This window comes from Hyperoodon ampullatus, assembly GCF_949752795.1.
Source record: "Hyperoodon ampullatus genome assembly, chromosome: 12".
NCBI classification, from domain to species: domain Eukaryota; kingdom Metazoa; phylum Chordata; class Mammalia; order Artiodactyla; family Ziphiidae; genus Hyperoodon; species Hyperoodon ampullatus.
Window position 1 is genome coordinate 22,936,112 of NC_136925.1, and position 60,948 is coordinate 22,997,059.

The 60,948-nt window shown below is 40.0% G+C and overlaps 2 protein-coding genes and 1 long non-coding RNA gene across 3 annotated transcripts; all 3 read left to right on the forward strand.

Moving 5' to 3' along the window:
- Nucleotides 1-14,528: 14,528 nt before the first annotated feature.
- On the forward strand, nucleotides 14,529-37,564 carry CASP8AP2 (caspase 8 associated protein 2; the record flags this gene model as incomplete). Its single annotated transcript, XM_079716775.1, has 9 exons — nucleotides 14,529-14,583; nucleotides 19,038-19,106; nucleotides 22,016-22,116; nucleotides 22,679-22,753; nucleotides 24,217-24,332; nucleotides 29,396-31,617; nucleotides 32,643-35,769; nucleotides 36,846-36,945; nucleotides 37,508-37,564. The coding sequence occupies 9 exons, from the start codon at nucleotides 14,529-14,531 to the stop codon at nucleotides 37,562-37,564; spliced, it is 5,922 nt and encodes a 1,973-aa protein (XP_079572901.1).
- Nucleotides 37,565-47,101: 9,537 nt separating this feature from the next.
- GJA10 (gap junction protein alpha 10) lies at nucleotides 47,102-54,723 on the forward strand (the record flags this gene model as incomplete). The annotated part of the gene is given in 3 exon segments (XM_079716858.1): nucleotides 47,102-48,368; nucleotides 48,371-48,537; nucleotides 54,452-54,723. Coding segments are annotated over 3 exon segments (1,473 nt in total). The 3' UTR covers nucleotides 54,491-54,723.
- A 74-nt stretch (nucleotides 54,724-54,797) lies between these two features.
- LOC307061341 lies at nucleotides 54,798-56,461 on the forward strand. The gene is made up of 3 exons (XR_013811180.1): nucleotides 54,798-55,526; nucleotides 55,949-56,049; nucleotides 56,299-56,461. It is a non-coding gene; the product is annotated as an uncharacterized lncRNA (long non-coding RNA).
- The last annotated feature ends 4,487 nt before the right edge of the window (nucleotides 56,462-60,948 follow it).

Genomic DNA, 60,948 nt, shown 5'->3' on the forward strand with positions numbered 1-60,948 from the left:
GCACAGGCTCCGGACGCGCAGGCTCAGCGGCTGTGGCTCATGGGCCCAGCCGCTCCGCGGCATGTGGGATCCTCCCGGACCGGGGCACGAACCCGTGTCCCCTGCATCGGCAGGCGGACTCTCAACCACTGCGCCACCAGGGAAGCCCCCTTAAATCTTTTTGATTCTGCTACAGAAATCTTTCAGGTCTGGTCCTAGTCTTTATTTCCACTAATAACTTAGTCATCCCTCATTGTCTCCTGCATTTTTTTTTTTTTTTTTTTTTGGCTGTGTTGGGTCTTCGTTGCTACGCGCGGGCTTTCTCTAGTTGCGGCAAGTGCGGGCTACTCTTAAGTTGCGGTGCATGGGCTTCTCATTGCAGTGGTTTCTCTTGTTGCGGAGCACGGGCTCTAGGCGTGTGGGCTTGAGAAGTTGTGGCTCGCGGGCTCTAGAGCGCAGGCTCAGTAGTTGTGGCGCACAGTCTTAGTTGCTCCGCGGCATGTGGGATCTTCCCGGACCAGGGCTCGAACCCATGTCCCCTGCATTGGCAGGCGGATTCTCAACTACTGCCGCACCAGGGAAACCCCTCTCCTGCCTGTTTTAATAGCATTTTCTATCTCCCTTGCCACTAATATTTTCTATACTCTTCTTGCTAGAGTTGAACGTCTGAAAAGCAGATTTGATCATGATATTTCTCTGCTTTAAAAGCCTTCAGTGGTTCCCTCATTCCATAGTGGATGAAGTCCAAGTATCGTAATTATATCACTGGACTTTTCTAAAATCTCAATTCTCACATTCTAACCTCTGGGTATTCAAACCCAGGCTTGCTTGTGGAGTCTTAGATAGATGCGGGGAGATGGTGTCAGGAAGTGTGTTTGCGAACACAAACCCAGTTTCACTGAACCTTGGGGTTTTGGAAACCTTGGGATAGTGAGTGATAGGGCTAGAAAGGTAGGTGCCTTTCTTGACTTTATTCAGTAGACATTGGGAAGTAATACAAAGTTTTTGAGCAGGAAGTGAGATGAGCAGGATTGCAGGATTGCTTTGGAAGAACTAACCCAACTGTTGTGTGTAACGTGTTTGGAGAGGGGAGATAACTAGATAGCTATAGTGCGGGGTCTGAAACAAATTTCGATAGCAAGAATGAGGAAAAGTGGGAGAAGCGTTGTAGGGTAGCATCAGTAGGGATGCTACTTAAAGAAGTAGCAATGTCAGGAGGTGACAAATGTTGACAGAAAGGCGATCTTTTTTGGGTTTGGACTTGGTGAGCTTCGACTTACAGGAATATGTTTACTTTATTAACTTTAACATCTTATTGCTGACTGTTGATTTGTTTTTTAGTACAAACATATCCTAATTTTCAAGCACTGAGGGGCACCAGAGGAGTCTATCAATCTGATCTGGTACCCCTACTTTTTGTGGCAGTTCTTGCTCTCTATCCCGACCTCCTTGTGTTTGCCCATCACATGTTTAATCCAAACTGCTTTGCAGTTGTAAAAAATAAGATAGTGATGTCTAGGAGCTTGTCACCTTAGGAAAGTATTCAGATACCTTTTTACAAGGGCCCAATAGCATTTAGAGCTAGTTATGTGTTATTAAATTGTAATAACCACAATTGTAATTGTAATTAAATTGTAATAAAGTTAAAGAGGGAATTCCCTCTTTAACTTAAAATTTTTTTTAATCATCCTTTTTTTTTTGGCTGCGCTGGGTCTTAATTGCGGCACGTGGGATCTTATTTGCAGTGTGCAGGATCTCTAGTTGCAGCATGTGGGATCTTTTTAGTTGTGGTGGACTCTTAGTTGCAGCATGTGGGATCTAGTTCCCTGACCAGGGATCAAACCCAGGCCCCCTGTGTTGGGAGCATGGAGTCTTAACTGCTGGACCACCAGGGAAGTCCCTTAACTTTAAATTAATTTAAATTAATTACAATTTAAACATCAACCTCGGGGCTTCCCTGGTGGCGCAGTGGTTGAGAATCTGCCTGCCAATGCAGGGGACACGGGTTCGAGCCCTGGTCTGGGAAGATCCCACATGCTGCGGAGCAACTGGCCCGTGAGCCACAACTCCTGAGCCTGCGCATCTGGAGCCTGTGCTCCGCAACAAGCTAGGCCGCGACAGTGAGAGGCCTGCACACTGTGATGAAGAGTGGCCCCCGCTCGCCGCAACTAGAGAAAGCCCTCGCACAGAAAAGAAGACCCAACACAGCCAAATAAATAAAATTTATAAACATCAACCTCAGTGTGTTAGGCCAAATAATGGATTCCCCAATATGTCCATGTTCTAATCCCAGGAACCTATCAATATGTTGCTTTACATGGCAAAAGAAACTTTGGAGGGAATTCCTTGGAGGTCCAGTGGTTAGGACTCTGTGCTTCCACTGCAGGGGGCATGGGTTCAATCCCTGGTTGGGGAACTGGGATCCCACAAGTCATGTGGTGTGGGCCCCCCCCAAAAAAAAGAAACTTTGCAGATGTGATTAGGATTTTGAAATGGGGAGAGTATCCTGGATTATCCAGTTGGCCAGTATTATCATAAGGGTCCTTAAGAGGGAAGCAAGAGAGTAAGTGACAGGAAAGGCCATGTGATGACGGAAGCGTGAGGAAGGTGGGGAGGGGAGCAAGTCTGACCATGGAAGCAGAGGTCAAGAGGTGAGGAGATGTCACACTGTTGGCTTTGAAGGTGGACGAAGGAGCCACCAGCAAAGGAACATAGGCAGCTTCTAGAAGCTGGGAAGAGCAAAGAACAGTTTCTCCCCTACAGCCTCCAGAAGGAATGCAGCCCTCCTGAACCTTGATTTTTAGACCAGTGAGACTTCTGACCTCCAGAAATGTAAGGTAATACATTTGTGTTAAGCCATGAAGTTTGTGGTCATTTGGTAGAGCAGCAATAGGAAACTAACGGTCATTCACACTGTGCGTATTTCATGTACTCAATAGCTACATGTGGCTAGTAGCTACCATACTGGGCAGCTCAGATATAGAACATTTTTTATCACTATGGAAAGTTCTATTGGACAGCACTGGTCTAAAATAATAGTTCTCAGAGTGTGATCCCCAGCAGCATTACCTGCGAACTTTTTAGAAATTCAATTCTCAAGCCTCATCTCAGACCTACTGAATCAGAAACTCTGGAGATGGGCCCATCATATCTTGTGTTTTAACTTCTCCAGGTTTTTCTTTTCTTTCTTTTTTTTAATAGACTTTATGTTTTAGAGCATTTTTAAGTTCACAGCAAAATTGAGCAGAAATGCAGAGTGTTTGCATACGCTTCCTGTGCCAACACACAACTTCCTCCCTCTATCAACATCTAACAACAGAGTGTTGCATTTGTTACAATTAGTGAACATTGTATATCATTGTTACACAATCATTGGTACATTGATACCTATTTTTCACCCAAAGTCCAAAATTTACATTTGATAAGCCTTAGTTTTTTTTTTGTTTTTTTTTGGTTTTTTTTTAAGATGTTGTTGGTAGGAGTTTATTAATTAATTAATTTATTTTTGCTGTGTTGGGTCTTCGTTTCTGTGCGAGGGCTTTCTCTAGTTGTGGCAAGCGGGGGCCACTCTTCATCGCGGTGCGTGGGCCTTTCACTATCGCGGCCTCTCTTGTTGCGGAGCACAGGCTCCAGACACACAGGCTCAGTAGTTGTGGCTCACAGGCCTAGTTGCTCCGCGGCATGTGGGATCCTCCCAGACCAGGGCTCAAACCCGTGTCCCCTGCATTAGCAAGCAGATTCTCAACCACTGCGCCACCAGGGAAGCCCCAAGCCTTAGTTTTTAACCACTGTGCCAATCTCCTACCCTAATTGAAGGCCACTTTCCTGAGCGGGGAGTCAACTGAGACTTTGAAGGGTATGTAGAATTTCCAAAGCAGGGGGTTGGAAGGACATTTCAGGCAGGAGAGTTGTATAGAGAAAGAAGTGGAGGGATTTTTCAGGGTACTTGGCAAGTTTGACTTGAGCAAGAGGCCCCAAGCTTTAGTTAGTCAGTTGAGTATCAGCCTCATGAAGTTTGTCTTAAGCAATAATAGCCATGAAATCATGGGTTTAGAATGCAAGTTTTATTTTTGAATCCCCATTGAAACAAATATGTTAATCTTTGAAAAATATTTGGTTATATGCCACTAAAATTATCCCTAGAGCACCCAGTGATAGTCATGCCCCGTTCTGGAAAACACTACCATAGGGGATTACTGGAGATCCCCTGGGGAGGTAGGATGAGGCCAGTGTTTGTTGAGCAAGGGTCATCTGTGTCCCAAGCTGCTTGCTGCTGTTCATAATTCTCTAGCCCCAGACCAACCAGCATATTTGATCTTATCTTTCCTGGCTGGCAACACTTTGGTGGCTCCCTGTTCTCTTCTAGATAGAAGAGTAAATGCCTTAACATAACCTACAAGGTCCTTGGGGATCCTGGGATAGGCCTACCATGGCCTCATCAGGCTGGTGAAGAGAGGGAGACAGGAGACAGGGAGGATCTCCTGGAAGAAGTGACAACTGAGCTGAAGTCTAACCGATTTAGGGGAGAGAACTAGGTGATGGTGGTGAAGAGATTTTTTAGGTAGAAGGAACAGCATCTGCAAATTTCCTGAGGCAGGAAGGAGCAGTGTGCATGTGAGCACCTGAAAGAGGCACTAGAGGAAGAGTCAGGGAGAGGCGTTTGCAGGGGCCAGACCCTGCCTGCAGTCCCTGAAGGCATCACAAGCATTGTGATCTTAATGCTGTGCCTTACGAAACTTCTCCAGGATTTTCTGATGCATGTTAAAGTTTAAGGAAAACTTTAGAAGGCAAATGATTCTAGTAGAGATTGGTAAATGCAATAATGACATGTTCAGCATGTTGATAGAATAAGGGATTGGGAATTAACTATGCCTCTAAAAAGGTTTTTTCTTTTTGGCTGCATTGGGTCTTCGTCGCTACGTGTGGGCTTTCTCTAGTTGCGGTGAGTGGGGGCTACTCTTAAGTTGCGGTGTGTGGGCTTCTCATTGCAGTGGCTTCTCTTGTTGCGGAGCACGGGCTCTAGGCATGCAGGCTTCAGTAGTTGTGGCTCGCGGGCTCAGTAGTTGTGGCACGCAAGCTCTAGAGTGCAGGCTCAGTAGTTGTGGTGCACGGGCTTAGTTGCTCCGCGGCATGTGGGATCTTCCCGGACCAGGGCTCGAACCCGTGTCCCCTGCATTGGCAGGTGGACTCTCAACCACTGCGCCACCAGGGAAGTCCCTAATTTATTTATTTTTTGTGTGGTAGCTGGGTTTGGGAAGGGGATGAGCAGTCCAGGTGAGGAAACAGAAAGAGCAAGATGTTGTGGAGCTGAAGTACATGGCATATTTCAGGAACTGCAAGTACAGATATTTCTGCTCTAATGTTATATGTATTCTTGAAAAACCTTTACTTCTGCAAAATCACTCACTAAGACAGGGTTTATGGGAAAAATAGGAGCAGAATACTCAAAGCCTATCTACTCATATTACTGGAGCAGCAACAGGAACAATATCCATTGTAATTAAAATATTGGCACAGTTAAAAGACATGTTAAATTCCTAGTAAATAAGTATCTCAGTAAATATAGGTCTTTTCCTCAAGAAAAAATAAGGATGAAGATAGCTTGATGGAAGGAGGAATAAGGAAGGATTGCGGCAACAAGAACAGGGACGTAAACATCAGAGGTTGTGGGTACAGAGGCAGATGCAGGCTTCATGTGAAATCTTGTGACGGTGGACTGGATGGCTCTGGCTCATTGCCTTGTGTTTGGCTTTGTCCCCCGTCCTCCCTCCCACAAAGATTGAGGGAAACCAAGCTTAAGCCCACGCAAGACAGAGCCTGCGGCTGTACTGAGACTAGAGGAAGAAAGGGGAGTGATGGGTATCTAGCGTAAGGGTGGCAGGTACAGGACTAGATTCCTTCTTGCTTGCTGTGTTTAGCTGCTGTTCATTAATGGTGCAAACCTTTAACATCCTGGGAAAGAACCCCATCTGAACCAACATAATTTCTGGGTTATACTGATATCATTTCTCTATTTCTCAATAATGTGTGTGCTAACTTGCATTACAGAAACGTGCTGTGGTGGCTGTGGCTGGAGTGTGTGAGGGGAACAGTGAGAAATAGAAAAGCACTGATAGACATTTCTAGAAAGGCTTTGGGTTCTGCGCTAGGGAAGCTCAACTTGATAATTTTATTTGGGGTAGCTGTTGAAGGTTTCTGACCTGGGAGAGAAACACAGGCTAGACATAAACAGGGTTAATTTTGGCCTCAGTGTGGAAAATGGTAAGAGGAAAAAGATATTGGTAGTGTAGAAACTAGCTAGGAGACTTTTATTATAATTTAAGTGAGAAATAATTGTATCTGAAACTGGAACAGTGACTGAGTGCAAAGGAGACACTAAATTTGAGAGATTTAAAAATCACTAAGAATTTGTGACTGCTTGAAAGTGAGTGTGGTGCTAAGAAAGAGTCAAAGATAATGGAAGCTTTTAGCTTGAGAGTGAATTGAGGCAGGAGGTGATAGTTTATATTTTCCATATCCAGGCACTTACGTAATTTACTTTCTTCCATTTTTATGCTTCATGTAATCACTCTTTTCGTTCTGTCTCCGTCTTGGGTTAAGTCTTATCATGTGGACTTTTATAGTAGCCTCCCTCCCAGTTTCTTTTCCTACACTTTTGTCTTTCCAGTTCATTCCACAAATTAGTCTTCCTCTTTCCTTTCTTTATATCAATGTACTAACTCAGAAACCTTCAGTGCTCTTATCTTCTGGAAGTTCAAGACCAGATACGTTGGTTTGACATTTAGTATCTTCTGTTTGACACGAATGAAATTTTAGTTTTGTCTCCCAATCCTGTTCTGAGGTCTGTTTCAACTAGGCTGTTTTATTTACAGTTCTCCATGTCTGCCTTTCCTCCAAGGTTAATATTCTCATTTGGAATCTACAGAGATCTCCACAGATACCTCCCTCTTCTCCACTGACATGCAAGTCCTTCCCCTCCTGCCAAGCAAGTCCTCGGCAATGTGTATGCTTTTATTCTCCACACATTTTTGCCAACATTTGGGAGGGGATAGTGGCTTTAAGGGGGCCCAAGGAGTACTTCTAGGGTGCTGGTAATGGTCTGTTTCTTGATCTGAGTGGTAATTCCATGGATGTGTTCAGTATGTGAAAAATATAGGACTGTCTACTTACGGTTTGGGCTTTTTTCTATTTTTATGTTATACTACAATAAAAAATTTACTCTCTCCCCATCAAAATAAAATATGTCCTGACTCTCCTAGGCCCTTTGCACTTCAATTTGAATTTTATGGTCAGCTTGTTAAGTTTGGGATTGCATTGAGTTTATAGATAAAGTTAGTGAGAATTGCCAACCTTGATGTTGAGTTTTCCTAAAAATGATTGAGACATATTTTGTCATTTATTTAGAGCAGAGGTAGGCTGCCTGTTCTTGTAAATAAAGTTTTATTGGAACATAGCTGCCTCTATTCATTTATGAGTTGTCTATGGTTGTTTTGGAGCTACAGCAGCAGAGTTAAGTCCTTGTGACAGACCAGATGGTCTACAAGCATAAAATGCCTACTTCCTGACCCTTTAAGAAGAAAAGGTTTTCAGGGGACGTCCCTGGAGGTCCAGTGGTTAGGACTCTGCACTTCCACTGTAGGGGGCAGGTCCAATCCCTGGTCGGGGAACTAGGATCCCGCATGCCTCACGGCATGGCCAGAAAAAAAAAAAAAGAAGAAAAGGTTTTCAAATCCATGATTTAGATCTTTATTTAGATCTTTTATTATTTTCTCCATAAAGGTCTTGTATTAGATTAATTCCTATGTACCTTATAGTTTTGTTGTTGTGAATAATATCTTCTTATCAGTTATGTTTAAAAACTGTTTGCTGTCATATAGGAAACCTGTTGCTTTTTGTGTATAATCTTACATTCAGCGACTTTGAGAAACTCTTCCCAGTTCTAATAATTTGTAGATTTTCTGTATAGCTGACCATAGTGTGAATAATGACAGCTTTGTTTCTTCCTTTCCAGCTCTGCTTCATTTCATGTTTTACTCTTTTTGCTAATAGAAGCAAGCTTGACTTTGAAGGAGATGCTTCTATGGTTTTAACATCATGCATGATGATTAACGTGAGGGTTTTGTTTTTTACTTATTTATTTTTGGCTGCATTGGGTCTTTGTTGATGCGCACGGGCTTTCTCTAGTTGTGGCGAGCGAGGGCTACTCTTCATTGCGGCGCATGGACTTCTCATTGTGGTGGCTTCTCTTGTTCTGGAGCATGGGCTCTAGGCGCGCGGGCTTCAGTAGTTGTGGCACACAGGCTCAGTAGTTGTGGCTCGTGGGCTCTAGAGCACAGGCTTAATAGTTGTGGTGCATGGGCTTAGCTGCTCCGCGGCATGTGGGATCTTTCCAGACCAGGGCTCGAACCCATGTCCCCTGCATTGGCAGGTGGACTGTTAACTTCTGCGCCACCAGGGAAGTCCCAATGTGAGGGGATTTTTTTTTTTTTTTTTTAGTAGAAATATGTCTTCTATCAGTTTATGAAAGTACCCATCTTTTTTTTCTTGGCCGCACTGCCCAGCATATGGGATCTTAGTTCTCGAACCCGTGCCCCCTGCGGTGGAAGCATAGAGTTGGAGTCCTAACCACTGGACCGCAAAGGAATTCCTGAAAGGTCCCATCTTAAACTTTCATAAACTCCAACTTTGCTGAGAGTTAGTGTTGAACTTTATCATATGCCCTTCCTATGCAGATGTTGAGATGATCATATTTTTTCTTTTCTAATCTAGCATGAAATATACTAATTTTTAGTTAGTAGACTATTATTGCATCAGTTTTAGGTTTACAGAAAAATTAGGAAGTACAGAGAATCCCCATATGTCACTCTACACCCCCCAGTTTTCGCTGCTATTAGTATCTTACGATAATTTCTTATAATTAATGAAAAAATTGATACAATATTATTATTATTATTATTTATTTATTTATTTTGCGGTACACGGGCCTCTCACTGTTGTGGCCTCTCCCGTTGCGGAGCACAGGCTCCTGACGCGCAGGCTCAGCGGCCATGGCTCACGGGCCCAGCTGCTCCGTGGCATGTGGGATCTTCCTGGACCGGGGCACAAACCCGTGTCCCCTGCATCGGCAGGTGGACTCTCAACCACTACGCCACCAGGGAAGCCCCGATACATTATTATTAATTGAAGTCTGTAGTTTATTCAGATTTCCTTTATTTTTACCCAATATCTATACTTTTTTTTGTTGCAGGACGCCATATTACATTTAGTTGTCATGTCTTCTTGGGCTCCTCTCAACTGTGGCATTTTCTCTCATTCCTTGTTTTTGGTGTCCTTAGCAGTTTTGAGGAGTACTAGACAGGTATATTGTAGGATGCTCCTCTAATTAGAATTTGATGTTTATCTCATCATTAGACTGAGGTTATGGGTTTTGGGAAAATCAAAGGTAAAGTGCCATTTTCATCATATCATATCAAGAGTACATATTATCAACATGGTTTATGACTGTTGATGTTGGCTTGATCCTTTGACTGAAGTAATGTTTGTCAGGTTTCTTCACCATAAAGTTAGCCCCCCACCCAATTCCATACTCTGCTCTTTGGAAATAAGTCACAGTGCACAGCCCTCCTTTGAGGAGTGGGAAATTAGGCCCTGCCTGCTGTAGAGTGGAGTATCAACATAATTTATTTGGAATTCTGCATGGAAGATTTGTTTCTTCTCCATGTACAATTTACTTATATCAGTGTGGACCATGTATGTTTATTTTATGCTTTGGGTTATAATCCAGTGCTACTTTACTTTGTTGCTCAAATTGTTCCAGCTTTGGCTATTGAGAGCTCTTTCAGTTGGTTCCAGTGCCTCTTTGACATACCTCTGTTAGTTTCTTTTTTTTTTTTTTGACACTTCCTTACTTTCTTGCACTGTAAGATGCTCCATGTTCATCTTGTGCATTTTGTGCCCTTGTCTTAGAATCAGCCATTTCTTCAAGAAGCCCTGGTCCATCTTAATGGAGAATAGTATTAGAAGCCAAGATATGGATACTAGTTGTGCTTATTGCTACTTTGCTGGTGGAGCAAAGAAATAGTACATATGTGTCTACTAACTCATGTATATATGTATACCTGTAAATATTTCTGTATATAATCATCTGCATCTATGTTAAGTTAAATGTGAGTTCTTACTGATGTCTTCAACTATAATCCATTACCACAGGGATCATTTTTAGTGTGTTCTCTTGCTTTGCTGTAACCTTCCACTTCAGTAGCAAGAAACCTGGCTCCCACCATCTACCACCCATCTATTTAAATTGTTCAATTCCAATATACACATATAACAGTATCAGAACTAACAACTCATACCCTGCTGGGAAGCAACTTTATCAACTAGAAGACAGTGCTTATATGAACTGAGTTTTTAATGCTATACTATCCTAGCATTTTTGGGGATAAATCTTACTTGTCCGTAGTGTATTTTTGTTTTTGTTTTTGTTTTAAGGCTATTTCTATGTTCGTAAGAAGATTGACTTATAGTTTTCCTGTCTTGTAATTTTCCTGTTTTGCCCTATCTTTGCCCAGTTTTGATGTCTAGACTATACTAACCTTATAAACTTATTTGTCTCTCAGCCTTCTTTTTTTTTTTTTTTTTTTTTTTTTTGCGGTACGCGGGCCTCTCACTGTTGTGGCCTCTCCCATTGCAGAGCACAGGCTCTGGACGCGCAGGCTCAGCGGCCATGGCTCACGGGCCCAGCCGCTCCGCGGCATGTTGGATCCTCCCGGACCGGGGCACGAACCCGTGTCCCCTGCATCGGCAGGTGGACTCTCAACCACTGCGCCACCAGGGAAGCCCTCTCAGCCTTCTTTTTTTCCTATCTGTTGTCTGAAGTAGATTATGGTTTATCTGTTCTTTGAAGGTATGATAGGATTCACCTGTAAAACTGTCTGGGTTTAGTAGTTTCTTTATGAGTAGATTAATTACTGTATCAAATAATTTAATCCTCCTAGATGTGTACATATTTTCTGTTTCTTCTTCAGTCAGTTTTGGCAAGTTACATTTTTCTAAAAAACTATCCATTTCATTGAACTTTCAAATATATTTTGTTAATAACTTAATCTCTGCTATATGTGAAGCTGTCACTCCTTTTTTATCCCTAACGTTTGTGCCTTCTTTATTTTTCTTTATTAGTTTTGCCAGGCATATGCCTATTTGATTTGTCTTTTCAAAGAGCCAGTGTTTATTTTTATTCATCTTTATAGTGTTTGTTTCTTTTTATTAATTTCTCTTTTTTATGTGTTTCTTTCTTTCAGTTTACTTTGTTCTTTTTCTTGAGTTGGATGTTGACCTCAATATTTTGTATTCTTTTCCTATAAATTTATTTAATGCTATAACTTTTCCTCTAAAAGTACTATTTTGATTGTACCCCACAAATATTTTGTTCTGTGGTGTATTCATTGTTATTTAGTTCTATCAGTTTCCCAGTTTCCATTAATGTTTGTTCTTTGACCTATGTTTGTAAATTTTCAAAGGAATTGGGAAATTTGAAAATGCACTATTTCAAATTTTACTGATAAAAACACTTTTATGAAATTTGTTGAAACTATATTATGATATATTGTCAGTTTTTATAAATATGCTTGAAAGTAATATAAGTTCTTTTACTGTAGGTAATATATCAATAAAAATCATCAGATCAAACCTGTCAACTTTGTGTTCAGAGCTGTATCTTTAAATCTCTTTAACTGCTTTATTAGCAGAGAAGAGTGTGTTAAAACCTCTATTGTGACTGCTTACCTGTATCAGACAAGGTCTAATCAGGAGACAAAAACCACATGGTAATTTGAAAAGAAAAGGCTTAGTATAAAGAATTATTAACAGAGGGTTGGAATAACTGGGAATTGGTTAGTAAAGAGTTAAAGATAACCCTAAGGAATGTAGGAATAGCAGATATAAGGATCAGCCACTACCTTTAGGGCTGAGATAGATCATCCAAAGAAGAGCTGTCTCCCCCTCATTGGAAAGAGTGTGGCCAGGGCTAATTGGATGGTGGAGAAGTTGCTAAGTGCCTTTCTAGTGACCTTCCTTTGAATCTGGTCAGGAGGTGCATGGGGAAGCTCCTGGATGCTGCTGGCTGTCAGGTGCTGTGGGATCCAAGAGTTGGAGAAGCTGCCCTCTCCATGAGCCTAGCAGGAGAAAGCTGTGTCCTGCAGGAGCCCATTGTAATAGCAACCTTACGTATAGGAGGCAAGCATGCAGAAAAGTTGTGGCTTTGCAGGAACCTAGTGCTGGAGAAACTGTCTACTGCTGGAACTGAATGCTGGAGAAAGCTTGCCCTGCAGGAGCCTGGCTAGCCAGGCACACTGAAACTAGGAGGAGAAACTGGCTTCCTTTCCAGTCTCCCTCCAGCACTCTCTAGTGACAAGGCTGTATGTAGTACCAGTTAGCAAAAGAGAAATATTTGCAAGGCCTACCTCCATTATCACACAGGGTAGATATGGAATAAAGAGACATCATAATTGCCACAGTTCCTTTAACTTTATGTATAGTACATAGTGAGAAACCACATATATTCTTTTGACAACTTCTTTATGTTACTATGTATATATATGATTCTCAAACAATTTTGAAGATCTCGTAATGCTACATCTGATGTGACTAAGAAATGGTCACTTTCTCTTACATTTATAAGTAATATATATATATATATATATATATATATTTGGTGATAGGGGCCTAGAATTTAAGGTTTGGAGGCAAAGATCCTGTGAACAGTTGGAGAAAATTTAAGACAGATGAGGAACAAAAGATCCAGGATTTGTTAGATCTCTTGTATTTCCCAGTTTTAATTTACCAAGACAAGTAGAATCTTTTTTTAGTAGTAAAAACTAAAACTGTGAAATGATATGCAATGAAAGCTTTGATCTATTTGATCAGTTTAACCAAATCATCTTTTTAACCAAATCTTTAGATTAATTGATCTCCATTTTGTAAGAAACCCGTTGACTGATGCTTCCCTCTCCATGTGACAGTTTACAGCTAGGAGTTGATTACCGTCCGGAAGCCTATGAGTTTCTGCTCCCTCAGCTGAGTTTTGCTTTACCAAGAGTCAGTTGTGTTATTTGCCAAATGTGATTATGCCATTTGTGCCTTTTGTAATTATTGCACAAGCTATATTATAACAGTTGATTAATCAACTCAGCTATTTGGAAAAAACGGGGAATGTGGGGAATGAAGAAAAAAAGATATACATATACCTTAATTTTATTTAAAGGAATAATATATAAATTGTATTTGTTGTGGTAGAACCATGACCTCTTCTTTGAGTATACATCCAGTGGTTAGAGTTCTGACTTCTTTCTTGCACAGCCATAAGACATTGCTTATGATTTCCAGCACTTTCTTCATTAGAGTAAGAAATTCGATACTTCTGAGTCAGTCAGAGTACAGACTAGATTTTCTTTTCCAGTATTTTGGATTATCTCACTCTTACTTGATTTGACAGCAACTGTAAGTGTCTTGCTACTCGCCTTTTAGTCTTTCCAGAACACTCAGCCTAGTTTTCACTGGAAAATAACTCCCTTTGGTAATGTAATCTTTCATCATACTATTACTTAGAAAAATAAGGAAATAAACATAATTGGGTTTGATAATAAATGCACCTGGTTGTTGGTAGGTGAATATCTCAGTTGGTGGGAGCAGAAGTGTGCAGGCACAGGTAGCCTTAGTGACCCCAAGGAGCCACAGTGGCCATAGTTCTTTGACCATAGGCAACATTCATGTATTTTACGGGCAGAATGGAGAATGTCAGATAAGTCAGATTTTTTTTTTTTTTTTTTTTTTTACTGCTTTGGATTCTTACATTGCTACTAGTCTTGCTGCTACAAACAGTGCTACACTGAATATTCTGGTATACACATTTTTGTAATCATGTGCTTGTATATCTGTAGAGCAAAGCACTAGATATGAAATTGTTGGGTCAAAGAGTGTTTGCATTTAGAAACTTGATAGCTATTGCCATATTGCCTCCATAGAGCTTGTACCAGTATACACTTGATGTATTAGAGTATATACATCACTCTTTTCCCATACCTTTACCAACCTAGTATAGTATCAAACTCTTCACTCTTTGCCCATCTTACTCCCTTATTGGTGAAAACACGTGTGTCTAGAGTCCCCAAGATCACCACCAGGTTTGATGATTTGCTAAGAGGACTCACAGAACTCACCATATAGTTGCACTTTTATGATAGTTGGCTTATTTAAGTATGCAAGTTAATTTATATTTTGGTCTACTTTATAAAATTAGCATCATTTACTTTGTGGCATGGGTTAACCATATCAGCAAGTTTAAGATTCTTGTCTAGTTTTAGCTTTTGGACAATGTTAGATATTAAAAAAAAAAAATCACAATAGAATGAACATTGTCAGTGTGTCCAAATTTGAAAGTTGTCTTTTAACTTAAAGCTAAGTTTAGTCTCTGAATTGTGAGGTTGATTTTAACAGTGGAGAATATTTATATTTAATACTTTAGATGGCGACTATCAAAAAGAAATAGGATCATGGCAGCAGATGATGACAATGGTGATGGAACAAGTTTATTTGATGTCTTTTCTGGTAAGAGCTCATTTTAATTGTCTTTCTAAGTTTACTTATTTAATTACAAAGTCATTTAGTTATTCTCATTGAAAACACTGTCATTATCAACTTTTTCTCCCTGCACATAAGTGAATTTAATACAATAAAAATGCTTGACAAATAGAAAGTGCTTAGTAAGTGAGAACTTTCTTATTATTGTATGCTTTCAGGCCTCTTAAATATAATGAAATTAACAGCTTTGCCAATGTAAGCAGTAATGATTTTTATTGTTACATCAAAAAATATAAGGGGAATTCCCTGGTGGTCCAGTGGTTAGGACTCAGTGCTTTCACTCTTCCATTGCCTGGGCCTGGGTTTGATCCCTGGTTGGAGAACTAAGATCCTACAAGCCGTGAGCTGGGGGGGCAGGGGGCCGGGGGGAAATATATAAATATGTATATTTAAATATATATATATATTTATATACATATATATACAGTATATACATATATATAATTATATATATGAATGATAGGTATTTGTGACTCTTGAAGTTAATACTTCCAGTAAATGCAGTGGTACTTGTTTATTGTTCAGGGAAAAATTGACAGTCACAAATAGATGATAAGTTTGAAACAGCGAAGACCTGGTAGTAAAATAAGCTCATAAAATGGAAATTTTTTTTTTTTGCGGTACGCGGGCCTCTCACTGCTGTGGCCTCTCCCGTTGCGGAGCACAGGCTCCAGACGCGCAGGCTCAGCGGCCATGGCTCACGGGCCCAGCCGCTCCGCGGCATGTGGGATCCTCCCAGACCGGGGCACGAACCCGTGTTCCCTGCATCGGCAGGTGGACTCCCAACCACTGCGCCGCCAGGGAAGCCCGGAAATATTTTTAATAATATACAGAATTTAAACTTCCAAATCCTGACATAACATTTATCTAGTTCTTTTGTCTTAATTATAATTATGCTATGACAATCATTAAATTTTTTGAGAATACAGGTGTATATTTATTGATCAGAATTATGCTTACTATGGTATAGAATGAAAAGGGCAGTTGTAAAACACGTCTAGTAGAATTCCATTTTTGCTTAAAATATATGGGTTTTTTTGTTTTGTTTTTTAATAAATTTATTTATTTATTTTTAGCTGCATTGGGTCTTTGTTGCTGCGTGTGGGCTTTTCTCTAGTTGCGGCGAGTGGGGGCTACTCTCCGTTGCAGTGCGCAGGCTTCTCATTGTGGTGGCTTCTCTTGTTGTGGAGCATGGGCTCTAGGCTTGTGGGCTTCAGTAGTTGTGGCGCTCGGGCTCAGTTGTGGCGCACAGGGTTAGTTGCTCCGCAGCATGTGGGATCTTCCCATACCAGGGCTTGAACCCGTGTCCCCTGCATTGGCAGGTGGATTCTTAACCACTGTGCCCCCAGGAAAGTCCCACAAATGGTTAACTGTTATCACACCTGTAACTCTTGTTTTGAAGGACAAAACTATATTGTTAATCTCATTTGCTGGAAATAACTGTTTTCATTTCTACGTATTGCTCTCTCTCAAGTTCCTGTCCACATGCATACATTTTTTTGATAGTCATACACACAGTGGACATTTTACTTTTTACCAGTTAACATGATTTCACAAAAATTTTTATTCCTGTAACATTTTCATACTTGTCTTTTATTATATTTGTAATTTCAAACTTACAGAAAAGTTACAAGAATAAGAACATCCAAAGAATCCTTTACCTGGTTTCCTGCAAACTTAACACTTGTTAATATTTTATGCCAGTAGCTTTAACATTGTGCACATACTTTTTTCTTTAAACACACACGCACACACACACACAATTTTTTCCTGACCCATTTGATACTAAGTTGTATACATTATGGTCCTTTACCTCCAAATACTTCAGTGGGTATGTCACAAGAAAAAGTTGGTTTTCTTACATAAGAACAGCATAATTATCAATTTCAGTAAATTTAACACTAATACTGTAATTTTATTTAATCTACCGTCTTTATACCAGTTTTACCAGTTAACCCAATAATGTCCTTTATTATTGTGATTGGATTTAGATCTATCATTTTATTTTATTTTTACAAACTAATTAATTTTTGGTTGCGTTCCGTCTTCGTTGCTGCATGTGGACTTTCTCTAGTTGAGGCGAGGGGGCACTACTCTTTGTTGCAGTGCTCAGGCTTCCCATTGCGGTGGCTTCTCTTGTTGCAGAGTGTGGGCTCTAGGCATGTGGGCTTCAGTAGTTGTGGTACGCGGTCTCAGTAGTTGTGGCTCATAGACTCTAGAGCACAGGCTCAGTAGTTGTGGCTCATGGGCTTAGTTGCTCCACGGCATGTGGGATCTTCCCAGACCAGGGCTTGAACCCGTGTCCCCTGCATGGGCAGGCAGATTCATAACTACTGCGCCACCAGGAAAGTCCCTCTATCATTTTAAAATTTTAGTTTGTCTCATCAGTTTTTGTTCTCTCTGATTTTCTTGCCTTCTTTCAAATATTATTTGAATATATTTTAGAATTCCGTTCTAATTTATATATTAGCTTTTTGGCTACACCTCTGCATTATTTTTTACAATTGGTTTCTGAAGGGATTGCAATATACATCTTTAACATTTTGCAGTCTACTTATTTAAATGTAAGAATCTTTTTATGTAAGTTGTATAATCTTGTACATATTGTTGCGTTTAACCTCCATCCATCCCCTTATGTTAAAGATGTCATGAACCCCTTGATACAGTGCTGTAATTTTTATTTTAAACTGTTGTATATATCTTAAAGAAATTAAGAGGAGTTAAAAGCAATTAAGATGAAATATTAGGGTTTCCCTGGTGGCGCAGTGGTGGAGAGTCTGCCTGACAATGCAGGGGACACGGCTTCATGCCCCGATCCGGGAAGATCCCACATGCCGCGGAGTGGCTGGGCCCGTGAGCCGTGGCCGCTGAGCCTGCGCGTCCGGAGCCTGTGCTCCGCAACGGGAGAGGCCGCAATGGTGAGAGGCCCGCGTACCGCAAAAAAAAAAAAAAGAAAAGATGAAATATTAGTCTTTTATATTTACTCAGTTATTTACCATTTTTGTCCTTCTAGGATCTAGTATCATTTTCCTCCCCATTGTCTCTTTTCTTCTGGGACTCCGGATATATAGTATGTGAGAATGTTTGATATACTATAAGTTAGTAAGATTGTTCTCTCTCTTTTTTTAATCTTTTTCTCTCTGTTTTTCCATTTGAATAATTTATTGATCTATCCTCAAGCTTACTGGCTCTTCTGTTGAATTTTTTACATTAGATATTGTACTTTCAGTTTTAGAATTTTCATTTGGTTCTTGTAGTTGTTTTTATTTCTCTACCAAGATTTCCAATGAGTAATTTTGCATTGCATTCTGGACATTGTAAATGTTATATTATAGAGACATTGGATTCTGTTATATTCCTCTGAAAAGTGCTGGCTGGTGTTTTTAATTTTAGCAGGTATTTATCTTGACTGAACTTAATCTTCTGTCTTCCCTGTGGTGAACAGCAGCTGAAATCTCTGTTCAGCTTTCTTTAGCTTTAGCTGGACTTTTGGGAGTTCTAGCCTTTACATGTGTAATTTGGGGGTCATTCAGATTTGGGTAGAATTTGAGGAGTCCTCTCTGTGGCACTCTGGATTTCCTCTTTCTAGTTGCTGTTATCACCCCCAAAGTTTTTTCTCTGTTTCTTTAAGCTATCTGGACTAGGAGTTTCCATCTGAGTTTTCACTGCCAAGTGTGGCTCCAGCTAGAGCCTATCGTTCCACAAAAACTTGTAATAAAAGGGGGATAGGGAATTCATGCAGTGTTGTTTTCTTCTTTCAGGTGTCATCTCCTCTCCAGTTTTTGCCTGCTTTAGATTGCTCTTTAGTTCTTCAGATTGCTTTTTTTTTCTTTTTTTAATTTAGGTACAATTTATATATAACATTATAGTAGTTTCAGATGTACAATGTAATAATTCCATGTTTGTATATATTGCAAAATCACCACAATAAGTCTAGTGGTAGAGCGTTGACTGCAGATAACTTTTAATATTTTGTTTAGAGTTTATAGTTTTTGCAGGAAGATTGTTCTGATAGAAACTATTCTGCTATTATTGGAGTTGTAACCTTCTTACTAGCGTGGGATTTTTTTGTTTTTTTTATATTTGAATTTTATTTTATTTTTTTATACAGCAGGTTCTTATTAGTTATCAATTTTATACATACTGGTGTATATATATTAATCCCAATCTCCCGGTTCATCCCACCACCACCACCCCCACACCCGCCCCTACTAGCTTGTTTTTGAAAGTGAGTTTTTAAGTCTAAACCTGTGTACTAAGATGTGTGTGTTTATAAGGATGTACAAAAGCTTCTAAACAATTTTCTTTTTTGACACTGGACTAATAAAGTCTTTCTTTTTCTGGTCCTTCAGAGTCAGAATAGAAAAACTTCACTACGTGCATAGAGTCAGTTTTAACTAGTCTTTGATTTTTTTTTGCAGCTTCCCCTCTTAAAAATAATGATGAAGGTTCTTTGGACATATATGCTGGGTTAGACAGTGCTGTTTCTGGTATGTAAATTCTATAGTAAAATACTTTGTTTTGTTTGGTCAGTCTGTTGGAAGTGTTTATTTTGTTGTTACCAATTCCTGGAGTAACTCATAACTCCTCAACAATCTGCCTTTTCTTTGAAATCATTATACTCAGGTAATTATTTTTTTGCCAAAGCTTGATCAGTAAAATAAACTAGCCCTTAGGTTTGTTTTTCATCTAGGTCTCAGATTTAATTGGACCTTGTACAAAAATATTTTGTACCATTGAAAACGAAACTGATGGTGGTTTCTACATATCTTACCACACATACTGTCACAGGCTACATGATATTAGAACTTTTGAAAAAGGTAGTTACTATAAATATTTTCAAATGTATCAGTAGGAGTGTGATATGCTGAGAGTCTAATGACCTGTCCAAATGAGAAAACCTTTCTGTAATCAAATCTTCCAAAGCTTTGAACAAATGTGATCCTTACACCTGATTTGTTGACAAACTTATTTTAGGTAAATTGGTTTTCCAATTCTAATATGTGAAATCAGTATAGATTTGGATGAAATGCAAGAGATGGAGAATTGTAGAGCCCTTTGGGTAGAGGTAGACAGTACGTCAAAAAGCCTAACACATGTATTTTTCTTTTTTCCCCAGCTTTATTGAGCTATAATTGACATATAACATTAAGTAAGTTTAAGATGTACAGTATATTGATTTTATACACTTAAATATTGCAAAATGATTACCACCATAGCATTAGCTAATACCTGCATAGCGTCACATGATTACCATCTCTTTAAGATCTAGTCTCTTAGCAACTTTTGATCATATAATATAGTCTTATTAACTGCAATCACTATGCTGTATATTAGATCCCCAGAATTTATTTGTCTTATAGCTGGAAGTTTGTACTCTCTGATCAACATCTCCTCTTCCCCCCCGCCCCAGCCCTTGGTAACTATCATTTTAGTGTCTGTTTCTGTGCATTTGGATTTTTTAGATTCCACATGTGATATTGTATAGTATTTGTCTTTCTCTCTCTGACTTATTTCACTTAGCATAATGCCCTCAAGGTTCATCCATGCTGTTGCAAATAGCAGGGTGTCCTTTTTCATGGCTGAATGATATTCCATTATATATTTATATATGCACATATATTTACACACACACACACGTATACATACATATATGCACCCACATATACCACATCTTTATTCCTTTATCTGTTGGTGGACACCTAGGTTGTTTCCATATCTTAGCTATTGTGAATAATACTGCAGTGATCAGAGGAGTGCAGATATCTGAGATTCAGTTTTTATTTCCTTTGAATATGTACCCAGAACTGGGGTTGCTGGATCATATGATAGTTCTATTTTTAATTTTTTGAGGAACTTCTATACTGTTTTTGATGGTAGCTATACCAGTTTAGATTCCCACCAACAGTGTACAAGGGTTCCCTTTTTTCCACATCTTCGCTAATACTTATCTGTTGTTTTTTTTTTGCGGTACGTGGGCCTCTCACTGTTGTGGCCTCTCCCGTTGCGGAGCACAGGCTCCGGACATGCAGGCTTAACGGCCATGGCTCACAGGCCCAGCCGCTCCGCGGCATGCGGGATCCTCCCGGACCGGGGCACGAACCCGTGTCCCCTGCATCGGCAGGCGGACTCTCAACCACTGCGCCACCAGGGAAGCCCCCTGTTGTATTTTTGATGATAGCCATTCTGATAAGTGTGAGATGATACCTCGTGGTTTTGATTTGCATTTCCCTGATGATTTGTGATGTTAAGTACCTTTTCATGTTCCTGTTGGCCATTTATGTCTTCTTTGGAAAAATGTCTATTCAGTTCCTCTGCCCAATTTTTAGTTTTTTGTGTTGAGTCGTGTGAATTTATATATTTTGGATATTAACTTCTAATCAGATATATATATATATATATATATATATATATATAAATTGCAAGCATTTTCTCCCATTCCGTAAGTTGTCTTTTTATTTTGTTAATGATTTCCTTTGCTCTGCAGAAAGAAGTCTTTTAATTTGATGTAGTCCCACTTGTTTATTTTTGCTTTTGCCTTTGCTCTTGTTGTCAAATTCAGAAAATTATTGCCAAGACCGATGTCCAGAAGCTTACCCCCTATATATTATTTTTCTAGGCATTTTATGGTTTCAGGTTTTTTAAAAAAAATTTTATTGAAATATAGTTGATTTATAATGTCGTGTTAGTTTCAAGTGTACAGTAAAGTGGTTCAGTTATACGTGTATATATATTCTTTTTTTATATTATTTATTTATTTTGGTCACGCCACGCTGCTTGCGGGATCTTAGTTCCATGACCAGGGATTCAACCCATGCCTCCTGCAGTGGAAGTGCGAAGTTCTAACCACTGGACCGCCAGGGCATTTCCAACATTCTTTACCATTATAGGTTATTACAAGATATTAAGTATGGTTTCAGGTTTTAAATTCACGTCTTTAATTCATTTCAAGTTGATTCTTGTGCGTGCTGTAAGATAAGGGTCCAGTTTCATTCTTTTGCTTGTGGCTGTCCAGTTTTCCCAACATCATTTATTGAAGAGACCACCCTTTCCCCATTATATATTCTTGGCTCCTTTGTCATAAATTATGACCATATATACCTGGGTTTATTTCTGGGCTTTCTATTCTGTTCCATTGATCTATATGTCTGTTTTTATGCCAATAAAATACAGTTTTGATTACTATAGTGTTACAGTTTGAAATCTGGAAGTGTCGTACCTCCAGCTTTGATCTTCTTTCTCAAGGTTGCTATGGTCATTCATAGTCTTGTGGTTCCATACACATTTTAGGATTGTTTTTCCTATTTCTGTGAAAAATGCCATTGGAGATTTGACAGGGATTTCATTGAATCTGGAAATACATATTTTAATGTAAGGTTTTTTTGTTTGTTTGTTTTAGACAGTGCTACCAAATCCTCTGTACCATCCAGAAATTGTTTGGATTTATATGAAGAAATCCTGACTGAAGAAGGAACTGCAAAGGAGGCAACATATAATGATGTATGGATTACCAGAATTTTGAAGGACAGTTACTTTGCTCTTTTGTGGCTCCTGAAATGCAGACATCAGCTTACTATTGAATAGACATTCTGTGTTTGGGAAGCAGCTCTTAGACTAAAAGAATATTTAAGTCAGTTTCTGCCTTCAGATCTGCTTTTTAAAACAATGTTTTCTGGATGCTTGCCTAAATTTAGTTATAATTTTGCTTGATTGAATTTAAGTGTCTGACTATATAAAATCTCAACAGGCAATCAGTGTGATAAAATATTTTATTTTTTCATGATTTATACAAAGTTATAATTTGTCCCAAGACTTCATGCAGACAAATTTCTTTCTACCTTATTTGAATTTTAAACTTCGGAGATTGAATGTGAAACTAAAGAAAATACATTATTGGTAGGCCCAACTTTAAAAACCAGTAATTAACTAAATATCTGTTAGTAGAAATAGACCTCATATACCCTTATTTATGGGTTGATTTGCAAAGTTTTAAATATTTTGAAATGTCATATTAGCTAAGAAAATAATTTAGAATGATGCTTGATCTTTTTGTATCTTACAGTTGCAGGTAGAATATGGAAAATGTCAGCTGCAAATGAAAGAGCTGATGAAAAAGTTTAAGGAGATACAGACACAGGTAGAATTATAATGAATATTTTATTTTTGCCTTGTTAGATTTTTAAAAATTAATTAATTAAATTAATTAATTTATTTTTGGCTGTGTTGGGTCTTTGTTGCTGTGCGGGCTTTCTCTAGTTGCGACGAGCAGGGGCTTCTCTTTGTTGCGGTGCGCGGGCTTCTCATTGCGGCGGCTTCTCTTGTTGCGGAGCACGGGCTCTAGGCATGCAGGCTCAGTAGCTGTGGCTTGTCGGCTCTAGAGCGCAGACTCAGTAGTTGTGGTGCACGGGCTTAGTTGCTCTGTGGCATGTGGGATCTTCCTGGACCAGGGCTCGAACCCGTGTTCCCTGCATTCACGGGCAGATTCTTAACCACTGTGCCACCAGGGAAGTCCCCGCCTTATCAGGTTTTAAAACCAAAATTTAATAAAATTTTTTGTTAAAATTAAAATGCTAAAGTGTTGGCAGGTTGTAAGGAAACTTTTTAAAAAAATATTAAATGAAAGAGCAAATCTGGCAAAACATGCATTATTTCCGGTGTCAATGAAACTGATAAAGGAAAACTGCTTGATTTGTTAAATGATATTGACAAATGATCTGCTAGGCTAATTAACAGTTAAATAATAGAGAATTCTTAGAGATTGTATCAGGTGGTTTAAAAGAGAATGGTTTGAGGCGTGAAGCTTTAGAATGGCTGATGGGGAAAAATGGTGATGCCTCAACAATTTTTGCCAGAGAGACATTTTTTGTGATCATGCTGCAAAATCAGGAATGTACTGTCTTGTTCTGATTTTTATTTTTTGGTAAAGTTGTTTCTCTTCCGTCACCCTCTCTCCCAAAGAGCCAGTCAATCCTCAATTCATTCTTTGTTCACCTGAGAATTAGCACATTGTTGCAAGTTAAACCTCCTCTTGTTAAATATAATAAAAATTTTTTTTTTTTTTTTTTTTTTTTTTTGCGGTACGCGGGCCCCTCACTGTTGTGGCCTCTCCCGTTGCGGAGCACAGGCTCCAGATGTGCAGGCTCAGCGGCCATGGCTCACGGGCCTAGCCGCTCCGCGGCATGTGGGATCTTCCCGGACCGGGGCACGAACCCGTGTCCCCTGCATCGGCAGGCGGACTCTCAACCACTGCACCACCAGGGAAGCCCTATAATAAAAATTTTATCATCTTCAAAATAATGACCCATTTTCAAAATAATGACTTTTTTTCTTGTTATTTATTGGTTTTTCATTTTGTTCCCTCTTTTAAGTAGTTTCACTTTAAATAGCTTTTCTTTGGCACCAGTTTTCTTCTTTGAATCTCAGCTTCCCCATTTGTATAATGAGCATCACTGTACTCCTCCTAAGACTATTTTGAGAATTTCATAAGATAAAATATGTGATGCGTGGCATGTAGTTAGCATTCAGTAATCAATAACTATTATAAATAGTTTAATAATCCTATCAATATGTACTTTATTAAATGTATTTTATGATGTTTAGAATTTCAGCTTAAAAAATGAAAACCAATCTCTTAAGAAAAATATCTCAGCACTTATCAAAACTGCCAGAGTGGAAATAAACCGCAAAGATGAAGAAATAAATAATCTTCACCAAAGGTATGATTGAGGGATATGGATCTGTTTGTAAATTACATGGGTATTTATAGATGGAATATTTTTAACTTTGGAAAGCTAATGAAAATCATGCATTTTATTAAATATTTAAGGTTTTACTGAAAGTAAGTGACTAATATTCTAATGGTATATTATCATAATGACATCTATATGATTATTAATAGAATATTGCCACATACCTCTCTGAATATATTCAGTTTTGTAATACACTGGGATCTTGCTCTGATATCCTTTGGTCCTGAGAAGATGGTGGTATATGTCATGGGTTCTTCTAGGCGCCCATCAAATTACTAAAATATCAGGAGGATGTCTGTGTCATATACTGTTAACAGACAACCCTTAAAAATCTGTCAATTATATATTCTTAAATATATATATATATATATATATATTTTTTTTTTTTAAAAAAAACACTTATTTATTTTGGGTGCACCGGGTCTTAGTTGTGGCACATGGGATCTTTTTAGTTGTGGCATGCGGACTTCTTAGTTGAGGCGTGTGGACTCTTAGTTGTGGCATGCGTGTGGGATCTAGTTCCCTGACCAGGGATCGAACCTGGGCTCCCTGCATTGGGAGGGTGGAGTCTTACCCACTGGGCCACCAATGAAGTCCCTCAATTATATGTTCTTTTCCCTCTTAAATGGATTTTCTACTTAATTTCTCTCTCTCCCTCTTTTGGTTAGGGGCAGTATTTGGCTCCAGAGAATTTCATATCTCTCCTCCCCTTGATAGTCAGACCTCCAAAACAGTTATCTAAACGTGCTGTCTCCATTTCTCCACTTCCCATTTCTACACACTCTTGAACCCATTCTACTCTGACCTCTTCCTCCAAAACAGCTGTGACTACCACTAAATTCATCAAATAGTTTGACTTCTCATTTTAACTTGTCTTTATACACTATATGACATAGTTGACCCTCTTTTCTTGAAATAGTTTCTCCCTTGGGGTTTCACGATTCTTAGTTTTCTTCCTAACTTGAGATTTATTTTTCTGTGCTTGGCTAAGTTGGAATTCCTTAAAGCTCAAAACTATGTCCTTTCCTTTCTCTATCAGTATTTTCTTATGATGTAATCTTACTTGTACTAGTCAGTTCCATTTATATGTAGATACTGCTTCACATCTGTACAAAATTTTCAAAATTACCTCATCCACAACAGAATTTAAGATTGAACCCCTTGCATTGCTCCTAGCTCAGTGGATTCCCCATCATTTATTCAGCTGTGCAAGCTAGAGTGACTGAGGGGTGGAATGACCATTTAATGTATTGCCCAAACCAGGGTACTTTTGAGAGTAGAAGGAGGGGCTATTAATAATTACACTGACATTGCTTGGCAAACTGGGACATATAGTCACCCTGCATAGGAGTCATCATTGACACTTAGCTCTTGGTCATCCTTCAGATCCAAATTCATTACCACGTCCTTTTGATTTTTATGTCTTTATGGTCTCTCAAGTTGTTCATTTCTCTTCCATTTCTACCATTGTTGCTGCCCATCAGCTCTCATCTGAACTGGCAGTAGTCTTTGTGCTCACAACTCTGCATCCGCTCTTGCTCTTTCCAGCCTGTGATTTCTCGTTTCTCGACATTAAAGCCACGGGATGCTTTGTAAAGCACAACTCTGGACGTCTGTCACAGAAACACCCCGTCCCACCCCTTTTCTTTCCTTTTTTTTTTTAAAAAATGATCTATGTATGTATTTATTTATTTATTTAGGGCTGCGCCGAGCAGCTTGCAGGATCTTAGTTCCTCCACCAGAGATTGAACCCAGACCCCAGGAATGAAATGAGAAGCTGGGGAAAACGTCTCACCCTAACCACTAGACCGTCAGGGAATTCCCGCCCCCCTTTTCTTGATTAAAACACATCAGTGGCTTCTCATTGATCTTAGGATAAAAGATCATAAATCTTAACTTGGTCCACAGAGCTCTTCACAATATGGTCCCAAACTACTTTTCAGGCCTTGTCTTCAGTGTCTGCCTTTGCCTAGGTATCATCGCTCTAGTGTGTCTCCTGCATTCTTTCAGTTTGTTGGGTGTACCCTGAGCTCTGAGTTGTATGAACTGTTTCCACTCCCTGAAATGCTCCTCTCCACCTGCTAAATACCTGCTCATCTTCAGGTCTCGGCATAAGCATCCTTTTCATGCAGGACATTTGTCTGTTCTCACTGGCTAGGTCAGATCTCTTTTTTGTAGCTTCATTTACACTTGCAGTTCAAAAAATCATGAATGGGATCACTTAATTAGTGTTCTTCTCTTCCACTAAACTGTAAACTTCATGGGAGCAGGAACCATGTCTTTGTGTCCTCACCATTTATTGAATATCTACCATGTGCAATAAATGTTTAAAGAGTGAAAGAAGATAATCCTATGTGTGGACCATATGATATTATAAAGCATTTTAGGCCTTTTGAAAATAAAGATGGTTGTGTATGTTTACTAATCTAAATCCACAAGGTGCAACAAGTATAAGATTGATTCCTGAAGTGTTGGGGAAATTTTATATATATTTGAATCTTTTAGGGGAGGGATATAATGTTTATTTTTTTGTTTGTTTTGTTTTTTTGCATTACGCGGGCCTCTCACTGTTGTGGCCTCTCCCATTGCGGAGCACAGGCTCTAGACGCGCAGGCTCAGTAGCCATGGCTCACGGGCCCAGCCGCTCCGTGGCATGTGGGATCTTCCTCGACCGGGTCATGAACCCGTGTCCCCTGCATCGGCAGGTGGACTCTCAACCACTGCGCCGCCAGGGAAGCCCTAGGGGTATAATGTTTGAATAGAGTGAAAATTCAGAGAAACTGGGTGAATAAATGATGTGTTATTTCATTAGATTGTTATATGTGGTTATATTGATACATTATCTAATAAATAATTCTGTCAAATATTTGCACTTATTTTTATTTATTTATTTTTTTGCGGTACGTGGGCCTCTCACTGCTGTGGCCTCTCCCATTGCGGAGCACAGGCTCCGGACGCACAGGCTCAGTGGCCATGGCTCACGGGCCCAGCCACTCCACGGCATGTGGAATCTTCCCAGACCGGGGCATGAACCCGTGTCCCCTGCATCGGCAGGCGGACTCCCAACCACTGCGCCACCAGGGAAGCCCCTGCACTTTTTATTTGTGAGCTTCAACTAGTACTCTAATGGTAAATGTTTATCATTTTGCTGAAAGTGCATTTTTAATAGGAAAAATGGAAATATTGATATAAGATAAAAATTTTAAAGTGTAAATTCTGGAAAGTGTTTAATGCAGGGGTTTATTTTAGTATATGTGCTGCCAAAGCAAGCACCGGAGGTTTATTTTAAAATAAAACTTTTGGGACTTCCCTGGTGGTCCTGTGGTTAAGACTCCATGCTTCCACTGCAGGGGCACGGGTTCCATCCCTGGTCGGGGAACTAGGATCCCACATGTTACATGGCGTGGCCAAATAACAACAATAACAACAACAAAAATAAAACAAAACTTTTGATAGTATTTTATTTAGTGTGGAGTTACGTTAAATGTGTATTACGAGCTCTGTGGGCTAGAACTATCTTTTAGGACCTTACATTTTAATAAGTATGATGTATGTTACATGTGTGCGTGCTTTGTTGAATGTGAGCCCTTTGTTGGATAAATTTATTGCAGACATCTTCTCCCATTCTGTGACTTGTCTGTCACTCTCTTTATTGTCTTGTGAGGAATAAAAGTTCTAAATTTTAGTGAAATTCAATCCGTTTTTTTTTTTTTATGGTTAATGCTTTTTGTGTTCACATTTTCCCAGTTGTCTCAAAGGTATCTCCTCGTGTTTATTTTTTTGAGTTTATTTATTAGTTTACTAGGACTGCCATAACAGAGTACTACAAACTGGGTGGCCTAAATAACAGAAATTTATTGTCTCACAGTTATGGAGGCCAGAAGTCCAAGATCAAGGTGTCAGTATGATTGATGCCTTCTGCGGGCTGTGTGATGGGTCTGTTCCAGGCCTCTCCTTGGCTTGTAGATGGTCGTCTTCTTCTGTGTCTCTTCATAAAATCTTATACATATCTCTGTCCAAATTTCCCTTTTTTATAAGGACACTAGTGATATTGGTTAAGGGTCCACCCTAATGACCTCACTTTAACTTGATTATCTCCAAAGACCCTGTCTTCAAATGAGGTCACTAGTTTGAGGTACTGGGGATTAAATTTTGAGGAGACACAGTTCAGCCTGTAACAAGATCCACATAAGGTCTACACGTTGCCTTAAGTTATATGTCTCCTGTGTCCTCTTGTTTTATAAAAATCTTCCCTTATTCCTGAGACTTTTAAGTTTTGATGTTCTCTACACATTTAGTACTGATCAGGCATAGATTTATGGAAATTCAGGGAAGTTATAGAAGTTCAGGAAGATGGCTATGTTATTACAAAAAGCTAAAATGAGCTATTTACATTTTATTTTTAGGAAAACTGCCAGTTTTCTAAAAACCTTAGGAGTTATTTTAAACAACAAATACATACCATTCCTCTAGGAAAGAATCACAATTCTCTATTCCTTTTTCTTTTTGCACAGTATGTAACACTTTAAGATGGCTATTGACGCTTTGGCTTTTACTATGGGGTTGTATGTGAAATAGAAAACTAGGATAGGGAGCTACATAGAGCCGTATTTTGATCGTCTCTGTTCTCCAGCAAGATTTCACTTTCCCTTATGTTTCAGTTGGGCTAGAGTGAAGGCAAGAAAATAATGTCACTTGTTCTAAAAGAAGTGAATTTGTGGTTAGTTTGATAGTTGTGCACCTGTACTGAAGGCAATCTGAAAGACATTGGCAAGTGCTGGGATAGAACTGAGAGGTCCTCCAGGCTTTGTTTGAGCAAAGCAAATGAAAGAGAGTTCCTTGTTTTAAAAACTGGCTCATTTCGTTGGAAGCTGGTAAATCCTTACTACTCATTCTTTTATACAAAGTAAAATTAGTTTTTCCAGTATGTGGGCCCCCCAGTTTTAAAGTGTATCACATGTGATTAAACCTTGGATTATTAAAAAGGAATTAACTTTGTTTCTTTCGTGTTAATTTCTATTTCTCAATAGATTGTCTGAGTTTCCACATCTTCGAAATACTCATAAAACTTCAAGGACACCAGATATAGTTAAAACAAAAGGTCTTAAATCCAGATCTCTCCATTTAGATGATTGTTCAAAGACTGATCACAGAGTGAAAAGTGATGTTTCTAAAGACGTACATTATAGCACTTCACTGCCACACCTCGAAAAGGAAGGAAAATCACATTCTGAAAAAAAGGGCACTTCACATTTGCCTACATCTGTTGAAAAACACTTCACCAATGGCATTTGGTCACGTTCCCATTATCAGGTTGGTGAGGGTAGTTCCAATGAGGATCACAGAAGAGGGAGGAAAGATAGTAGACATAGCCAGTACTGCAGAGGGACTGACAGAATACGAAAAGACTTGAACACTAGCTGTGGTGATGGTGAACTGAGGAACATAGAGGCCAGTCAGAGGCTACAAGGACGTCCTGAGAAATATAGTAAAGGTGAACCAAAGGCTGAAAGCAAAAATTCAAAGTTTAAAAGTAACACAGATTTGGATTATAAAAATGAACGCAGTAGCTCTTCTTGGGAGAAAGAAAGCTCTAGAGACAGGTCACACACTCGACTAGAATCTCAAAGTGACAAAAAACTCGAAAGACAAAGTGAAAGATCACAAAATATAAATAGAAAAGAACTTAAGTCACAAGACAAAGAAGAAAGGAAAGTTGATCAAAAACCTAAGTCAGTAGTAAAAGACCAGGATCATTGGAAGAGATCTGAACGAGCATTGCTTCCTTATTCCAAGAAGGAACTAGCAAAATCTTCTCATAATTCAAGTAAATACCATCCAGAAGAGAGAAGAGACCGGGAAGATTGTAAAAGAGACAGAGCTGTAAGTAATCATAGTTTTCAAGAAGGAAGATGTCCGTCCTCTCTTTCAACCAATAGGACTCACAAACACATTGACTCCAAGGAAGTTGACACTGTGCACCAATGGGAAAATGCACCTTTAAGGGTAGAAAGGCATAGAACTGAAGATAAGCGGAAAAGAGAACAAGAGGGCAAAGAAGAAAACAGGCATATGAGAAATGAAAAAAGAGTACCTGCAGAACATCTGCAGAAGACAAACAGAGAGACTAAGAAAACCGCTACAGATTTAAAGAAACAGAATGAGCCAAAAAATGATAACGGTGAAGTCTCTAATAATGATGTTTCTGAAGGAGTGGATAATAAAGAGCCAGCAGTTAAAGCTGCAAATGGTTCAAATGAAACACAAAACAAAGACTTAAAGTTAAGCTTTATGGAAAAATTGAACTTAACTCTTTCTCCTGCTAAAAAGCAGCCTGTTTCTCAGGAAAATCAGCATAAAATAACCGATACTCCCAAATCTAGTGACATATGTGATTTGGAGTCCTTGATGCAGGCTAAAACTGTGACATGTATTCCCTCTGTCAGTGAACATATCACAGAAGAAACCAAATCAGAGTTATTGGAACCAAAGGATGCTCTTACAGCAGCATCTGAACCCAGGACCAGTGTTTCAGAAAGGAAAAGAGAAAAAGAAAATAGTTTGTTCATTAAATCTGTTGCGAATACTGTGCATTGTGATATGCCCATTTGTGGCACAGAGATTTCCTTCTCAGCATCTGTGGAAATGCAACAAACAGAATCCTTGTTTCCATCATCAACAGAAATGGAACAGACCATTAATGGTGCCCGGGCAGCAGTTCCTGTGGTAATGGACACAGTACAAACAAATGTTTCTCAAAACTTTGGTTTGGAATTGGATACCAAAAGAAACGATGACTTAAATTCTTGTAGTATTTCCGAAGATACAGAAATGAAGGAGGCTTTTTCAACCAAAGTGACCAAATCCAGTGAAAGCATTTTGCAGCCTTCAATTGAAGAAACTGTCATTTTGCCAACAGTCCTTTCAGAGGATGGTAAACCAAACCTTGAGCCTTCTCTTGTAGATGCACCACTGGTTGAGAGTAAGTCTTGTCACTTGGAGCCTTGCTTACCTAAAGAGACTCCAGAATCTTCACTTCAGCAGACTGAGTTAACGGACCACAGAATGGAAATTGGTGAAGCAAACTCAGTATATCATGACGATGAGAACTCGGTTCTGAGCATTGACCTTAATCAGCTGAGACCTATTCCAGAAGCCATCAGTCCTCTGAATAGTCCCGTGAGACCTGTAGCAAAAGTTCTTAGACTGGAAAGCCCATCTCGAGTTCCATTATATAATAACAGTCATAAAGGTAATAGTTTATCTTATCTCCTATAACTTATATTTTTGTGAGAGTGTAGAATATGTCAAGATGAATCAGTGCTTTTAATTTATTTATTGATATTTATTTTTATTTTTAAAATTTTTATTGGTGTATAGTTGATTTACAATGTTGTGTTAGTTTTAGGTGTGCAGCAAAGTGAATCAGTTGTACATATACATATATCCATTCTTTTTTTTTAGATTCTTTTCCTGTATAGGCCATTACAGAGTATTGAGTAGAGTTCCCTGTGCTGTACAGCAGGTTCTTATTAGTTATCTATTTTATATATAGTAGTGTGTTTATGTCAATCCCAGCCTTCCAATTTATTCCTCCCTGCCCTTATCCCCTGGTAACCATAAGTTTGTTTTCTGCATCTGTGACTCCACTTTTCTTTTGTAAATAAATTCATTTGTACCCTTTTTTTTAGATTCCACATATAAGTGATATCATATGATATTTGTCTTTCTGTGTCTGACTTAACTTCACTCGGTATGACAATCTCTAGGTCCATCCATGTTGCTGCAAATGGCATTATTTTGTTAGTGCTTTTTATTTGAGAATTATTATTCAGACCTTTGTTGTTACCTAGAAAGGTACATTGAGCCTTTAGTCTAGATTTAGGTAATTCTTACTTATACAACAAAAGGGAATGGTAGAACAGATTGTTTCAAATACCCCTTGCTTGCTTTCAGGTATATTTTTGTTGTCCAAAAGCCATCATCAAATGGCATAGAGTAGGTGATGCTGCTAACCTCAAGTAAAGAACCTGAACAGTTGGTTGCTGGTTATCCAAATGACCAAATTCTATACTATCACTATTGTCAGGCACTTTCTGAGACCAGTAAAGACCAATGACATGAGTAAGTGTTAGAGTAATGTAGTGTAAATAGTGTAAAAGCTATTAAAATAATAAATTGCCTCAACATTTAATTTTTTGTTATATTTAGTATGGAAATGTTAAATGACAAAGACTCGGTAGTCATGTGACTATAATATGCTTTTTTCTTCCACAGATGTGTTTCCACCAAATTTAGCTCATTCTACCTCCAAGAGTCAGTCTGATCTCAATAAGGAAAATCAAAAGCCAATTTGCAAATCTGACAAATTTACAGAAGCAGACTCCCACAAGAATTCATCTTTAGATGAATTAGAAGAAGGAGAAATTATAAGCGACAGTGAAAAATCTGAACCACAAAAACGTTTTGACAAAAGTACCAACCCAAGAGCTTCTGCTGAAGTGCAGAACACAAAAACTAGCCCAGGAAGTAGGAAAAGCACTGTGCATTTGGATAAAGACAATAGGAAGATATCTTCTATAAAAATCCATCAGACCAAAAGCAAATGGAATAAAAGACGAACTGAATCTAGCAGATCTTCAAAAACAGAGAAGAAAGATAGGTCAGTGAGCACTTCCAGCCTGGAAAAAATAGTTCCAATTATTGCTGCACCCTCTTCTGTCCGAGAGGTTGTGCACATGTTACGAATAATAAGAAAACATGTAAGGAAAAATTATATGAAATTCAAGGTCAAATTTTCATTAATACAGTTTCATAGGATTATTGAGTCAGCAATTTTGAGTTTTACATCACTAATTAAACACCTTGACTTTTCCAAAATCTCTAAGTCAGTGACTGCTTTACAGAAGAATCTCTGTGATGTTGTAGAATCCAAACTTAAGCAAGTTAAAAAGAATGGCATCGTGGATCGTTTATTTGAACAGCAGCTACCAGATATGAAAAAAAAATTGTGGAAATTTGTAGATGAACAACTTGATCACTTGTTTACAAAGCTTAAGAAAATCTTAGTAAAGTTTTGTGACTCCATAAACATTGGCAGTGACAGTGACGAAGGAAAACTTGAAAAGATAAATAAAGAGAAAGCACAATATTCAAATTGTCAGAAGGGGAATGTAGGCAGCTCCAGCAAAGAAACGTTGAAGAAGTCCCCCAAATCAGAAGATTCTGGTTACTCTAAGTCTTTAGTACGTTGTAAAAAATCTGAGGAAAAACATCAAGAGCAAAATAATTCCAGTATTAACACAGTAAAGCACAACATTAAAAAAAGTACTAACACTTGCTTTGGTAATATTAAGAGCTCTCAATTTGAAGAGGCTTCCTTGGAACCAAACTGCCCGAGCACCCCAAAGGCAGGAAAAATGGAAAGTAGCACCATAGAGGACGCACAGGCATCCCAGCATGCTGCTTTGAAGCCAGAACGCAGTTTTGAGATTCTTACTGAGCAGCAAGCATCTAGCCTTACTTTTAATTTAGTGAGTGACGCACAGATGGGAGAGATATTTAAAAGTTTGTTGCAAGGTTCTGATCTTTTGGACAACGGTGTTAACTGTAACGAGAAAAGTGAGTGGGAGTTAAAGACACCAGAGAAACAGATGCCAGAGACTGTTAAATGTGAATCTCTACCAGTTTGTACAACGGAAGAGCTCGTTTCAGGGGTGGTTTCTCCCTGTCCTAAGGTGATTAGTGATGATAATTGGTCATTATTGTCATCTGAGAAAGGTCCGTCTCTGTCTTCAGGGCTTTCATTGCCAGTTCATCCTGATGTGTTGGATGAAAGTTGTATGTTTGAAGTGTCCACTAACATAGCTTTAAGTAAAGATAATGTATGTAGTTCAGAAAAGAGCAAGCCCTGTGTTTCCTCCATACTTCTTGAAGATCTAGCAGTCTCTTTAACAGTACCATCACCTCTGAAGTCAGATGGTCATCTCAGTTTCTTAAAGTCAGATGTTTCGTCTAATTCAACGCCCGAAGAAGTTATTAGTGCCCATTTTAGTGAAGATGCCTTACTTGAGGAAGAGGATGCATCTGAACAGGACATTCATTTAGCCCTGGAGTCCGATAATTCAAGCAGTAAATCAAGTTGTTCTTCCTCATGGACAAGCCGGTCTATTGCTCCAGGCTTTCAGTACCACCCTAATCTACCCATGCACGCTGTCATAATGGAAAAGTCCAATGATCATTTCATTGTGAAAATACGCCGTGCAGCACCATCTACCTCCCCTAGTCATAAACAGAATATGGTGGCTGATGAATCTTTGCCAAGAGTGGAAAAGGAAGCTGATGAAGCAGTGGAGCAAAAATATATTTCATGTCAGTACAGAGTTTTTAAATCTGTGGAGGAATTGAAAATTTCCAGTAAAAATGTTGATAGCAGTAAATCAGTTCATGAAGAACAGGACTGTATGATACAAACAGAGGTTCCCGATATATATGAATTTCTTAAAGATGCTTCAGGTAAAGTAGTTCATAGTACTGAAGTAGCTGAAGAATGTTTCAAGTTGCATCAAGTATGGGAACCAAAAGTACCTGAAAGCGTTGAAGAATTGCCTCCAATGGAAGAAATTCCACATTCTGTCGAGGATCATCTTCCAAACACATATATAGACCTCACAAAAGATCCAGTCACCGAGACCAAAAAGTTGGGGGAATTCGTAGAAGTAACAGTTTTAAATATTGAGCAGTTGGGATGTTCTGGAAGCAGTGTGGATCAAAATGTTCCAGTATTAGACAATATGCAGCCTGATACTGTAGATGCTTTTATTGATTTGACACAAGATGTTTCAAGTGACAGTAAAAATGAAGATAACTGTCCTGCTTTAGCTGTTGAAGACTTGGGGTGTCAGGTGATATGTGTAGATGAAGATAACTCAAAGGAAGAAAAGGTGCAAGTGGCAAACAGGCCTTTAAAATGCGTTGTTGAGGAAGCCTGTATCGATTTAACCTCGGAATTTCCCAGTTCGGGTGAAGTGAAAAAGGTTGATTTAAAATCAGAGTTGGCATCAAATTCTGATAGTTCAGAGTTGCCTGGGGCTTTGGATAATGCTCACAAAAAGAGGAAAAATCTTTCTGATCTAAATCCTTCTCAGAAAAAACAGAGAAAGGAAGCAGACTTAACTGGCAGGGAAAAGACCAAGAAAATTACCCAAGATTCTGGTGAGAATGGTGATGCTCACCGAAAGAAAGCCAGTAAGAAAAAGGCCCCTGTAGTAACTAAAGATCCCTCGTCGTTAAAGGAAAGCCCAGGGACTAAGGATGTATCAGCAGCATCTGCCACTTCTCTTACAAGCCTTTCTGCAAAGAATGTTATTAAAAAGAAGGGAGAAATTATAGTTTCGTGGACAAGGTAAGAATCTAATGAGACTAGTAAATCACCAGGAAATTTTGAGATACCAGAAATCTGTTCTGTCATGTCATCATCGTTTTATCCCATCTTAAAATAGGGAAAGTGATGGCTTACTTCAGAAGTGGCCAAAGTTGGTAGAAGATACATTCTAGGATACAACCCAGCTGTACTGTAGAACAGTCTAGAGCAGTGGCTCTTAACCAGCGATGGGTACTAGCACCATGGACAGAACTTTTCATTATGTTTTTAACGTCACTTTTCAGTGAAAAAGAAAAATTCTTTCATTTGTAAGGAGCCTGGTATACGCACATTTTAGAAAGGAGGAATGACAGGTGGTGAACAGGACAGAAAGTGTGGGTGTTTGTAATTTGAGTTTTCCCCCAAAATTAGAAGCTTCAAAAACAGGTTGTACTTTTGACTTTTATGTGAGATTTTTAAGAAATGCGGATTTAAAGACCCCATTTCGGATGTCAGGGTGACCACAGCTGGGAACCGTTGAACCAGAGGTGCATGCTCTCTAGACCGGCTGGAGTGCATAATGAGAGAGACTGAATTTTGTTGAAATTGGTGATCAAGTTTGTTTAAGACCTCAGTCCTCTATGCCTTCATTTCAGGTAACCTGCAGACGGTAATAAAATCTCAGAGACTATAAGAACACACATTGGTTCAGACCATGTAGAAAAAGCAGAGGTCTGGGCATTAGAAGATCTGGCCTCTGTGTTACTTTTTGGTTCTTCTCGCTCATCAAGTCTGTGATCACATTTGGGCCCTAATTTTTAAAGTACTATACACACTACCGGTAGAATTTTTAAAAATCTCTTATTTTGTCATTAGAGACATGCATTAGTATTTGTTTTAGAAAATTTGGGAAATATGTATGAAGTCAAAGATTAAAATCATCCATAATCTTATCTCTCAGAGATAACCATTGTCCATATTTTAGTATATAAACTTGTTCTTTTTTTATGGGTTTTAATAAAAATGTCAACTCTTATTGGTAGATAGTAAGGCAATGGAATGTTTGTTACCTTGCTGTTCGAACTTACAAAAGTTAAATAACATTTTTCCCCCTTCAGAAATGATGACCGGGAAATTTTACTGGAGTGTCAGAAAAAAGGGCCATCGTTGAAAACATTTTCTCATTTAGCTGCCAAGTTGAATAAAAATCCATATCAGGTAACTACCCCAGTTTTACATCTCTAATGTTTCACAGATGTTACTACTCTAAATATTTAGATTTGATTTTTAATGTGTTTAAAATATATAGCTATTTGTTAGCCAACTTCTTTAAAAGTATGGCTCTTTGGAGAATTCCCCAGTGTTCCAGTAGTTAGGACTCCATGCTTTCACTGCCGAGAGCATGGGTTCAATCCCTGGTCGGGGAACTAAGATCCCACAAGCTGCGTGGTGCAGCCAAAAAAAAAAAAAAAGACTTAAAAACTTGGTGATCTGGAAGAATTTTGAAACAATCCAAATTCTTTATTCTGTTGTTTTGCCATTTACTTATTTGATCTCGAGCAATTTTGTAATGATATTTGCTTGTTTAAGAAAGTTTGATATTGAAAAGTTAAACTAGCAATTACCTTTATTATGAAGATATTTTGTTTTTCTAACTATTACTTTACCTTTATAATTAAGGGTAACTTTCTCTGTCTTTAGATGGTTTGTGAAAATATTCATCAAAGATAAAAAAAATTATTGAAATATTTATAATTAACCCTCATTTAAAATTTTTCAGGTCTCAGAAAGATTCCAGCAGCTAATGAAGCTCTTTGAAAAGTCAAAATGCAGGTAGTTAATGGTTACACTACCGGAGGCTAGTAAAGTAAATGTTTGACACTGTACCTGTGCAATTAATGGCCTGTTAGTCATTGAAGATGTGAGTGGTGGGTGAGAGACATCCAGTTGAGTTCCTGTTTCAGTCACAGGTTGGAGAATGGTTGCTCGTGCAGGCTTCTAAGGCACCTCATCCACAGGGACGTGGTCAGTGAAGCCTGCTGCAGTTCAGATCAGCATCTCTCCTCAGCCTTCTGAGTGTTGATGAGTCTAAAGTGGGGGGAAATCCATTTGATGATTGATAATAAATTTTTATCGATGAAGAAGAACAAAACATTCTTGAGGGAATTCCCTGGTGGCCCAGCGGTTAGGACTCTGTTTCCACTGCCAGGGGCCTGGGTTCTGTCCCTGGTCGGGGAACTAAGATCTTGTGTGCTGCATGGCTCAGCCAAAAAAAGGAAAGAAAACATTCTTGAATAGCATTATATTTCATAGCCAGTGAAATCTGTGCAGTCATTGTAATTTGACATTTTTTACATTTTTAATTAGGAGTGCTAAAATGCTTTAAAATACAAAACATACATTTATAAACATGCAGTCCATTGTCATCTGAAGAGGTGACATGATTTACCATGTTACATTATTAATAATGTTCACAGACATGTTTCTTTAGGCCATTCTTTTTGTTTTGTTTTGTTTTGTTTTTGCGGTACGTGGGCCTCTCACTGCTGTGGCCTCTCCCGTTGCAGAGCACAGGCTCCGGACGCGCAGGCTCAGCGGCCACGGCTCACGGGCCCAGCCGCTCCGCGGCACATGGGATCTTCCCGGACCGGGGCACGAACCCGTGTCCCCTGCATCGGCAGGCGGACTCCCAACCACTGCGCCACCAGGGAAGCCCTAGGCCATTCTTATACGTGTTTATTAAGGCAATAATGTTTATCAGGTGTTTCCTATAAGACCTGAGCCAATTGCTTAAATATTTTGGACTTTTATGTAAGGAAAATTATAAAGATATTTAACATATCACTATTTTTCAGTTGATTTGTAGTCATAATTATTTGAATCCAGAATGCCCAACTTTAAATGAAACTAACTCTGAAGAAGAACCATATTTGGACATTGATCTCATTGTGAAGGGTTCTGAATACTTTTGAGTTATAAAAATCTGTTTCTAAACCCAGTGTAAATTACTGTCTTTAGATCATCTGTTAATTTCAGTATCCCATCAAAGCAACTAGTTTGTTAATGAAATCTTCAAAAGGTATTTAGTAGTGTACTCTGACATTAAAATTCTGTTTATATAATTCAGAATGTAAGATTGAATAATGAGGAATTTGAAGAAAAAGCTTATTATAAAGAACCTTTAACCAATAGTCTGATGCAAAAATGGCCTGTTTTTTTCAGATTCACTATGCTGTAAATTTTTCACTGCCTTTAGAAAATTAAACTGAGGATTTTTTTGTTTTATTTGAACGTTATCTTAAAATATGACTTCCGTTCTCTTGTTGAAGATAATGTTCCCTTCATGAACAAACTAACTTGTATCTGGAAATGACACTTATTAGTTTGAATTTTCCAAATTCCATTACAAATCTACAATCTTTTAATGGATTTGGTACTTGAGATTTTATTTGCTTGCATGATAGCACAAATAGTGGGTTATTTCATTCCTAGTTTTTTTTTAAATTTAATTTAATTTATTTTTTATACAGCAGGTTCTTATTAGTTATCTATTTTATACATATTAGTGTATATATGTCAATCCCAATCCCTAGTTTGTTTCTTAACTGATTTTTTTCCCTTCAGGTACTATAGTCTCATTACATTCTTATCAAAATCAGAGTGTAATGATAAAGTTACCAAACTGAGTCTGTAAAAAGCTAGTTCTTTAACCACCAATATTTATTATCTAAGTCGAACTCATTTAAAAGAACAACACTTTATGAGATGGTCATATCAGAAAAATAGAATCATAACTTTAGCATTTTCTTACATTACAGATAAGTTGCTGAATTCCTTGGAGTCTTAATTGATATTGCAAACTACACAGAAGCTTGGAATTCTTCATGTTTTTAATGGGGAAGGAGAGGGCAGTTTTATGACATTTGATTACCAGATAATAATCTGCATTTGTCATAACTTGCTGACTCTTAATCTCAAGCCAGCATGTTCACCTTGCTCCTGACATCAGTCTGATTTGCTTACCTGTTATTGGTCACGATATTTATTTTTAAACAGGTTAGAACTTGTTATTAAGATAAAAGCAACCACAAAACAGTATTGAAACCTTAGTTTTGATATTTCAAAGAAATGACTTGCTTTTCTAGATTTTTAAAAATAGTTTTGTAGAATTTTAAGCTTAACCATTATTTAGTTTGTTTCATCCATTTTTATTTGCTTTTCTAATTGCCTGTCCTCATTTTGATAAATTGTAAAATAATTTAAATAGTGTATCTGTAAGTATGTATAATTATAATGATGTAAAATACTTTGTGTGTGTGTGTGTGTGTATGTTTGGGTGTATACACACACATAAATGGCTGTACCTAGCCAAGGACTTTTTTATTTGTATAAAACTTTTTATATAAAGTTTGCTTTCTTTACCAGTAATGTATAAATAAAACCATGTAAAGTTCTGTTATATTTTGATTAGAATGTTTCTTTTAGTGTGCTTAGATAATAAGTGAAACAAAAAAAAAGGTTAAACTCCCAGAGGACATGGGGGCTATTTTGAAGTGGTTCTTGGTTAGGGTGTGGCTGACTGAACGCGTGGCTGGCTGAATGTGTTGGAGCAGATTAATTGGAGAAAACCAGTTGCCTTTGCCTGCTTTCTCACAGCAGGTAATGGTACAGTGAACAGTGCTGCAGGTGTCCTCACAGACAAAATCAGGGCAGCACAAAAACTCCTTTGGGGTGAAGATCTGGGAAAAACAGGTAAGGATCAACTAGCTATGCATTATTTATTCATCCCTCCCCCCTTCAGACTGGTGGTACTGATGGGTTACAATCTAGGCTTTGGACTCTATGAAGTGACTTGAGGAAATTGCCATTTCTCCCACAGTGTCCAGTATCTGCAGGAGAAGCCGTGACCTGAAGGATTACTTGGTAGATAACAAACTGAAATAATGAACCGCGGTTTTGTAGTGCTGGGGCTGCCTAGAGGGCTGGCCCTCAGCCCTTCCCCAGTGCATTCTATCACTCAGAACCCTTACCACCAGGTGAATGAGCTCACGAGCCAAGGTAAAGTAGCAACTAAGAGATACCACTGGTTTAAAAGAAAATAAACAGGATTACATAAGACCATAACAATCTAAGATAAAGCCAATAAACGCTAAAAGGAAAAAGAAGATTTTGGCAGTGTGGTACAAGAATCAGAACTAACCACGTAGAAATATTAAAAATATAATATTTAAAATAAATGTAATAAAATGGAATGAAAATAGAGTGGCTACAGCTGATGCATGAATTAGTGAGTTGAAAAGTTGGATTGAGAAACTCTTCCAGAAGGCAGCAAAAAAAGGATAAATAGAAAATAAATGCAGATGGAAGTGGGATGAAGGACAGAAATAGATGTGCCACCATCCAAGTAACAAATGAGGTCAGAAGAAGAAAAAATTTGAAGATTGAGAGGGCCATAGAGTGCCAAACAAGAAAGAAGAAAGTACCCACATCTAGACACATACTGAAATTAGGAGTATCGAGGATAATGAGAAAAATCTAAAAGCTTTTAAACAGTCAATCCTTGTATAAAGGAACAAGAATCATATTGACCTTTCTCTTCAGAAGAGCAATGCTGGCTGTGAGGAAACAGTATTTTTAAGGTACTGGACCTAAAATTTTATATCCATTTAAATTGTTATTCAGATGTGAGGGTTTAATAAAAAACATTAATATTCATCACTCAAAGATCCGCACTGTAAACATTTTTGGAGAGAATACTCAACAAAAAACAAGTGCAGGAAATATTTCAGGAACTAGGGGTGAGTGATCAGATACCTTGGTAAAGTGTGTACAGGCTGACCTCAGCCATACTGCAGGTTTGGTTCCAGACCACTGCAATGAGGCAAATATTGCAATAAAGCAAGTCACGAAGTTTTTGGTTTCCGCTTCTGCCCATAGGAGTTTATAACACTTGGTGTGAACAAGGTGGCATGGTGAATACGGGCACCATTGACTAGCCTAAAGGCAGTGGCTAGTGAAGCTCTCACCCTGTGTGCATCTTTCTGTATCCTGAGACATTCTCTCTAGGCTTTCTGTTCCCTTCTGTTTCTAAACTGAGTGTGTTTTGGGTCTCCTAGTGACTCCATAGATTCAGCATAACTTTCGGTGAGAGTAAAAGTAGGAACTTAAAAAAAAAAAAACTTGTCTATGGAAGTGGTTCTCAGCCTTGAGTGTGCTGAGTTTTGCTCAGCCTTCGGGCCGGTTGGAATGAGGCAGTGGGTGTCTTTCCCACAGCTGTGTAGTGCTAATATTACTTACCTCATTAATAACTTCCAATTATTACTGTGAGGTTATGGAGAGTTGCCCACTGTGTGCCTCTGTCTTAAAGATATTCACCTACTTGCTAAAAGTCTTCAAGAGTGAAGTGGTAAGATTGATTCACCTGCTGAAGACTTTAAAAAATCAGATATATGGTTCCATTTATTGTTTATTTTCTAGTTTACACATTTATTTTCTTGAATAGGTAATACATTCACTGTTCAGTGAACCATATAAAAGTATCCATGTCACCTCTTCTCCAGTCACTGGGTTACCTTTCCTTGAGTCAACTAATATTAGGGGTTATTCTACGTACGCTTCTGAGTTGTTCTTTGCATAAATGTATGATTTTAATGTTTTGGCTCTGGTAAAATGCATTAAAGGTATTAATTACTTTGCAGCTGACTTTTAGGATTAAGTGTCAAGGGCTTTCTTGGACAATGTACCCAATACTACACAGATACACATGTTAATACATCGTGTGTTTTCACCTCTACTTAATTTTGACAGTTTGTATTTGAGGCTAGTGTGCTGGGGTAGTGGAAATTTAACCTCTTTACCTGTCTACCTTTCATTATCATCCATTTCTTAAAATTAAATATATGAAAATAGAATAGGCAGATGATACTTATGAAGTGTCAGTAACTTTATGCACTTTCTATATTTTATATGGAAAAGAGCAGGTTTAGAAATGTGCCTCGGAGCTGTGTTCTAGGGACACCCTTGCTGTCAACTCCTCTAAGGTGGCAGTTAGATAGTGTACTTGAGATGTGACTAATGTAAGATGCTACAAGGCTGGGAGTTAGGAGATCTGGTCTCTGTCTGCATTGGGCAAATCATTTGACCTCTCTGAATTAAAACACTTTACAAAAATTTGATATAGGTTTCTAAGGTTCTCACATTCTCTACTGGAAAAGAAAATTTTCCTGAGCTGCCTGTTTCAGCCTAATAGAATATTGCTAGAACACATAACCTACAGACAGGCACAGCCCCCTCTTGGTGGTCTGAAAATGCTTAATTTCTTTTTGAGCTATTTCTCCTTTCAGCCTGGCATGATTTGCAAGAGCACTTTGGGTTTGACTGTCACTCTGTTATTATTTGTTCCCATTTGGTGAGGCCAGACTCAACCCAGGCAGCTGTTGATGAAATTGGACGTGACCCATTGATCTGCGACATCAATTCCCAGAGCAATCAATTGACTGAAAGAAATGCACCCAAACTCAAATCACCATTATCATCCACAAACGAAAAAGGAAAATTCTCATTTGTTTCACCTTTCATTTCCAAATATGTTATACTAGGAGGGGCTCCAGCTTCGTGCCAATTAGAAAAAAATATGGCAAGAGAATTAAAAAGCACCAAAGGACATCTTAACCTCAGGGGAGGACTAGGTTAGACTCCATTGATCTAAATTACTGAGATTATTCTGCATTGGTCCCCACAGCCAGTGGGTCAGAGCCTTTACATCTGCAACCAGCAGTATTTCCACTAATTAGCCACACATGGTCCACCTTGAAGGTTCTTTGAGCCCAGACATTAATTTTTTATCCACTCCTAAGGTAAGTTGTGAATATATGGTATCTCTTGTTTATGAGAAATACAGAAATCCCTGTGGGGATACAAAGATAATATTTGAAATAAAATTCAGGAAGGGAGCACTGACTTTTTGCACAGGAGATGCTAAATTAGTATTTGATAATAAAAGAAAATTCAAGAATATTTCTTGGACCTGTAGTTATTTAATAGTAAAAAACAGTTATTTTTAGGAAACATAGGAATGCTTATCTAAAGGATCTTGCTCTTGTATGCTAATATGCATGATTGTATTTCTGTTTCATGTATTTCTGTTTTTCAGTGTTCCTTTTTTTGCTATTTAAAAATTATAATTTCCTAGATTTAAAGCGAGAGTGGCAAAAAGAAGCATTGAATAGGATTTCTTTTTTTTTCTTTTTTTTTAAAATTTATTTATTTATTTTTGGCTGTGTTGGGTCTTTGTTGCTGCTTGCGGGCTTTCTCTAGTTGCGGTGAGCAGGGGCTGCTCTTCGTTGTGGTGTGTGGGCTTCTCATTGCAGTGGCTTCTCTTGTTGCAGAGCACGAGCTCTAGGCATGCGGGCTTCAGTAGTTGTGGCTCATGAACTCTAGAGTGCAGGCTCAGTAGTTGTGGTGCACAGGCTTAGTTGCTCTGCGGCTTGTGGGATCTTCCCGGACCAGGGCTCGAACCTGTTTCCCCTGCATTGGCAGGCGGATTCTTAACCATTGCACCACCAGGGAAGCCCTGAATAGGATTTCTAAACAGAGAATAAATTGATAAGATGAGCTAGCTTTTTCACCTTGGGGTTTTTACAGAAAATATAAGCTCTAGCTTTGTTTTTTAAGTGCTAAAGGAGTTCTTTTTTTAAATGAAGAATAATGGCCAGACAATTTTAAAGGAATAATTATGGGAAAGGACCTAAACTCTTTAAGAGAGGATAGAGCTTAGTAAATTATTGCTTCTCTTAATGAGGCAGAAGTCCACCATTTTTAAATCTAATTTTTTATTTGCATGTGCTAGATATGACTACTTTTAATTTTTGAATGACAAACAATTGACAAGTATATAGAGTAAAAAAAGCCTCCTTAATACCTCTTCCAAACTCTGACAGGTACCTACTCCTTTAAAAATTTTATTTAAAATATTGTTTATAGATATGTATGTACATACGGCTATAAATTTACATAAATGTATATATTAGATAAAAATCAGTCATGCTTTCTTGGAAGAGTCTTTTTCCTTTTTCTTTTTTGCCTCTCCCTTTAAGCTCCCCCTTCCACCCTCATGTTCTCCTACAGACCTCCAGTAACCTGTATGAACTTCCGCATGTGTGCCCTTCTGTATTTTTTCTCCATACTTCTATAGCCACATACACATACGTTTCCTATACATATGCATACACATATATGTATATTTATAGGATTTTATTTTACTCAGTGGTCTGTGAATGAATTAATTTGGGGAAAATTGTTGTCTTTATAAATTTTGAGTTTTCTAATCCCTGAGCATGGTATATCCCACCATTAAATTTATTTATTTAAATAGCAGTATGTGTATGTGTATTTAGCATTGTCAGCTATTCTCTTCTTGAAACTGTCCTGCTTTGGTTTCAGTGACATTGCCCTTAATGGTTTTCCCCCTCTTCCTCTTTGGCCATTTCTCATTTTTATCTGTAGACTTTTTTTCCCTGTGCTATTTTTCAAGGTTTTGTCATTGGCTTACTTTTTCTTCTTGTCCCTAAGTGGTCTCTACCTATTCAATGATTATTCACAAATGTTTATTTATCTCTAATTTGCAACTTTTGTTGTTGTTGCCTTCTGGACATCTCCACTTTTGCCATTCAGTTTTGTTGGGTAAAATCTGTAAGTTTTCTCCGATTATAATTTCTGGCATTAGTGGGCTTAAAAAGCCGCCTTCTACTTCAAGATTATAAAATATGTTTTTACATTTTACTTTAATACTTTTATAGTTTAGTTTTTACATTTAATACTTGTATTCCATCTGGAATTTATTTTTGTGTTTGGAGATAAGTAGGGAAAATATAACAGTTCCATGTTTTTTTCTCTTGTATTTTTGAGTTGATATTCATTTGTTTTTTTTCACTGTCCATTTTATACGTTACTGGGCATCCTTGGTGACTAAGTACTGTGAGGGCTGGACCAGGTATATCTTCATTGTTGAATTCCCTGGCATCTAGCACAATGCCTATGTGATAGTAACATTTTAATAAACATTGTTGAATGAATGAATTGTGGAAGGAGAGAATTGTTTCATTATCTGTTTTAATAACATCCTGTTTTTTTTCTATGTCTTTCATACATGGAAGTCTTCCACATCTTAGAAGCCTTTAAGCTCTCAAATATTTTAACCTCATTGAACCTTGAAAAACATTTGTTTTTTTCAGGGTAAACTGAGTAACCTATTCATATCAGCTATGCCTTGATTCTTTCCCAGCACCCAAGCTTGCTAGAGAAGCAGTTTATATTTACTTTTCTTGGGGTTTTTTTTGTTTGTTTTTGTTTGATTTGAATTTTATTTATTTTTTATACAGCAGGTCCTTATTAGTTACCTATTTTATACATATTAGTGTATACATGTCAATCCCAATCTCCCAGTTCATCCCACCACCACCACCCACTTTTCTTCTAAGTAAGCAGAGCTTCTGTGAAAACCTGCTCTTCCAGATGTGGCTTTGTAGATGTAATCATATGTCATTGCTGGTACTGTTCCTGAGCCTGCTTAATCTTTACTGCTACCCTGTGCCAGTTCCTGAGGGTTTATTTGGCTGAGTTCTGTTTTCTTTACTTGTACTTTCAGTCTTGCGGTGGGAGCCATTGATGATACATAATGAGGATCTATTTTGTTTTTCTATTGATGATTTTTCCAGTGATAGAGTCAAGGAACTGAGTTTTAAAAAGAAAAGACAATTCAATCCACTATTATTTATTGATACCTTAGTGTGCCAGACCAAAATGAAATAGAAAGTGTCCCTATCTGCAAAAAGAGTACCTTTTCAGGAAAGGTAACATAAGACAACTATCACAAAACTCATTTTGGGCACAGTACCAAGTGAGTGGTATAAACACTAGTGTTGTGTGAATTTAGGAATGGGAAAAACCACTCTGACTTGGGATGGCTGGGGAAAACTTCCTGGAGTAGTTGAGACTTATTTAAGATCATGTAGGATGTATGGTAAATATGGCTTCTCATGTTAGAAAAATGAGCAAAATTGTGGAATGGAATGCATTATACAAATATGATGGCCAATGAGTATACCAGAATGACAGTGTAGGAGAGAAGAGGACAGGAAGGGAATTGGGTCAGATTGGGGAGGGTCGTTAGTGTTTTTTCCAAAACATATTCCTTAGAAATACCCTGTTTCAGCAAGCACAGGCCATAAATAGTAGAGCTGGAAAATCCTTTGTAGTTTTGTGGACACGAAGAGAGGACCTGCTGTATTGATGAGCTCGTTGTCTTTATATATTACATCCATGGATGCTCTTAACCTCAGTGTTTTCTGTATATTTCAGACATTAGTCCCTTACCATGGGGGATTGGAATTTATTGGGTGGCATCCTAGAGGAAGTTCACTCCCACTCAACCATGGTGGGGAAAATCTGGCTGACCATCCTGTTCGTTTTCCGGATGCTGATACTTGGTGTAGCTGCTGAAGATGTCTGGGATGATGAACAGTCAGCATTTGCCTGCAACACCCAGCAGCCAGGTTGCCACACTGTCTGTTACGATGATGCTTTCCCTATCTCTCTGATCAGGTTCTGGGTTTTACAGATCACCTTTGTGTCTTCTCCCTCTCTGGTATACATGGGCCATGCACTTTATAGCCTCAGGGCCTTTGAAAAGGAGAGGCAGAGGAAAGAGTCACAGCTTAGAGCCCAGATGGAGAATCCAGAGCTTGAATTGGAGGAGCAGCAAAACACAGACAGAGAACTGAGGAAGTTGGAGGAGCAGAAGAAGATCCAAAACGTCCCTCTGAAAGGATGTCTTCTGCGTACTTACGTCTTACACATCTTGACCAGATCTGTGCTGGAAGTAGGGTTCATGATAGGCCAGTATATTCTCTATGGGTTTCAAATGCATCCCCTTTACAAGTGTACTCAACCTCCTTGCCCCAATGCAGTGGATTGCTTTGTGTCCAGGCCCACAGAGAAGACCATTTTCATGCTCTTTATGCACAGCATTGCAGCCATCTCTTTGTTCCTCAACGTACTGGAAATATTTCATCTGGGGGTCAGGAAAACCATGAGGGCACTTTATGACAAATCCAGCAGTGAGGGCATTGAGGACGAAAGGGGACCTCCATTTCATCTGAAAAAATATTCCGCGGCCCAGCAGTTTATGAATTGCTCTCCCTTCCCTGAAGGAGTCTCTCTACTTCAAGCCAGCAATCAACGGCAAGTCTTCCGAGTCAACGTGCCGAATTCTAAAACCGTGTGGCAAATCCCACAGCCTGGGCAACTTGAGGTAGACCCTTGGTGTAGTAAGAAAGACTGGGCTGAGGAGGATCAGCACAGAGGACAGCTCCATGTCCACAGCCCGTGTCCCTGGGACGATGGTGCTAGAATTCAGCACTCGGGACAGCAACCAGACCGTTCTTCCTTTGGCTTGCAGACTACAACGCCCCAGTCCTGGCTGGGTACAACGATGGCTCCTAGACATTGTCCATCATGTACAACAGGACCCTGGGAGCAGTCCCAGGACCTGCAACCCTCAGGGGAGCCTCTCACAGATCTACACAGTCACTGCAGACACAGCGATGGCAGCATGAGAGAGAGCAGAGTCCAGACAGATCTTGCATGGGCAGTCGCAAGGCCAGCTTTCCGTCCAGATTGCTGTCTGAAAAGGGACAGCTGTACGGTGACTCAATAAGCTCCAGTTCTCAAAATAGCTCTTGCCTGGGCTTTCCGCACCAGGAAAACAGCCCCTCACTTCTGCCTTCAGCCACTGGGCACAGAACATCAATGGTAAGTAAAGACAGACAGCCTGACTGATCATGGAATTTCACAAGAGGTGTTCCACTTTGGTTCCTTCTTAGCCTTCTGTTTCCTCCTCCTTTGTGTATATATGTGTGTGTTGAGAGAGAGGGAAACGAGGAGAGAGAGGTTAATTTATGGAGAGTTACATTCATTTAACACATTCAGTTGAATTTAATTCATAAAATAAACTTATTGAAAACTTTATATCATTAGTCTTATAAGTGCTGGGTATATAAATGAATAAAATATCATGTGTACCATCAAAGGGCTCAGAGTCTGGATGGGAAATTAGGTAAACGTATAAATGATCAAGTGTAAGGTGCCATGTTAGAGGGAGTGGTGGCCAAAGGAGGGAGAAGTCAATTCTTTCTGGATGGGTCAGGAAAAGCTTTATAGTTGAAGCTCCTTTTGAACTGAGTCTTGAAAGATGTGGTGAGTTTCTCCAGACCTGGGAGGACTGGGGTGCATGGAAGGAGGCTGTCCCAGTACAAGGAGAACACAGACAAAGGCTGAGAGGTGTGACATAGCAGGGCTCTCTGGGGAGCCACGTGTGGAGCACAGAGTAGTAGAAGGGCTTCAGAGAGAGGGAAAGCTGGAGAAGGGGGCATATGGAGGCCTTGCAGGGAGGCAGTGGAGAACCCATAGAGGATGTGCAGCAGAGGAGTGACTGGATCAGAGTTGCACTTTAGACAGCTCTTTGTATCAGAGTGTGGAAAATGGATCAGAGGAGGGATCATTTGTAACCTTGAGTTGCCCTTGTCTCACTGAGGAAGGAGGGTGTGCTCCATTGTGTTAATAGCTCTGGCATTTAAAAGTCACATACAAATATTTGTTGATATATTTCACAAAGACGAAGATCAATATTGTATTGATAATTCTGTCCTCTGAAAAGCCACTGTGGAATAAACATTCCCTGGCCATTGTAAGACATAATGGAGATTTGCTGTGGATTCTTCTCAATTCTGAAAAAAAAAAAAAAAAGGAGAGAGAATGACACATGTTTTACATACTGCTCCTAACAACTTTTTTCCATTAAAAAGAAAAATCCCCCAAGTTAATAGGGGAACTTCCCAGTTGAGTTCACTTGGTTGAACTCACAACCTTGCTTTTCCCTTTGCTTCATTCTTTGTGTTAATAATGATTGAACCCTTCTACCCTAGATTCGTATCTCCCATGAGATATTTTGTTACTGTGCTAACGCCATACCTTGAGGAGGAATCATCGTACCTAGATTTTTCCTAAAATGCTTTTTTTCAAACTTATACTCATTTCTTGTCAGTGACCAGCTGTCTTCTCAGGAGATTACGTGTATGATTATTGTATGGCTGCTTGGAACCCTATGCCAAACTATAGCAGGGTTCTCAACTCTAGCTTGAGTTAGAGTCATCTGGAGCTTTAAAAAAATCTCCATGCCCAGGACCCATCCACTTCCAATCAAACTAGAATCTCTGGAGATGGGATGGAGGATTGGTATTTTAAAAATTCCCATGGTGATTGTAATGTACAGCCAGGGTTGAGATCCACTATTTTATTTTATTTTTTTATTTTTTTATTTTTTTGCTTTTTGGACATGCCCTGCATCTTGCAGAATCATAGTTCCCTGACCAGAGATTGAACCTGGGCCACAGCAGTGAAAGTGCCAAGTCCTAACCACTGGACCACCAGGGAACTCCTGAGATCCACCATTTTAGAGTAACCTTGCCAGTGGCCTCTGCTTCTTATCTGCATTTGTGAAGTCAGCATGACAATTTTCATCATCTTCTCTCTCCTGTACCTCACTCCATGTGAGAGGAGCCTTTGTATTAACAGAAAATTGAGGAAGAAAAAGCAGTGTTTAGTTGAAGCAGATTTTCTTAACCTCAGATTATCTTTTGGGAGAGACCAGCCTCGCTGAGGAGAGAAAAGATGACGAAGGTGACGGGCCCTCTTTCTTTTTTCATCTTCCTCTTTCTTCCCTGTTTATGTTTCTAGGAATTATAAATAATGCCTTTGGCCACAGAGATTTCCTACTTATGGTCACTTTCCCCCAAGCCTCTTAGGGGGTTGACAGGCCACTTCACTCCCCAAATGGTGGAAGTCTTGGGGATTGAGGCCACAGCCGTCAGCTCCAGAGCACTGTAGCTGACACATCGTACTTACTGCAAACAGAGGGATCTTTCATTGGAAACTAGTGCAGCAGGCAAAGGATTGTTAGCATCCACTTTCAATATATGGACTGTAAACAGCTTCTGACACTGTATCAGGTCCCAGAGGGCCAAATTTTTAGGGCTCAATCAGATATATTCTGATGGCAGCAGTTGGTGTTTCAGAGTGAAACGACTTCTGGTAGGTACCACAGTTGCTTTGCCACTTGTTCCCCTTAGAGAGAACTGTCCTGCAAAAGAAATCCACGCTATTATAGGTCAGAAAAACCACCTGGAAGAGCCGTGATTTATACTCCAAGACATTTCCCTTGCCATCACCCAAACCCCGCAATTTTTTCAAGTCTAAGCTTGTTGATTACTAAATAAGTTTCTGTCAAGGTTGGTCCTTTGTGGAAAGGCTTAATTGGGCATGGAGAGCAGACTTTTAGTCTGGCCGAGTGAGCGTGGGGAAGAATGCTGGTTGAGTTTTAGGAACCCATGCTACCCTCTGTGATGAAGACTTTCCTCCTCGTTGAATGCCTTCACCTGTCAGAGATGCTGTGGAGTAGTAATCCTCATGCCCAATTCTACTTTAAATCACCAGGGAAGCTTTGAAAAATGCCCTAATAAGAATCTCTGCAGATAGAGCCTGAGCACCAATACTATTTTTTAAATTTATTTATTATTTTTGGCTGCGTTGGGTCTTTGTTGCTGCGTGCAGGCTTTCTCTCTAGTTGCGGCACGCGGGGGCTACTCTTCGTTGTGGTGCGAGGGCTTCTCATTGCGATGGCTTCTCTTGTTGCATAGCACGGGCTCTAGAGCATGAGGGCTTCAGTAGATGCGGTGCGTGGGCTCAGTGGTCGTGGCTTGCGGGCTCTAGAGTGCAGGCTCAGTAGTTGTGGCACACGGGCTTAGTTGCTCTGCAGCCTGTGGGATCTTCCTGGACCAGGGCTCGAAGCCGTGTCCCCTGCACTGACAGGCAGATTCTTAACCACTGCACCACCAGGGAAGCCCCCAATACTATTTTTTAAAACTCCCAGGTGATTCCAGTGTGCAACCAGAGCTCAGAACCACCGCTGTAGAGGAGGAAGATTTTGGCATTAGGAAGAAGGTTGCCCTGCGACCTCTTCCAATCTCTTGTGACATTAAAGTGCTAACAAAGAGTGTTCTCCTGTAGCTCCACAGAGCTGAGGACCTTTGCACTTACTGGTCCCTCTGCCTGTGATGCCCCACCCACCCCAGGACCTTGGCATGGCTGATGGTGCCAGCTGTGCCAAGGTCCTGGGGAGCACTCTTGGGCCATGATCGTGGAGGGGAGAGCTAGGAACAAGGTTGGAATGAATGGGCAAGGGCCGATCTGTCAGGCGTTATAGGCCATGGAAAGGAACTTGAGGTGGACGGTGCAGGAGTGGTGGTGGTCTGCTACGTATAGTTTTAAAATCACTGTTTCTGATGAGTCTCTTGTAGAGATGCTAAGGTCTGAATGTTTGTCCCCCCCAGATTCATATGTGAAACCTTAATCCCCAGTGTGATGGTATTTGGAAGTGGGGCCTTTTGGAGGTGATTAGGTCATGAGGGTGGAGCCCTTATGAATGGGATTAGTGCCCTTATAAAAGGGGCATCAGAGAGCTCCTTTTCCCATCCACCATGTGAGGACACAGTGAAGATGACTGTCTGTGAACCAGGAACTGAGCTCTCACCAGACACTGAATTTGCCAGTGCATTTGTCTTGGAATTCCCAGCCTCCAGAAATATGAGCAATAAATTTCTGTTCTTTATAATCCACCCAGTCTATGGTATTTTTTTATAATAGCCCGAATAGACCAAGACAATGGGTAAGAGTGCAGTCAGGGAGACCAGCTAGGAGGCTTGCACAGTGTCCAGGTGAGAGGGGAGTGTGGCTCAGACCAGGGGTACCACTATTAATCGTTTGAAAGAAGAGTCTTTTTCTTACTTCTTGTTTTTCAAATTAAAGCCGTACATGCTCATTGAAAGACATTCAAGCAGTGTAAAAGAACATAAGAGTACAATGTGAACCTGACCATGTGAGGGTTCATCTCTCACTCTCACCTGGACTCAATTCCCACTTCCCTCACCAAAGACCATCACTGTGAACAGAATGGAGTGTGTTCCCCTACCTTCCTCACTGCATTCACAATCTGTCTTTGAGGACAAATATATGTCCACACATATTTTTTATTTTTTTCAAAAATATAAATGTGATCCTGCTGTAGCGATGTCTCCGCAATTTGCTTTCACTTAATTAATGATATGTCTCAGGGACTCTCCATATCAGCACCCATGGAGATGCCTCGGTTTTATATGCCTCATGCTTTTCCATGAAATTGATGAACCATAAGATACTTGATGGCCGTTTAGCCGTTCTAAGTTTTTTCTACTGCAGACAACGTTGCAGTGAATGTTTCATACATGTATCTTTGATAGGTACCTAGAAGTGGAATTACTGGTTTTAACGGGCACGCAGATTGTACATTTTGATAGCTGCTGCCAATTTTTGCTCAGGAAGGGCTATACCAATTGATCCTCTTTACCAGTGCATTAGCACTCTTTCCCCACGCTTGCCAATATCAGACGTTGTCTCCCCCCACCTCCAATTTGACAAACTAGAAATGTTTTGTAACATTTCCAAACATTTCTCAAATGTTGGTCTTAATTTACATTTCCATGATTACTAGTAAGGTTGTTCATATGTTTATTAGCCATCTCTATTTCTACCATGAATTATCCTTGTCTGTTTTTCTGTTATTTGTTTTTCTTCTGATTTCTAGGAGCTCTTTTATGATATTGTATTAACTCCTTGTCTATATATGTATTGAAAGATATTCTCTCAGTCTGCTTATTTCTTATCCCTGTGTATGGTGTCTTTAAAATTTTAATATTATATTAAATCTAAAATCTCTGTGACTTCTAGGTTCTTTGCCTCAGTTGGGAAGGTTTTTTTGACTCAACATTATTAACAGGGGTTATGAGATGGGTGTTTGAAGAGTTGATTGTTATAATTTATTGAACTTTTTGGCAGAGGAGCTTTACATAATATATCAATTACCGAAGAGGAGGAAAGACTCCCACTTTACTGAGTCCCTGATTGTGGTCTGGACACTGCCATGGGCTTCTTCACTGTGACTCTGTGATTATTCCCATTTAAGGATAAGGAAATAGATGACTTGTCCAAAGTCACGCAATTAGGATGTGGTAAAGCACAGTCTTTGGGACATAGCAGGGACATGAATTAATATTTACTGAGTGAGTGAATGGGCTGGAATTTTATCCCAAGCTTGTCTGACTCAACTCAAGTCCTTCTCCCATATCCCATTGCTGCTTCCTGCTCTCCCGGCACAAGGCAACCTAAGTGCAGCATATTTTTAAGAGAGATTATTACAAAATGGAACATCCACATTTGGATCAGTTTTCCCATTCTACATTACTGCAAAGTCAAAAATTCTGGTTAATTGTGGAGGGGACAAAGATGGAGCTTTGGAAAAGGTTGGCCTTTTAGTATTAGACCTGGATTTTGGACAAAACAACCACAACTGGATGATGAGGACGAGATGGCAGGTGGGATTCAGATCTTCTGCTGCAGTGCTGTTGGGGGACAGAACCTCTTACATGCACGTTCATCTCTGGGGTGATGTGGGGGGATTGTCTTCTGTAGGAGGTTTTTGTTTGGATTTGGGATATTTGTGACACACGAAGAGTCTCAAGTGGGTAGGCAGGACTGGCTTTTACAAGCCCTTTGAGTCTATTTTGTTTTGTTTCAGAACATGCTTCTAGAACTTTCATCCATTATGAAAAAATAATGCATCCTGGGACCAGAAAAAACAGACTCAGGAGCAGCTGGCATCTGTGAGATGAACGTTGTGTGTTTGTCAGCTCAAACTGCAGGAGGAACTCTGAGAATCCTCCCCTCCAGAACCATGAATCAGGCAATGGCTGTGTATCGGGGGCTCCCAGCTGGGCTCCCTGACCGCTGGGGTCAGCCTCTCACTGCTCCGCTTGGCCGTGCTGCCTGAGGCCGGTCCAGTGCTCTCCATATACCAGGGAGGCACTCTACCCCATCAGAGAAAATCTAGGGGCAAGAGCCGCCATCCGAGGGAAGGAGGAGTGGGATGTGCTACCATCCCTGCCAGTAGCCGGCTCTGCAGCAGCAGCAGTTTGGACCCTTGAACGTGGTTCCAGAGCAGGCTGGGGGCTCTGCCTGCAGCCTGGGCTCAACATGCTTCCTGTCTGTACACCAGAGGCTGGAGGGAAGCTTTTTGTTTTCTTCCTCTCATCAGCTCATTTCTTGGGGATGAAGCAGCTGGATGTTTGTCCCTAGATGCCATTACATAAAATATTGATTACAGCCCCAGCAAACACTCGCATCGCATGACTTTATCCTTCTGCCGGGATCGTCGTCAGTAGTGATGCCATGACTGTGGGCCAGCAGGTGCTGGGGAATCTCATTCCCAACTTCCAGGGGAGTGACTGAAGCCGGCACCACTTCCTCACCCTCCCCACCCTCCCAGTGGTCCCGAGCCATCCAGGAGGGGTGCATCAAAAAAGCACTGAACAGGGGGCTTCCCTGGTGGTGCAGTGGTTGAGAGTCCGCCTGCCGATGCAGAGGACGCGGGTTCGTGCCCCGGTCCGGGAAGATCCCACATGCCGCGGAGCGGCTGGGTCCGTGAGCCATGGCCGCTGAGCCTGCGCGTCCCGAGCCTGTGCTCCACAACGGGAGAGGCCACGGCAGTGAGAGGCCCACGTACCACAAAAAAAAAAAAAAAAAAAAGCACTGAACATTTCTTATAGAGCACAGAGGCATGGATGGCTGTGTGATGTCCACTAACTATCCAATCGGTGAGGCTGGTTGGCTGGTCATTACGGTCTGAGTTCTGAGAATCACAAAGGTGGACTCAATTCCCATGGAAGGAGCCACTTAGCCCTGTCCTCTGTCCCGTGGCCAGACTCTCCTATCCCTGGCTGTACACCTTGTAACAAAGACTTCAAGTTATTGGGAGAATCACTTTGTTCCAAAGACACAAAGGTCTGCATTATCTATATCCTGCTGAAATAAAATCCATACTCCTTAGCCTGGCATATAAAAACTTCATGGGCTGACTCCTGCCTCATATTCATTCCCTACCTCCCATGCCCTAACCCGGCTGCGCTATGAGTAAAGCAGATTGCCTTCCCATTGTGGGTGACAAGCAGCCAATCTGTTGAGGGCCTGCATAGAATAAAAAGGTAGAAAAAGAGTGAATTTGCTTTCTCTATTTCAGCTGGAACATCAGTCTTCTCCCTTGGACTCGGACTTATATCATTGGCTCTATAGTTCTCAGAACTATGCCACCGGCTTTCCTGGGCCTCCAGCTTGCAAAAGGTAGATTGTGGAATTTCTTAGCCTCCATAATTGTGTGGGCCAATACGAACAAATCAACCAATCAACCTGTATCTATATCAGTATCTGTCTCTCTATAAAATCTCCTATTGGTTCCATCTCTCTGGAGAACCCTAATACCCTGGGTAACTGCCCAGGATTTTGCAGAACAGAGCCCAGTGCTGGCTGGGGCTAGTCTGTGCTTCTAGCCCAAATGAATGGCTCCTGAGTCTTCTCTGTTCCAATTTGCAGAGGAGGAAGTGAGGTGTGGAGATGTGAAGAGGTGTGTGATCTTTTCCACAATGAACTGGTAGAAGAGCCTGTGAAGACCAGGTGGGTGAAAACAATGCTGGGGCCAAGCCCAGATGGGTGCCATTTTAAGGGGCATGCCATATTCCAGGTGCTTAGGCCACATGACCTGTACCGCGTGCAACTGTGTAAAGTTGTTGTTTGTCCTCATTTGATAGATCAGAGAAGGCTCAGAGAGATCAAGTGACTTGCCCCACAGCTAAATTCCAACTGAAGTGCCTGTTTTGCAGCTGGAACTCAAACCCAGCTGTAGTTGCTCTGAGGCCCATGCTCCTCCCAGGAAGCCCTGCCCTCTCTCTTGTCTGTGACCATCAGCAGCCCCCTGCACAGTGATTTGTTTGTACATCTGTCTACCCGACTAGCCTGTGAAAGCTTTCAGGATAAGGCTGTGCCTTTTAAATGTTGGATGCCCAGTATGTAGCCCAGTGTTGGTTGAGTGCATGCATGTTTATGTATAGATGCCAAAGGCTAGACGTTACCCATCACTTGCAACCCTCCAGTCTGATCCTTATTCCCTGGTGTCTTGTCCGCAGGTTTATTAGGAGAGACTCTTTCAAGAGCCTCTATGGCAGCGTTCCCCACCTCCCCCATAGCTTTTCTTGTAATTTAAATTTCCTTCACTCTCAAAAGCCTTTATAGGGTCATCAACTGTACAGCACAAATAGAGGTTTAAAAAAGAAGTTAAAAGGATGCAGTGTAAAATGTAATGCTTCTAGTAAATGTTGCTGTGTCTCTGAAGGTTTCCGTCCATTGCTTTAGGATGAGGGTCACTGCCTCGGGTACATTTGTCTTCAAGGAGAGGGAGTGAAAACTAGCCACGGAGAACCAGTCATGCCTCTTTCTGGTTGACAGAGCAGCCAGTAGCAAGTAGATGTTGGGATCTGTAGGAGCCAGGGGTGGGTGTAGGGACAGAAGGGATCATGCTCTTGAGTCAAATGAAAGGAAATTTCATAAGGTGACGTGGGATGCGCGGCTTTCTCCATATCTCTGGACCTGGATTCTCTGATACCAGGAAGTATCGTATTCATTTATACCAGGAAGGCAGAGGTGCTCAGTGGGGAGAATTGGAAGCCCATCCCACTCTGGGCACCATCAGAAGCTGGCGTTAGACGTGGAGTATGGTCCTGCCGATGCATCCTAACTGAGGAGACGAGGGTGATGAGTTGGAGAAGAGTGGAAAGTTCTAGAACTATTTCAAAGAAGAGCTCAAATTTTTTTCCATACAGCATATAACAGACCTGCTGGCAAGGAGTAGGCAGGCTGAGATTCCTCACTGTGCTCTGGAAGTAGATACAAGTCACACCTAAGGTGCACATTCAAAGTAGGAAAGAAAATGGCTGCCGCCCATTTGGGGCTGGGTGGTGTTTGAATGCTTCCCTTCTGCAGGATATAAGGGCCTTGTTCTGTATCAAACCACAATTGTCATTCCTGCCACAAGCACTAATGTTGGGGTCGAAGGTGCATATGACCATCAGTTCTAAGTGACCAGGTCTTCTACAGAAAACTTTGGGACCATGACACACCGTTTTCCTAGAATGGATTGAAAAACTTCATGTCTTCAGGCAAAGGACTCTATTTTACCTCTGACACCTAAGATGTTTCACAACAGTGCACGTTTGCTAATCCCGTTATATGGTCCCTGAAGCCCTCGCCTCAGTGGAGGGAGTGGAGTTCAGCAACTGGTAATTTCAGTTTTCCCACCTGGTAGGTGGGGTAAGGCTATGCACTTCTGGAAGCTCAGATCCCAGCAGCACTGCATTCTCCTGCCATCATGTGAATCCAGCCTCGCTGCCAGCTTGGCCAGACCCCTTATGAGCCCCGCGTACTCAAGTTGTCTGGCCTGCCCACCATCCAATATCTTGTTTTCCCTTTACGTCAAAATCCAAGACTCAAATGATCAAATATTCTTTTCTGGCTTAGATGTATGTACACCCTAATCACAATTCTAAAATCCTTGCCCTGCAATTCACTGTATCTTGGCATTGGTTTTTCCTCTTCCCCATTTACTTTCATTACCTTTTTATTTTCAATTAAACCTATTATTTTCAGATAATTGTAGATTCATATGCCCTTAAGAAACAATATTCTTCACCCAGCTTCCCCCAATGGTGACGTTTTGCATAGCTATAACACAATATCAAAACCAGGAAACTGGGCTTAATGCCTTTTGTTTACTCTCATAGGCACTAGGGATTTCTGTGGGGTGTTCTTGGCCGTGCCATGTGGCATGCGGGGTCTTAGTTCCCCAACCAGGGATCGAACCCATGCCCCTTGTACTGGGAGCGTGGAGTCTTAACCACTGGACCACCAGGGAAGTCCCAGCACTAGGGATTTTTAAAATTGGGAGTTAAGGAATCACATTCGTTATCACATTTTTAAGATTTCTAATCAGATTAATCAGGTAGCAGATAAGAGTCCAAACAAGAGGAAGAGACGTGGCTTCTCTGGGAGGAAAGGGTTCCTAAGGCCTCCAGCTCTGTAATCTCTAACATAGGGATCAGAGAAAATCAGTTTACAATGTGTAATGATATGTCTTTATTTCATCAACAGAAATGGTGTCTAGACAAAATTCAGTTAACACTAGCAATTCAATTGAGTGAGTTTTTTTTTGCACAATAGTATATTTACAATGCGTAAATGAAGTTTCAATTCATTAGTTCATAGCAATGCTTTTTTTTTCCCCAAAAAGGTAAAAATTCTTAGTTACAGAGAATAAGCATCAACAGCCATTTCATTTTTTTACAATTAAAAACCACAAGGAAAACCACAATCACTTAGAAAATAAAGACAAGCCTAAGAACTAGTACAATAAAATGATGCATTGAATTAAGTTACATTAATCGCATAGAATCTGTGTAAAAAGTATGTAGAAAAACACCTGATGTAACCTGTTACAGTCGTTGACCAGTTATGAGAGGTACAGAGGGTTATACAGGTAGATATGTGTGAAAACTGTCCGTATTGTTTGACCTGGGGAGGAAGAGGAGAGGGGCTGCAGCCCCTTGCATACACTGAGAAGACCCTGTTTTGAATATGGCCTCTGGAGTTTGTAAGGCATAGATTAGAGGTGCACTTGCATCAGACTGGTTCTGGAACAAATTCTCACGGGCCCTTCGGGCCTCACAAGCAAAGGTGGTGCTTGCCTTGAATGGCTCACCGTGTCTAACCAGCGCCCGAAGCTCCTGCACGCCTGTGGAAGCTTCCCGATCACTCACTAGAAGTGGCAGGTCTTTTACCTCGGCGCACGAACGGGCATCCCAGCATTTACACGTGCGAAATGCATTGTTAGGACTCGTGTGGTCACCCCTGTGTCTCCAGACATGTTTTGGTAGAAGACTTAGCATCAAACTGTAGGAAAAACCCTTTTTGTCCAAGTCCCTTCACTCTTTCCTGTCCCCACGGGAACGTTTGGCACCGCAGGGGCGTCTACCTGAAATGAAGGCTCTGGGTGCACTTCTGTGGCTAAGGAGGCCACTGTGTTATCTGAGGTCAGTCCACTGGAATGGAAAGTCAGAGCTGTTTGTCCATTGCTTGAGAGTGCAATGCACACACCACGTCACCACAGGCAATCAAAGCAATGAAAGTGGGCCTCTGCAACCAAGTGGGTTTTCTTCACAAAATGGCAGCATCCTTTTCATATTACAATGAAAATGCACTGATATCCATGTGATATAAATATTATCTTCCAGGGTGGAGTGTAGGAAAATACTATACACTTTTCTTTGCAAGAAATGTTTTTGCACCGTCAGTTGAATAATTTATCTTCCATCTGCCACAATAGGTCTTTTCTATGTACAAAGACTATTTGCACGCAGTTTTGTGTACAAATATATTCTATTCTACAGCATCCGTCTTTGATGCCGGGGTCAGGAGATGGCTCGGGCTGTATTCGGCACACACAGCTTGAACACAATGCCCCCGTGCACACAGACTGCCCGCACGAATGCCAGCTCCACACAGGCGTTGATCTGAGGACTGACTCGCCAGGAACTGAACCTACAGCAAGATCCTCAATTTGGGGACGAAAGACCAACTCATGGTCCAGTGAGCAGCTTTATTCTTTTTTTAAAAAAATCTTTTGGCTGCGCTGTGTGGCATGTGGGATCTTAGTTCCCTGACCAGAGATTGAACCCGTGCCCCCTGCATTGACAGTGCAGAGTCTTAACCACTGGACTGCCAGGGAAGTCCCAGCTTTATTTAAAAAAAAAAAAAAGAAGTATGTTTCTTTGCCTATTTACAGTGATTTGAGGACAAAACTTGATTCTGGCTGCCTTCTTGATCAGCAACTCCTCCAACCATTGCTAAGCACTAGTGGCACAGTTTGAAGTCATGTATTAAGCGGCTCCTAGTTGAAATGGGGTATAATGTATAGAACTAGGTAGCTAATAGCGTTTTGAAAGAGCTTTGCAGGCTTTTACACATTTTGGGAGGATTATGCTCAACATAGCATGTGGATCAGCTTGAAGGGGCAGGATTCAGTGGTTTCTTAAAAGGCGAATCATTTTCACACCTTTGTTTGTTTCTTCTTCTTTAATGGCAATCATAAAGCATTAGAAGAGAAAGTGTAGGTTTAGACCTCTTGATGGTAACACT